The sequence below is a fragment of the Loxodonta africana genome, chromosome 2 (genome assembly GCF_030014295.1).
Source record: "Loxodonta africana isolate mLoxAfr1 chromosome 2, mLoxAfr1.hap2, whole genome shotgun sequence".
In the NCBI taxonomy this organism is placed as follows: Eukaryota; Metazoa; Chordata; class Mammalia; order Proboscidea; family Elephantidae; genus Loxodonta; species Loxodonta africana.
In genome coordinates this window covers 94,141,264-94,213,352 of record NC_087343.1, presented here as the reverse complement: position 1 = coordinate 94,213,352, position 72,089 = coordinate 94,141,264, and positions in this window count along the sequence as shown.

Here is a 72,089-nt window from a genome sequence, read left to right as displayed (position 1 = left end):
TAACACCGTGTGCCATCCCTGCCCCTTCTCAAATGGCATGCACACTGCTTGGCTAGAGAGCCACTGGCATGTGACCTCTTCAAGACTGTGCTGCTTCACCAGCTGGCTCCTTCAATACCTGTTTTTTATTGTCGTTTTTATTTCTTCTCTATCCCTTCCTTTCTTACTTTTCCCCCACCCATCTAGCCCCATGTGCCATCTGTGCCCCTTTGTGATGGGCTGTGCTACACAGCTTGGCTAGAGAGCCACTAGAATAGGGCCTCTCCTGTTCCATGGTGCTTCCACCGGTCGGCTCCCTCAGTGCCATATTTTTTGTTTTGTTTTGTTGGGTTTTTTATTTGTTTCTTCTCTCTCTCTCTCTACCTTCCTTCTTTTCCTTTATCCCACCCACCTATCCCCATGCATTGTCCCTGTCGCTTCTCAAAGGCTGTGCCTTACCGCTTGGCTAGAGAGCCACCAGCACACAGCCTCTCCAGGTCTGCATTGCCATTACTGGCTGGCTTCCCCAGTGCCATTTTTGTTTCTCCGTTTCTTCTCTCTCTCTCTCCTTTCTCCTGCCTACCTAGCTCAGTGAATCATCCGCTCCGCTTCTTGATGGGCTGTGCTGCACTGCTCAGCTAGAGAGATACCAGCACACAGCCTCGCTGGGTCTGCACTGCCCCCAGTGGCCAGCTCCCTTAGTGCCATATTTTTTAGTTTGTTTGCTTTTCTCTTTTTTTCTACCTCTTCTCTCTCTCCCTTCATTCTTTCCTTTCTTCCACCCACCTAGCCTTGTGCACCACAGCTACCCCTTCTCACAGGGCTGTGCTGCATCACTAAACTAGAGAGCTGCTGCCACACAGCCTCCCCAGGGCTGCACAGCCATCACCAGCTGGCTTGCCTCAGCGCCGTTTTTGTTTGTTTCTTCTCTCTCTTTCCCTCTATCCTTTTCTTTTTCCTGCCCACCTAGCTCAATGCATTGTCCCCTTCCTTCTCAATGCGCTATGGTGCACTACTCAGCTAGAGAGCCACTGGCACATGGCCTCTTCGAGTTTGTGCTGCCTCTACAAGCCAGTTCCCTCAGAGGAGTATTTTCTGTTTTTCTTTATCTTTCCCCTTTTCCCTTTTTCATCTCCAACCCACATAGGCCTTGCACTGCCTCTGCCCCTTCCTGAGGGGCAATGCCGTGCCACCAGGCAACAGAGACACCAGCTCACTGCCACTCTGATTCTGCCCCGCCTCCAACAGCCCACTCCCTCAGTACCATATTTATTTTTGTTGTTTCTTCACTCTCTTTTCTTTCCTTTCCTTTCTCCCACCTACCTAGCCCCACGCACAGCCCGTGCCCCTTCTTGAGTTGCACCACTCGGCTAGACAGCCATTGGCATGTGGCTTCCCCAGGTCTGCACCACCCCATGCACTGAACCCCACCACACTACCATTTTTCTTTCTTAATTTTTTCTGCTTCTGTTCCTTCTTTCTCTCACCCACTTAGCTCCATACATCACATCCTCTCCCTTCCCTCCAGCCCAGTTGCACCACGTGCCAAGCACCACACCCATAAGCAGCACTGGCACAGAACTCTGGGCATCTGGACTCTGCACTGCCCCCTGCCCCTCCCCCACAACATGCTGTGAACAACCCATCCCCACCCCTTCCTCCCCCCTGCTGGACCTTCCCTGCTGCACCACAGCTGAGTGACCTATCCTGGACAAGGTGGGAAGTATCATGCCCACAGATGAACAAGCAACAAAACATGCTCAACCCACCTGCCCAGACATAACCAAATAAAACAAAAAACAGGACAAAACAAACAAATCTAAAATCAATAAATGAAGAAAACAATTTCCGAATGTACCAGAGACAGCAGACTATATATATATACACACACATATATATATATAAAATACAGAATGGCTCTAGTAAGCAACCAAAATAAAACACCAAATGACCTGATAGAAGAAAAGGCACTGGAACTAAATTGTAGGAAATTCAAAAGCCTAATATTCAGGGTTCTCCAAGAGATTAGGAAAGAAATGAAGGAAAACAGACAATAATAAGGAAAAACTAGACAAAATCATGGCAAATACAGACAAAATCAGGGAAAACACAGAAAAAGCAATGGAAGAATTCAGAAAAATAACACAGGGACAAAATATCAAAATAAGTAACTAGAAATCGTACAAAAATACCCATTAGAAATCCAAAAGATGGACAACAAGATTTCAGAAATGGACAGTGCAATAGGCTTTAGGAGCAAATTTGTAACAATGGAAGACAGGATCAGTGAAATTGAAGACAAATCCTTGGATACCACTTTATTTGACGAAAAATCAGAGAAAAGAATGAAGAAGAGCTGAGAACAATGTGAGATACAATCAAGAACAAAAATGTGCACATGATTGGAATTCCAAACCGGGGAGAAAATGGAAAATACAGATAGGATTGTTGAATATTTGCTGACAGAAAACTTCTCTAATATCATGAAAGATGAAAAGCTGACCATCCAAGAAGTTCAGCAAACTCCATATAAGATGTTGTTGTTGTTGTTAGGTGCTGTCGAGTCAGTTCCGACTCATAGCGACCCTATGCACAACTGAATGAAACACTGCCCGGTTCTGAGCCATTCTTAGAATCGTTGTTATGCCTGAGCTCACTGTTGCAGCCACTGTGTCAATCCACCTCATTGAGAGTCTTCCTCTTTTCCGCTGACCCTGTACTCTGCCAAGCATGATGTCCTTCTCCAGGGACTGATCCCTTCTGACAACATGTCCAAAGTATGTGAGATGCAGTCTTGCCACCTTTGCCTCTAAGGAGCATTCTGGTTGTACTTCTAAGACAGATTTGTTCATTCTTCTGGCAGTCCATGGAATATTCAATATTCTTTGCCAGCACCACAATTCAAATGTGTCAATTCTTCGGTCTTCCTTATTCATTGTCCAGCTTTCACACGGATATGATGTGATTGAAAATACCATGGCTTAGGTCAGGAGCACCTTAGCCTTCAAGGTGACATCTTTGCTCTTCAACACTTTAAAGAGGTCCTTTGCAGCAGATTTACCCAATGCAATGTGTCTTTTGATTTCTTGACTGCTGCTTCCATGGCTGTTGATTGTGGATCCAAGTAACATGAAATCCTTGACAACTTCAATCTTTTCTCTGTTTATCATCATGTTGCTCATTGGTCCAGTTGTGAGGATTTTTGTTTTCTTTACGTTGAGGTATAATCCATACTGAAGACTGTGGTCTTTAATCTTCATCAGTAAGTGCTTTAAGTCCTCTTCTCTTTCAGCTAGCAATGTTGTGTCCTCTGCATATTGAAGGTTGTTAATGAGCTTTCCTCTAATCTTGATGCCGCATTCATCTTCATATAGTTCAATCAGTTGAAAAAAGAGTTTCCTTGTGGGTATGGCCTCCATCCAATATAGATGTTCTGGCAAAGCTTGCTTGCTCTGGATCCTGCACCTGGCATATCATCATCTTACCTGCCAATATTGAGATTCATTGGCTTCGACAGCCTTGGATCCAACAGCTTGCTGTGTTACATGACGATCTTGGGTTAATCAGTCCCTGCAGCTACATGAGTCAGAAGTCTCCAGCCTCATGCCTGACCTAAGTACACTTCCTTGGGATAAATCTCTCTCTCATACATATGCGCATATTTCACTGGTTTTGCTTCTCTAGAGAACACAGCCTAAGACATACACGACCCTTGCTGGATGGCATACACAGGAAACAAATCGACTATATCTGTGGAAAGAGACAATGGAGAAGCTCAATGAGTAAGAACAAGGCTGTGGAGCAGACCATCAATTGTTCACATGCAAGTTCAAGTTGAAGCTGAAGAAAACTGAAAAAAATCCAAGACAGCCAATATACAACCTTAAGTATATCCCACCTGAACTTAGAGACTATCTCAAGAATAGAGTTGTTGTTGTTGTTAGGTGCCATCAAGGCGATTCTAACTCATAGCAACCCTATGTACAACAGAATGAAACACTGCCTGGTCCTGCATCATCCTTACAATCATTGTTATCCTTGAGCTCATTGTTGCAGCCACTGTGTCAATGCACCTCATTGAGAGTCTTCCTCTTTTCCGCTGACTCTGTACTCTGCCAAGCATGATGTCCTTCTCCAGGGACTGACCCCTCCTGACAACATGTCCAAAGTATGTAAGATGCAGTCTCGCCATCCTTGCCTCTAAGGAGCATTCTGGCTGCACTACTTCCAAGACAGATATGTTTGTTCTTTTGGCAGTCCATGGTATATTCAATATTCTTCACCAACACCACAATTCAAAGATGTCAACTCTTCTTTGGTCTTCCCTATTCATTGTCCAGCTTCCACATGCATATGATGTGACTGAAAATACCATGGCTTGGGTCAGGCTCACCTAGTCTTCAGGGTGACATTTTTGCTCTTCAGCACTTTGAAGAGGTCTTTTGCAGCAGATTTACCCAATACAATGCGTCTGTTGATTTCTTGAGTGCTGCTTCCCTGTCTGTTGATTGTGGATCCAAGTAAAAAATTCTTGACAACTTCAATCTTTTCTCCGTTTATCATGATGTTATTCATTGGTCCAGTTGTGAGGATTTTTGTTTTCTTTATGTTGAGGTGCAGTCCATACTGAAGGCTATGGTCTTTGATCTTCGTTAGTTAGTGCTTCAAGTCCTCTTCACTTTCAGCAAGCAAGGTCGTGTCATCTGTATAATGCAATCCTGATGCCCTGTTCTTCTTCATATAGCCCAGCTTCTCGTATTATTTGTTTAGCATACAGATTGAATAGGTATGGTGAAAGAATACAACCCTGACACACACCTTTCCTGACTTTAAACCAATCAGTATCCCCTTGTGCTGTCTGAACGACCGCATCTTGATCTATGTAAAGCTTCCTCATGAGCACAATTAAGTGTTCTGGAATTCCCATTCTTCGCAATGTTATCCATAATTTGCCCTGATCCACATAGTTGAATGCCTTTGCATAGTCAATAAAACACAGGCAAACATCCTTCTGGTATTCTCTGCTTTCAGCCAGGATCCATCTGACATCAGCAATGATATCTCTGGTTCCACGTCCTCTTCTGAAACCAGCCTGAATTTCTGGTACTTCTTTGTCAATATACTGCTGCAGCCGTTTTTGAATGATCTTCAGCGAATTGTGGAATGGCATCAAGGACATCATACATGAAGAAAGCAAGAGGTCACTGAAAAGACAGGAAAGAAAGAAAGGACCAAGTTGGATGTCAGAGGAGAATGTGAAACTTGCTCTCAATCATCGAGCAGCTAAAGCAAAAGGAAGAATTGATGAAGTAAAAGAACTGAACAGAAGATTTGATAAGGCGTCTCAAGAAGACAAAGTAAAGTATTATAATGACATATGCAAAGAGCTGGAGATGGAAAACCAAGAGGGAAGACCACACTCAGCATTTCTCAAGCTGAAAGAGCTGAAGAAAAAATTCAAGTCTCTTGTTGCAATAGTGAAGGATTCTATCAGGAAAATATTAAATGAAGCAGGAAGCATCAAAAGAAAATGGAATGAATACAAAGAGTCATTATACCCAAAAGAATTAGTCTATGTCCAAACATTTCAAGAGGTGGCATATGATCAGGAACCGATGGTACTGAAGGAAGAAGTCCAAGCTGCTCTGGCTCTGAAGGCATAGGCAAAAAACAAGGCTCCAGGAATTGATGGAATATCAATTGAGATGTTTTGACAAACAGATGCAGCACTGGAGGTGCTCACTTGTCTCTGCCAAGAAATATGGAAGACAGCTTCTTGCCCAACTTACTGGAAGGGATCTATATTTGTGCCTATTCCATATAAGATAGAGCTGAAAAATAATCACTAAGACATAGCATAATCACATTCTCCAAAACCAAAAAAAAAAAAAAAAGACACGAGAGCAGCTCAAGAAAAATGAAAAGAGAATCAGTAAGACTAAACTCTGATTACTTGGCAGAAACCATGCAGGCAAGAAGGCAATGAGATGACATATATAAAACTTGAAAGAAAAAAATTGCCAACCTAGAATAGTATATCTTGCAAAATTCTTGCTCAAATATCATGATGAAATTAAGACAATCCCAGATAAACAGAAATTTAAGAAATACATTAAAAAGCAAAACAAACTTGCAAGAATTATTAAAGGTAGTCCTTTGGTTAGAGAACAAACAATGTCAGACAACATCAATCTAGGACACAGGACAGCATCAGCCAGATACCAACCTAGGTAATGAACTCTCAAGAATAAAACAAAACTAAAAGTTTTACAAAAGGGAACCAGAGATGTCAATCTGTAAATAACAACAAAGTTAGAATAATAAAAGAGGGAATAAATAGTGTAGGTGTAGAACTTTCAAAAGGAGAGAAATCAAGGTGATATCAAGCAATAAAAGACTGGTTTAAATGTAGGAAGATGGGGTAAATTTCAAGATAATTACAAAGAAAGTTAAGAAACCCACTTATCAAAATAAAGAAGAAAAACATTAACTGTCAGTGAACACAAAATCCACAAAAATGAAAAGAAAATCAAGAAACAAAAGGAATTCAGCACCAGAGAGTAAGAGGAACAAAGAAAAAGTCAGCACCACAAAAAAGAAAAAAAGCACTACAAAATGACAGCAATAAACTCACACCTATCGATAATCACATTGAGTTTAAACCGCTTAAATGCACCCATAAAGAGACAGAGTAATACAATGGATAAAAACACACGACCCATCAATGTGCTGTCTACAAGAGACACACCTTAGAAACAAAGATATGAATATATTAAAAAATCAAAGGATGGAAAAAATATGTATCAAGTAAACAGCAATGAAAAAAGCAAAAGTGGCAATACTAATCTTAGATAAAATAGCCTTTAAAACAAAATCCATCATAATAGACAAGGAAAGGCATTATATAACGATTAATGGGACAATCCACTGAGAGGACATAACCATAACAAATATCTACACCCCCAGTGACCAAAAAACCAAACTAAACCTGTTGCTGTCAAGTTGATTTTGACTCATAGCGACACTATAGGACAGATAAGAATTGTCCCGTGTGGTTTCCAAGGAGTGCCTGGTGGATTTGAACTGCTGACCTTTTGCTTAGCAGCCATAGTGCTTAACCACTATGCCACCCAGTACTACTCAAACCATTTCAGAACATAGAAAAGGAAGAGATATTTCCAAATTCATTCTAGGAAGCCAGCATAACCCTGACACCAAAGTCAAAGACACCACAGGAAAAGAAAGTTACAGACCAATATCTCTCATGATATAGATGCAAAAATTCTCAAGAAAATTCTAGCCAATAGAATGCAGCATCATATTAAAAAAATAATACACCCCAACCAACTGGGATTCATACCAGGTATGCAAGGATGGTTCAACATTAGAAAATCAATCAACATAATACACCACATAAATAAAACAGAAAAAAGGATTCACACGATCATCTCAGTCAATGCAGAAAAGGCATTCGATAAAGCCCCAAACCCATTCCAGATAAAAACTCTCAATAAAATAGAAATAGAAGGGAAATCCCTCAACATAATAAAGGACATCTGTACAAAACCAGCAGCCAGCATCGTTCTTAATGGAGAGAGATTGAAAACATTCCCCCTGAGAACAGGAACAAGAAAAGGATGCCCTTTATCACCACTCCTATTTGACATTGTGCTGGAAGTTCTAGCTACAGCAATAAGGCAAGAAACAAAATAAAGCGCATCCAAATTGGTAGGGAAGAAGTAAAACTATCCCTGTTTGCAGATGGTATGATATTATACATAGAGAACCTAGAGGACTCCACAAGAAAACTACTGGAACTAATAGAAAGATTCAGCAGAGTTGCAAGATACAAGATAAAGATACAAAAATCAGTTGGATTCCTATACACCAATAAAGAGAACTATGAAAAGGGAGCCAGAAAAGCAATACCATTTTTAATAGCCCCTAAAAAACAAACAAACAAACAAACAAACAAACCCTTAGGAATAAATCTAACCAGGGATGTAAAAGACATATACAAAGAAAACTACAAACACACTGCAAGAAACCAAAAGAGACCTACATAAATGGAAAAACAAATCATGCTCATGAATAAGTAGACTCAACACTGAAAATGTCAATTCTACCCAAAGCAATCCACAAACACAATGCAATCCAGATCCAAATACCAACAGCATTCTTTAACAAGATGGAAAAACTAATCGTTAGCCTTATGGAACGGAAAGAGGCCCCAGATAAGTAAAGCACTATTGAAGAAGAATAAAGTAGGAGGACTCACACTACCTGACCTCAGAACCTACTATACCGCTACAGTAGTCAGAACAGCCTGGTACTGGTAAGAGAGACACATCAACCAATGTAACAGAATTGAGAACCCAAATATAAATCCATTCAACTAAGTCACCTGATCTTCGACAAAGGCCCAAAGTCCATTAAATGGGGAAGACCTCTTTTTAACAAATGATGCTGGCAAAACTGAATGTTCATCAATAAAAAAATGAAACAAGACCCACACCTCACACCATACATAAAAACTAATTAAAAATGTATCAAAGGCCTGAATATAAAATGCAAAACTATAGAATTTTTAATTGAATTTTAGATGAAGTTCACAGAGCAAATTAGTTTCTTATTAAACAATTAATATACGTATTGTTTTGTGACATTGGTTGCCAACCCCATGACATGTCAACACTCTCCCCTTCTCAAACTTGAGTTCCCTGTTACCAGCTTTCCTGTCCCCTCCTGCCTTCCTGTTCTAGCCCCTGGGCTGATGTGCCCATTTAGTCTCGTTTTGTTTTATGGGCCTGTCTAATCTTTAGCTGAACCTCAGGAGTGAACTCAGTACTGAGTTTAAAGGGCATCCAGGGACCATAATCTTGGGGTTTCTCTAGTCTCTGTCAGACCAGTAAGTCTGGTCTTTTTTTTGTGAGTTAGAATTTTGTTCTCCATTTTTCTCCAGCTCTGTCCATGACCCTCTATTGTGATCCCTGTCAGAGCAGTGGGCAGTGGTGGCTGGGCAACATCTAGTTGTGCTGGACTCAGTTTGGTGGAGGCTGTGCTATTCATGGTTCATTAGTCCTTTGGACTAATCTTCCCTTGTGTCTTTGCAAAACCAAAACTTATAAAGATCATAGGAGAAAAAATAAGCTCAAAGCTAGAGGGCCTAATACGTGGCATAATAGGATACAAACCATAACTAACAATACACAAACACCAGAAGATAAGCTAGATAGAAACCTGGAATCTTCTAAAAATTAAACACTTATGCTCATCAAAAGACTTCACCACAATAGTAAAAAGAGAACCTATAGACTGGAAAAAAATTTTTGACTATGACATATCTCACAAAGATCTAATCTCTAAAATATTCAGGAAAATCCAACACCTCTACAACAAGAAGGCAAACAATCCAATTAAAAAATGGGCAAAGGATGTGAACAGACACTTCACCTGAAAAGACATGCAGGCAGCTAACAGACACATGAGGAAATGCTTGTGATTACTAGCCAGCCATTAGAGAAATGCATATCAAAACTATAATGAGATACCAGCTCACCTAGACAGTACTGGCACAAATCAAAAAAATAGCCCAAGTGTTGCAGATGCTTTGGGGAGATTGGAATTCTTATGCTCTGCTGGTGGGAATGCAAAATGGTATAAACATTTTGGAAAATGGCTTGGCGCTTCCTTAAAAAGCTAGAAATATATAATTCAGCAATCCCACTCCTAGGAATATATCCTAGAGAAGTAAGAGCTGTCACATGAATAGCCATATGCACACCCCTGTGTGGCATTATTCACAATAGGAAAAAGATGGAAACAACCTAAGTTCCCATCAAGAGATGAATGGATAAACCAACTATGGTACATACACACAACTGAATACTACACAATGATAAAGACAATAATGAATCTGCAGAGCATCTCAAAACATGGATAAGATAAATCTGGAGGGCATTATGCTGAGTGAAATAAGTCAATCACAAAAAAACACTGTATGAGAAAACTATTATAAAAACTCATGAAAAGGTTTACACACACAAAGGAACAATCTTTGATAGTTAGGAGGGAGGGGAGAGGTAGGAAAGGAAAAACACTAACTAGACAAGAGGCAAGTGGTAACTTTGGTGAAGGGTAAGACAGTACACAAGACAGGGAAAGTCAGCATAACTCGATCAAGGCAAGGTCATGGAAGCTTCATAGACACATCTAAACTCCCTGAGGGATGAAATTACTGGGCTGAGAGCTGAGAACCATGGCCTTGGGGGACATCTAGCTCAATCGTTCTACATCCTACATTGGTGAGTAGCGTTTGGGGTCTTAATAGCTTGTGAGTGGCCATCTAAGATACTCCACTCATCCCTCCTTGTCTGGAGCAAGGGAGGATGAAGAAAACCAAAGACACAAGAGAAAGATTAGTCCAAAGGACTAATGGACCACAACTACTACAGCCTCTACCAGACTGAGTCCAGCACAACTAAATGGTGGCCAACTACCCACCAACTGCTCCAATAGGGATCACAATAGAGTGTCATGGACAGAACTGGAGAAAAATGGAGAACAAAATTCTGGGTCTCAAAAAAAGACCAGACTTACTGGTCTGACAGACCAGAAAAACCCCAAGAATATGGTCTCCAGACACCCTTTTACCTCAGTACTGAGGTCACTCCTGAGGTTCACCCTTCAGTAAAAGATTTGGCAGGCCCACAAAACAAAAAATAATACACACAGCTCAATCATGTATACAAGACTAAATGGGCACACCAGCCCAGGGGCAAGGATGAAAAGGCAGAAGGGGACAGGAAAGCTTGACAAATGGAAATGGGGAACCTAAGATCAAGAAGGGGAGTGTGTTGACATGTCGTGGGATTGGCAACCAATGCGACCAATGTGTATTAATTGTTTAATAAGAAACTAATTTGCTCTGTAAACCTTCATCTAAAGCACAACAAAAAAACAAGATGTTATATTTTTGTTCCAACATTTAATCTACTTTTTAACACCTTAACATTGATGGTATTATCTCAATAAATTTATTTTAATCATTTCCTGAAGCACTCAAACTATCTACTGGTACCTGTGTATTTTAAAGTCCTTTGGGATTGATGCTGGGCATCATAAACAATCAGCTTCTTTGCATGTCTAATGGTTTTTGCACAACTATATCATTACTTGTGTTGTTCTATTACCGAAGTTCAAAATGTCTATGCTGTACACACACACACACACACACGCACACACACGCACACACACACACACCACTCTTTAACCCTTCACCCACCTAACTGTGGTGCAAACATTTAAGCGCTTAACTACTAGCTGAAAAGTTGGTGGTTTGATCCCACCCCGAGGTGCCTCCTATAGGGTGCTATAGAGTCACTGTGAGTCAGAATTGACTCGATGGCAATGGGTTTGGTTTTATTTGGCTTAGTGCAGAATCATTCAATTTAGTTGTCATGTCTATTCTAGTCCTTCAGGCTGGAATAGTTTCTTAATCTTTTCTTCAATTTCATGGCCTTAACCTTTTTGAAGGTTACACTCAAATTATTTTGTAGAATGACCCTCAGTTTGGATTTGTGTGATGTTTCCTCATAATTAAAGTCAGGTTATTCAACTTTGACAGGATTATCACAGAAGTGAGGCCATGATTTTCTCATTGCATTCTAACTAGTGGCACACAGCTACTAATGATGCTCATTTTAATTCCTTGATTAAAGTGGCATCTGCCAGGCTTTTGCACTGTAAAGATATTCTTTATTCCTTTATAATTAATAAATATGTTATGGAGAGTTACTGTAAATATCTCAATCCTCACCAGAGTTACAATTCATTCATTTATTTATGTGTAACACTATGAACTCATATTTATTGGATTTGACATTATCTTTTACTATAATTATTTATTTTGGTGATCAGATTGTCCCAGATTTGACCAGTGAAGGCCTCTTCAAGCCGGTTCCTTTGCCCTTTTGCTGAGTTTCTATTATTCTTTGAAAACTTCCTTACTTTCTGGCACAAGATATTCCTGGCTTATCTTGTACTTTCACTACTCTACTCTGGAATCAATCATTTCTCCAAGAAACTTTGATTTCTTTTAGTGAAGAATAGTGTTTAGAAACCATGATCTGGGCACTTAGGTATGTCCATTGCTTTTGGGTTGTCATTTCCCACAGACCCTCTCAGTGGACAGAGCTATGGAATACATATGTGTATACACACATGCACATACATACACACATTTGTATTTATTTTCATACCCATCCATATATATTGACAACCGTGAATTTACAACAATACCTCCAAACCCAAATCAACACCATCAAATCCATTCTACCTTTTTCCTTTTCCAAATTTATAACTACTTTCTTTGACAGTGAGAACCTGGCTTCTGTTATCCTTAATATATTTACCCATGGCAAGTCCTGGCACAGGTAGGGCTAAGAGAGGGAGAAAATTGGATTCCTATACCCAGAAGCACCTCAGAAGAAAATTCTGGCTATCTACTTCTGAAAAATCAATCAATAAAAATCCTGTGGAGCACAGTTCTACTCTGACACACATGAGGTCACCAGGAGTAAAATTTCCAGATGGCAACTGGTTAATAAATTTTTGGCTTCACACTTCTTTATGTGAAACAGTCACACTACCTTAGTCTGTTGTTCTACATCAAGTTTGTTAACTTTGTAATCACAATGCTCCTTTTTTTTAAATCACATCCTTCTTGGCTTGGTAAATGTCTCCTAGTGATCGTATTTTGTGTCCAGAGACCTACAACCAGAGACTGCTTTAAAAAGATCTTCTATCACTGAAATATTCCTTAAATTAATTGAAGCATGTAAGTTATAAACACAAAGATTTCTGAAGCAACTATGTTATAAATGTTTATTAAGGCCCCAACACAATGTATGGAATGTGTTTTACTAGCTTTTTAGATATATATTTTCATAGAAATTGTAGATTTTGTTTAGCAAGGCCAACTTCTACTTAAGAGTCAGGGTTATATTCAGCAGGTCTTGTAAATAGAGAGGGATTGAAGGCCCTCTCTTCAGGGTAGCCTGAGCCTGTTGTACCTGATGATACAAAGGTTAACACTGCTCCTCCTCTAATTGTACAAGGAAAACCTGTGTTTTCTCAGGGACACACAGGCTGTTGGGACCCTGGTGGTGCAGTGGTTAAGTGCTTTAAGTGCTCAGCTGTTAACTGAAAGGTCAGTGGCTCAAACCTACCAGCTGCTATGCCGGAGAAGGATGTGGTGGTCTGCTTTTATAAAGATTTAAAACCTTAGAAACCCTATGGGGCAGTTCTACTTTGTCCTGTAGGGTAGCTATGAGTCGGAATCAAATCAATGGGCTTTTGATTTCTCCACCATCGGTAATTGCAACAGCCCTCCTGGAGTTTGAAGAAGCCAGAACTCTTAAGTACCCATTTCAGTAATAGATCTGTTTTTTCCCCACTGGGCCTCAAGAGAATGGGAGCTTTCTTGTGTTTTGCCCTTATCTTATGAATTTGGATTCTCACTTAGAGTAAAAAAAGAAAAAAAAAAAAACTCTCCTAATTCCACTAATTGTACAAATATAGGAAGAGGAAATAAGATTAGCAACCTAAAACATGTCTGAAATAAAATCATCACTTTAGACTTGAAAGTAAGCCCTGCATGAACACATGGAATGATGGGGAAAAAAAATCAGTGGCATGCCATCTGTTCTATTTTGAGTAGAGCTTGAGGCAAAGATATTTATCGCTTACCAATTATGCAAAAGCTCCCTCATACTCCCCAGCACTCTCAAAGTTAGTCAGGGCCATGTGACTAGTTCTTCCAACAGGGTGAACTATAACTGTGAGTAGAAGTGATGGAGTAACTTCTGGGCTAACGTATTTAAGAGCGATGCATGACCTTTTAGACACCTGGAAGCCATATGCTGAGATGTTAACATCACAAGGTTTAAGTAGTCTGGATCTCTGAGTCACTGCACGAAGGACAGCTGTACTACAGAGTTCCCAACAAACATCAGAATTTGCATGAGCAAAAAATATACTTTTTAAATTGTTGTTGTCAGGTGCTGTTGAGTCGGTTCCAACTCATAGCGACCCTATAAGCAACAGAACAAAACACTGCCCGGTTCTGGCCATCCTCATAATCATAGCTATGTTTGAGGTAACTGTAGCAGCCACTGTATCAATCCGTCTCACAGGGGGTCTTCTTCTTTGCTGAATTTCTAAATTGCCAAGCATGATGTCCTCCTCCAATGACTGGTCCCTTCTAATAACATGTTCAAAGTACATGAGAAGTCTCGCCATCCTCAATTCTAAGGATCATTCTGGCTATACTTTTTCAAGACTGATTTGTTCCTTCTTCTGGCAGCCAATGGTATATTCAGTATTCTTCACCAACACCACACTCCAAAAGCATCAATTCTTCTTCGGTCTTCCCTATTCATTGTTCAGCTTTTGCATGCATATGAGGCAACTGGGGAAGAGCTGCCTCCTCAAAGTAGAGTCAACCTTAATGATGTGGATGGAGTAAAGCTTTTGGGACCTTCATTTGCCAATGTGGCATGATTAAAAATGAGAAGATACAGCTGCAAACATCCATTAGTAATTGGAACATGGAATATACAAAGTGTGTTATTGTTGTTAGGGGCTGTTGAGTCGGTTCCTACTCATAACGACCCTATGTACAACAGAACAAAACACTCCCCTGTCCTGGGCCATCCTCACAATCATTGTTATGCTTGAGCCTATTGTGGCCACCATGTCAATCCATCTCATTGAGCGTCTTCCTCTTTTTCACTGACTCTCTAATTTACCAAATGTGATGTCTCTCTCCAGGGATTGATCCCTCCTGATAACATGTCCAAATCATGTGAGACGAAGTCTCACCATCCTTACTTCTAAGAGCATGCTGGCTGTACTTCTTCCAAGACAGATTTGTTTGTTCTTTTGGCAGTCCGTGGACTATTCAATATTCTTCACCAACACCATAATTCAAAGGATTGAATTCTTCTTTGGTCTTCCTTATTCGTTACCCACTTATTGAATGCATATGAGGCAGTTGAAAACACAAGGCTTGGATCAGGCGCACCTGAGTCTTCAAGGTGACATCTTTGCTTTTTAACACTTTAAAGAGATCTGTTACTGAAGACTTGCCCAATGCGACGTGCTTTTGATTTCTTGACTGCTGCTTCCGTGGCTGTTGATTGTGGATCCAAGTGAAATGAAGTCCTTGACAACTTCAATTTTCTCTCCCTGTATCTTGATGTTGCTTATTGGTCCAGTTGTGAGGATTTTTGTTTTATTTATTTATTTATTTATTTTTATGTTGAGGTGTAATCCATCCTGAAGGCTGTAGTCTTTGGTCTTCATCAGTAAGTGCTTTAAGTCCTCTTTACTTTCAGCAAGCAAGGCTGTGTCATCTGCATATCGAAGGTTGTTAATGAATCTTCCTCCAATCCTGATGCCCTGATCTTCTTCATATAGTCCAGCTTCTCAGATTATTGGCTCAGCATATAGATTAAATAAGTGTGTTGAAATGATACAACCCTGACGCACACCTTTCCTGACTTTAAAAATACAACATATCCCCTTGTTCTGTTTGACCGACTGCCTCTTGATCTATGCACGGGTTTCTCATGAGCACAATTAAGTGTTCTGCAATTCCCATTCTTTGCAATGTTTTCCATGACTTGTTATAATCCACACAGTCAAATGCCTTTGCATAGTCTATAAAACACAGGTAAACATCTTTCTGGAATTCTCTGCTTTTAGGCAGGATCTATCTGACATCAGCCATATATCCCTGGTTCCGTGTCCTCTTCTGAAACTGGCTTGAATTTCTGGCAGCTCCCTGTCGATGTACTGCTGCAGCTGCTTTTGAATGATCTTCAGCAAAATTTTACTTATGTGTTATATTAATGATGTTGTTTGATAACTGCCACATTTGGTTGAATCACCTTTCTTTGGAATAGGCATAAATATGAATGTCTTCCATTCTGTTGGCTGGGTAGCTGTCTTGCAAATTTCTTGGCATAGATGAGTAAGCACTGCCAGGGCTGCATCCTTTTGCTGAAACATCTCAATTGGTACTTCAACAATTCCTGGAGCCTTGTTTTTCACCAATGCCTTCAGTGCAGCTTAGACTTCTTCCTTCAGTACCGCTGGTTCCTGATCATATGCTATCTCCTGAAATGGTTGAAAGTAGACCAATTCTTTTTGGTACAGGGACTCTGTGTATTCCTTCCATCTTCTTTTGATGCTTCCTGTGTTGTTTAGTATTTTGCCCATGGAATTCTTCAGTATTGCAAAAGGAAGCTTGATTTTTTTTTTCTTCAGTTCTTTTAGCTTGAGAAATGGTGAGTGTTTCTTCTCTTTTGATTTTCTAGCTCCAGGTATTTACACATTTCTTTATAATTCTTTTTTGTTTTTTGTCAGTCTCATATAAAAATTTATATACACTGTGCTATACATTTCTAATTGTTCTCCCCCTAATGAGACAGCACACTCCTTCCCTCCACTCACTGTTTTCTTGTCCATTTGGCCAGCTTCTAACTCCCTCTGCCCTTTCATCTCCCCTCCAGACAGCAGATGCCAACATAGTCTCATGTGTCTACTTGATCCTAGAAGCTCATTCTTCACCAGTATCATTTTCTATCCCCTTGTCCAGTCCAATCCATGTCTGGAGAGTTGGCTTTGGGAATGGTTCCTGTCTTGGGCTAACAGAAGGTCTGGGGACCATGACCACCAGGGTCCTTCTAGTCTCAGTCAGACTATTAAGGCTGGTCTTTTTATGAGAATTTGGGATCTGCTTCCACTAATCTCCTGCTCCCTCAGGGGTTCTCTGTTGTGTTCCCTGTTAGGGCAGTCATTGGTTGTAGCCGGGCACCATCTACTTCCTCTGGGCTTAGGCTGACATAGTTTCTGGTTTATGTGGCCCTTGCTGTCTCTTGGGTTCATAATTACCTTGTGTCTTTGGTGTTCTTCATTCTCCTTTGCCCCAGGTGGGTTGAGACCAATTGATGCATCTTAGATGGCTGCTTGCTAGCGTTTAAGACCCCAGACGCCACTCTCCAAAGTGGGATTCAGAATTATTCCTTAGTAGATTTTATCATGCCAATTGACTTAGATGTCCCCCAAAACCATGGTCCCCAAACCTCTGCCCCTGCTACGCTGGGCTTCAAAGCATTCAGTTTATTCAGGAAACTTCTTTGCTTTTGGCTTAGTCCAGTTGTGCTGACCTCCCCTGTATTGTGTATTGTCTTTCCCTTCACCTAAAATAGTTCTTATCTACTATCTAATTAGTGAAAAACCCTCTCCTTCCCTCCCTCAACCCTCTCGTAATCATCAAAGAATATTTTATTTTCTGTTTAAACTATTTTTTGAGTTCTTATACAATATTTGTCCATGTCCTTTTGTAACTGACTAATTTCACACAGCATAATGCCTTCCAGATTCCTCCAGGTTATAAAGTGATTCACAGTTTAATCAGTGTTCTTTATCGATGCGTAGTATTCCATTGTGTGAATATACCGTAATTTATCCATTCTTCTGTTAATGAGCCCCTTGGTTGCTTCTATCTTTTTGCTATTGTAAACAGTGCTCCAATGAACATGAGTGTGCATATATCTGTTTGTGTAAAGGCTCTTATCTCTCTAGGATATATTCCAAGGAGTGGGATTGCTAGATCATATGGTAGTTCTATTTCTAGCTTTTTAAGAAAGCACGAAATCGATTTCCAAAGTGGTTGTACCATTTTACATTCCCACCAGCAGTGTATAAGTGTTCCAAACTCTCCATATCCTCTCCAATGTTTATTATTTTGTGATTTTTTGGATTAATGCTAGCCTTGTTGGAGTGAGATGGAATCTCATTGTAGTTTTGATCTGCACTTCTCTAATGGCTAATGATTGTGAGCATTTCCTCATGTATCTGTTAGCTACCTGAATGTCTTCTTTACTGAAGTGCCTGTTCATATCTTTTGCCCATTTTTTAATTGGGTTGTTTCCTTTTTGTAGTTGAGTTTTTGCAGTATCATCTAGATTTTAGAGCTCACATGCTGATCGGAAATGTCATAGCTAAAAACTTTTTCCCAGTCTGTAGGTAATCTTTTTACTCTTTTGGTGAAGTCTTTGGATGAGCACAGGTGTTTGACTTTTAGGAGCTCCAGTTATCTAGTTTTTCTTCTGCATTGTTAGTAATGTTTTGTATACTGTTTATGCCATGTATTAGGGCTCCTAACATTGTCCCTATTTTTTCATTCATGATCTTTATCATTTTACATTTTATATTTAGGTTTTTGATCCATTTTGATTTTGTTTCTGTGCACAGTGTGAGGTATAGGTCTTATTTCATTTTTTTTGCGGATGGATATCCAGTTATGCCAGCACCATTTGTTAAAAAAGACTGTCTTTCCCCTATTTAACTGGCTTTAAGCCTTTGTCAAATATCAACTGCTCATATGTAGCTGGATTTATGTCTGGATGCTCAATTCTGTTCCACTGGTCTATGTATCTGTTGTTGTTCAAGTATCATGCTGTTTTGACTACTGTGGTGGTATAATAGGTTCTAAAATCAGGTAGAGTGAGGCCTCCCACTTTGTTCTTCTTTTTCAGTAATGCTTTACTTATCTGGGGCCTCTTTCCCTTCCATATGAAGTTGGTGATTTGTTTCTCCATCTCATTAAAAAATGTCATTGGAACTGGGCAGAGCAATCAGAAGGCAACCCAGACAGTGAAATCAAAAAAACCAGGCAAGATTTAAAAAAAAAAAAAGCTCAAAACAGGGTAACAGCGATGTTATTATGTAAAAGAAGACATAAAACAATAAAGAGGGACTCATTTAAAACAGTAAAGAGGGACTAAGAAATGTAATCATAGATCTTCCATATGGAGAGGAAGATATGACAATACAAAGAAAGAAAAGTTAGGTTTAAAGTTCAAAAAATGAGGGTAAATAATAAGGTAACTACAAAAGAGAAAAACTATCCTACTCATCAAAACAAAATACAAAAAAAAGTAGAGACTCAGCAGAAAAAAAAAAAATTAAGAACAACAAATATGAGGAAAGGACAATATATAAAGATAATCTACTCAGCACATAAAATTAAGTGTGAAAAAGAAACTGTCAACAACAACAAAAAAGATATCAAAATGAGCGCTAAATTCATACCTATCCATAATTACAGTGATAGTAATGGACTAAATGCACCAATAAAGAGACAGAGAGTGGCAGAATGGATTAAAAAACATGATCCGCCTATATGCTGCCTACAAGAAACCTTAGACTTAGAGACACAAAGTAAAACTCAAAGGTTGGAAAAAAATATATCGAGAAACAACAATCAAAAAAGAGCAGGAGTGGCAATGTTAATTTCTGACAAAATAGACCTTAAAGTTAAATCCATCATAAAGGATAAGGAAGGACACTATAAAGTGATTAAAGGGACAATATACCAAGAAGATGTAGCCATATTAAATATTTATGTACCTAAAGGCAGGGCTGCAAGATGCACAAAACTTTTCAGCATTGAAAAGTGAGAGAGACAGCTCCACAATAATAGTAGGAGACTTCAACATACCACTTTTGGTGAAGGACAGGACATCCAGAAAGAAGCTCAATAAAGACACGGAAGATCTAAATGCCACGATCAACCAACTTGACCTCATACATATATGCAGAACACTCAACAGCAACCAAGTATACTTTCTTTTCTAGAGCACATGGAACATTCTCTAGAATAGACCACATATTAGGTCATAAAGTAAGCCTTAGCAGAATCCAAAACATCGAAATATTACAAAGCATCTTCTCTGACCATAAGGCCATAAAAGTGGAAATCAATAAAAGAAAAAGCAGGGGAAAGAAATCAAACATTTGGAAACTGAACAATACCCTGCTCAAAAAAGACTGGGTCATAGAAGACATTAAGGATGGAATAAAGAAATTCATAGGATCCAATGAGAATGAAAACACTTCCTATCAGAGCCTTTGGGACGCAGCAAAAGCAGTGCTCAGAGGTCAATTTATATCAATAAATGCACACATACAAAAAGAAGAAAGGGCCAAAATCAAAGAATTATCCCTACAACTTGAAAAATAGAGCAGGACAAAAGAAACTCTCAGTCATCAAAAGAAAACAAATAATAAAAATTAGAGCAGAACTAAATGAAATAGAAAATACAAAAACAGTTGAAATAATTAAAAAGGCCGAAAGCTGGTTCCTTGAAAAAATCAATAAAATTGATAAACCACTGGACATAGTAACAAAAGAAAAACAGGAGAGGAACCAAATACCTGAGTAAGAAATGAGATGGGTGGTATTACAATAGACCCAACTGAAATTAAAAGAACCATATCAGATTAATATGAAAAATTGAACTCTAACAAATTTGAAAACCTAGAAGAAATGAATGACTTCCTAGAAACACACTACCTACCTAAACTAACACAAACAGAGATAGAACAACTAAATAGACCCATAACAAAAGAAGAGATTAAAAAGGTAATTCAAAAACTCCCAAAAAAAAAAAAGCCCTGGCCCGGATGGCTTCACTATAGAGTTCTACCAAACTTTCAGAGAAGAGTTAACACCACTACTACTAAAGGTATTTCAGAGCATAGAAAAGGATGGAACACTACCAAACCCATTCTGTGAAGGCGCCATATCCCTGATACTAAAACCAAGTAAAGACACCACAAAAAAAGAGAATTACGGATGTATATTCCTCATTAACTTAGATGCAAAAGTCCTCACCAAAATTCTAGCCAATAGAATTCAAAAACATGTCAAAAAAATAATTCACTATGTGCAAGTGGATTCATACCAGGTATGCAGGGATGGTTCAACATTAGAAAAACAATTAATGTAATCCATCACATAAGTAAAACAAAAGACAAGAATCACATGATTGTATCAATTGATGCAGAAAGGGCATTTGACAAAGTTCAACACCCATCCATGATAAAAACTCTCAGCCAAATAGAAATAGAAGGAAAATTCCTCAACATAATAAAGGGCATTTATACAAAGCCAACAGCCAACATCATTCTAAATGGAGAGAGCCTGAAAGCATTCCCACTGAGATCGGGAACCAGACAAGAATGCCTTTTATCACCACTCTTATTTAACATTGTGCTGGAAGTCCTAGCCAGAGAGCAATTAGTCTAGATAAAGAAAGGGCATCCAGATTGTGAGGAAGAAGTAAAAGTATCTCTATTTGCAGACGACATGATCTTATACACAGAAAACCCTAAGGAATCCTCAAGAAAACTACTAAAACTGATAGAAGAGTTCAGCAGAGTATTGGGATACATGATAAACATACGAATATTACTTGGATTCCTCTACACCAACAAAAAGAACATCAAAGAGGAAATCACCAAATCAATACCATTTACAGTAGCCCCCAAGAAGATAAAATGCTTCAGAAAAAATCTTACCAGAGATGTAGAGGACTTATACAAAGAAAACTACAATACACTTCTGCAAGAAACCAAAAGAGACCTACATAAGTGGGAAAACATACCTTGCTCATGGATAGGAATACTTAAAATTATAAAAATGTCTATTCTACCAAAAGGAATCTATATATTTAATGCAATTCTGATCCAAATTCCAATGACATTCTTTAATGAGTTGGAGAAACAAATCACCAACTTCATATGGAAGGGAAAGAGGCCCTAGATAAGTAAAGCATTACTGAAAAAGGAGAACAAAGTGGAAGGCCTCATTCTGCCTGATTTTAGAACCTCTTATACTGCCACAGTAGTCAAAACAGCCTGGTACTGGTACAACAACAGATACATAGACCAGTGGAACAGAATTGAGAATCCAGACAGAAGTCCATCCACATCAGCAGTTGATAATTGACAAATGCTCCAAAACAGTTAAATAGGGAAAAGACAGTCTTTTTAACAAACGGTGCTGGCATAACTGGATATCCATCTGCAAAAAAATGAAAGAAGACCCATACCTCACTCCATGCACAAAAAAGGAACTCAAAATGGATCAAAGACCTAAATATAAAATCTAAAAAGATAAAGATCATGGAAGAAAAAATAGGGACAATGTTAGGAGCCCTAATACATGGCATAAACAGTATACAAAACATTACTAACAATGCAGAAGAAAAACTAGATAACTGGAGCTCCTAAAAGTCAAACACCTGTGCTCATCCAAAGACTTCACCAAAAGAGTAAAAAGATTACCTACAGACTGGGAAAAAGTTTTCAGCTATGACATTTCCGATCAGCACGTGATCTCTAAAATCTACACAATGCTGCAAAAACTCAACTGCAAAAACGACAATCAACCCAATTAAAAAATGGGCAAAAGATATGAATAGACACTTCAGTAAAGAAGACATTCAGGTAGCTAACAGATACATGAGGAAATGCTCACAATCATTAGCCATTAGAGAAATGCAGATCAAAACTACAATGAGATTTCATCTCACCCCAACAAGGTTGGCATTAATCCAAAAAACACAAAATAATAAATGTTGGACAGACTGTGAGGAGTCTGGAACACTTACACACTGCTGGTGGGAATGTAAAATGGTACAACCACTTTGGAAATCGATTTCGTGTTTCCTTAAAAAGCTAGAAATAGAACTACCATATGATCTAGCAATCCCACTCCTCGGGATATATCCTAGAGAAATAAGAGCCTTTACGCTAACAGATATATGCACACCCATGTTCATTGAAGCACTGTTTACAACAGCAAAAAGATAAAAGCAACCAAGGTGCCCATCAAGAGATGAATGGATAAATTATGGCATATTCACACAAGGGAATACTATGCATCGATAAAGAACAGTGATGAATCTGTGAAACATTTCATAACATGGAGGAATCTGGAAGGCATTATGCTGTGTGAAATTAGTCAGTTGCAAAAGGACAAATATTGTATAAGAGCACTATTATAAGAACTGAAGAAATTGTTTAAACAGAGAAGAAAATATTCTTTGAAGATTATGAGAGGGTGGAGAGAGGGAGGGTGGGGGAAGGGTATTCACTAATTACATAGTAGAGAAGAACTACTTTAGGTGAGGGGAAAGACAACACACAATACAGGGGAGATCAGCACAACTGCACTAAACCAAAAACAAAGAAGTTTCCTGAATAAACTGAATGCTTCAAAGTCCAGTGTAGCAAGGGCGGGGGTTTGGGGTCATGGTTTCAGGGGACATCTAAGTCAATTGACATAATAAAATCTACTAAGAAATCATTCTGAATCCCACTTTGGAGAGTGGCGTTTGGGGTCTTAAACGCTAGCAAGCGGCCACCTAAGATGCATCAATTTGTCTCAACCCACCTGGATCAAAGGAGAATGAAGAACACCAAGGACACAAGGTAATTTCAAACCCAAGAGACAGAAAAGAAAAAAAAAATTTTTTTTTTTCTTTTCTTTTCGAAGGGGCCACATAAACCAGAGACTACATAAACCAGTGTCCAGAAGAGCTAGATGGTGCCCGGCTACAACCGATGACTGCTGTGACAGGGAACACAACAGAGAACCCCTGAGGGAGCAGGAGAGCAGTGGGATGCAGACCTCAATTTCTCGTAAAAAGACCAGCCTTAATGGTCTGACTGAGACTAGAAGGACCCGCGTGGTCATGGCCCCCAGATCTTCTGTTGGCCTAGGACAGGAACTATTCCCAAAGCCAACTCTTCAGACAGGGATTGGACTGGACAATGGGTTGGGGAGGGATGCTGTTGAGGACTGAGTTTCTTGGATCAGGTGGACACTTGAGACTATGTTGGCATCTCTTCCCTGGAGGGGAGATGAGAGGGTAGAGGGGGTTAGAAGCTGGCAAAATGGACACGAAAAAGATTGGAGGGAGAGAGCGGGCTGTCTCATTATGGGGAGAGCAACTGCAAGTATGTAGCAAGGTATACGTAAGTTTTTATGTGACAAACTGACTTGATTTGTAAACTGTCACTTAAAAAACAATAAAGAAATTTTTTTTTAAATGTCGTTGGAATTTGGATCAGAATTGCATTGTATCTATAGATGGCTTTTGGTAGAATAGACATCTTTACAATGTTAAGTCTTCTATCCATGAGCAAGATATGTTTTTCCACTTATGTAGTTCTGTTTTGGTTTCTTGCAGAAGTGTTTTGTAGTTTTCTTTGTATGAGTCTTTTATATCTCTCATAAGATTTATTCCTCAATATTTTATCTTCTTGAGGGCTACTGTAAATGGTATTGATTTGGTGATTTCCTCTTTGATGTTCTTTTTGTTGGTGTAGAGGAATCTAACTGATACTCGTTTTTCTTTTATTCTGATACTGTGCTGAACTGTTACAGTAGTTTTCTTGAAGATTCTTTAGGGTTTTCTGTGTATAAGATCATGTCATCTGCAAATAGAGATACTTTTACTTCTTCCTAGCCAATCTGGATGCCCTTTATTTCTTTATTTAGCCTAATTGCTCTGGCTAGGACCTACTGCACAATGTTGAATAAGAGTGGTGATAAAGGGCATTCTTGTCTGGTTCCCTATCTCAGAGGGAATGTTTTCAGACTCTCTCCATTTAGGGTGATGCTCACTATGCTGGCTGTTGGCTTTGTATAAATGCCCTTTATTATGTTGAGGACTTTTCCTTCTATTCTTATTTTGCAGAGAATTTTTATTATGAATGGGTGTTGAACTTTGACAAATGTCTTTTCTGCATTGATTGATAAAATCACATGATTCTTGTCTTTTTTATTTATGCGATGGATTACATTAATTGTTTTTCTAATGTTGAACCATCCCTGCATACCTGGTATGAATCCCACTTGGTCATGATTAATTATTTTTTTGACATGTTTTTGAATTCTATTGGCTAGAATTTTGGTGAGGTTTTTTGCATCTAAGTTCGTGAGGGAGATAGGTCTGTAATTTTCTTTTTTTGTGGTGTCTTTCCCTGGTCCTGGCATTACGGATATGCTGGCTACATAGAATGAGTTTGGGAGTATTTCGTCCTTTCCTACGCTCTGAAATACCTTTAGTAGTAGTGGTGTTAACTCTTCTCTGGAAGTTTGGTAGAACTCTACAGTGAAGCCATCCAGACCAGGGCTTTTTTTTGTTGGGAGTTTTTTGATTACCTTTTCAATCTCTTCTTTCATTATGGGTCTTTTTAGTTGTTCTACCTCTGTTTGTGTTAGTTTAGTTAGGCAGTGTGTTTCTGGAAATTCACCCATTACTTCTAGGTTTTCAAATTCATTAGAGTACAGTTTTTTATAGTAATCTGATATGATTCTTTTAATTTCAGTTGGGTCTGCTGTGATATCGCCCATTGCATATCTTAACCAGGTTATTTGCTTCCTTTTCTGCATTTCTTTTGTCAGTTTGGCCAGTGGTTTGCCAATTCTGTTAAGTTTTTTCAAGGAACCAGATTTTGGTCTTGTTAATTCTTTCAATTGTTTTTCTATTTCATTTAATTCTGCTCTAATTTTTATTATTTGCTTTCTTCTGGTGCCTGAGGGTTTCTTTTGTTGGACTCTTTCGATTTTTGAAGATGTAGGGATAATTCTTTGACTTTAGCCCTTTCTTCTTTTCTTGTGTGTGCATTTCTTGGTATAAAATGACCTCTGAGCACTGCTTTCTCTGTGTCCTAAAGGTTCTGATAGAAAGTGTTTTCATTCTCATTTGATTCTATGAATTTCTTTATTCCATCCTTAATGTCTTCTATGACCTAGTCCTTTTTGAGCAGGGTATTTTTTTTTTTTTTTTTCAGTTCCCAAGTGTTTCTTTTCTTTTCCTTGCTTTTTCTGTTATTGATTTCTACTTTTATGGCGTTATGGTCAGGGAAGATGCTTTGTAACGTTTCAATGTTTTGGATTCTGCTAAGGCTTGCTTTACGACCTAATATGTGGTCTATCGTACAGGGTGTTCCATGTGCACTAGGAAAGAAAGTATACTTGGCTGCTGTTGGATGGAGTGTTCTGTATATGTGTATGAGGTCAAGTTGGTTGATTGTGGCATTTAGATCTTCTGTGTCTTTATTGAGCTTCTTTGTGGATGTCCTGTCCTTCACTGAAAGTAGTGTGTTGAAGTCTCCTACTATAATTGTGGAGCTATCTCACTCTTCAGTGCTGTTACAGTTTGTTATATGTATCTTGCAGCCCTGTCATTTGGCACATAAACATTTAATATGGTTATATCCTCCTGAAATATTGTCCCTTTAGGCATTATATAGTGTCCTTCCTTATCCTTTGTGGTGGATTTAACTTTAAAGTCTATTTTGTCAGAAGTGAACATTGCCACTCCTGCTCTTTTTTAATTGTTGTGTGCTTGATATATTTTTTTCCATGCTTTGAGTTTTAGTTTGTTTGTGTCTTTAAGTCTTAGATGTGTCTCTTGTAGGCAATGTATAGATGGATCTTTTTTTTTTTTTTTAGTCCATTCTGCCACTCTCTGTCTCTTTATTGGTACACTTAGACCATTTACATTCAGCGTAATTATGGATAGGTATGAATTTAGGTCTGTCATTTTGATGTCTTTTTTTGTGTGTTGTTGACAGTTTCTTTTTCCTACTTAATTTTTTGTGGTGAGTAATTTATCTTTATATATTGTCTTTTCCTCACATTCGTTGTTGATTTTGTTTCTGCTGAGTCTCTATTTTTTTCTTTTTCTTTATTTCGAGGTGTAGGATAGTTAATCTCCTTTGTGGTTACCTTAATATTTACACCTATTTTTCTAAGTTTAAACATAACTTTTATTTCTGTATATCGCCTTGTCTTCTTCTCCATATGAAGGATCTATGACTATATTTCTTAGTCCCTCTTTATTGTTTTGATGTTGTCTTCTTTTACATAATAACATCACTGTTTCCCTATTGTGAGCATTTTTTTATCTTGATTTATTTTTGTGATTTCCCTGTCTGGGTTGACATCTGATCTGTCCAGTATTGTAGTCTTGGGTTGATACCTGATATTATTGATCTTCTGCCCAAAGAACTCCCTTTAGTATTTCTTGTAGTTTTGGTTTGGTTTTTCTGAATTCCCTAAATTTCTATTGGTCTGGAAATGTCCTCATTTCACCTTCATATTTGAGAGACAGTTTTGCTGGATATATGATTCTTGGCTGGCAATTTTTTTCCTTCAATGCTTTATGTAAGTCATCCCATTGCCTTCTTACCTGCATGGTTTATACCGAGTAGTCCGAGCTTATTCTTATTGACTCTGCTTTGTAGGTGACTTTTCGTTTATCCCTAGCTGCTCTTAAAATTCTCTCTTTATCTTTAGTTTTGGCAAGTTTGATTATGTCTTGATACTTCCTTTTAAAGTCTACCTTATGTGGAGTTTGATGAGCATCTTGGATAGATATCTTTTCATTTTTCACGATATCAGGGAAGTTTTTGCCAACAAATCTTCAACAATTCTCTCTGTATTTTCTGTTTCCCATCCCTGTTCTGGTACTCCAATTACTCATAGATTATTTCTCTTGATAGAGTCCCACATGATTCTTAAGATTTCTTCACTTTGGAAATTCTTTTATCTGATTTTTCTTCAAATATACTGGTGCCAAGTGCTTTATCTTCAAGCTCACCAATTGTGCCTTCTACTTGCTCAGTTCTGCTCCTCAGACTTTCTATTGATTTGTCTAATTCTGTAATTTTATTGTTAATCTTCTGAATTTCTGATTGCCCTCTCTCTATGGATTCTTGGTGCTTATCAAATTTTTCATTATGTTCTTGAAAAACCTTTTTAATTTCTTCAACTGCTTTATCTGTGTGTTCCTTGGCTTGTTCTGCATATGGCCTGATCTCATTCCTGATGTCTTGAAGAGTTCTGTATATTAATCTTTTGTATTCTGTATCTGGTAATTCCAGAAAGGCACTTTCATCTAGAAGATTCCTTTATTCTTTGTTTTGAGAGCTTGTTGAGGTGATCATGGCCTTTTTCTTTATGTGATTTGATATTGACTGTTGTCTCAGAGCCATCTATAAGTTATTATATTAGTTTATTTTATGTTTGCTTACTCTGTCCTAGCTTCTTGCTTTCTTTTGTTTTGATATGCCCAAATGGGTTGCTTGAGTGAACTAGCTTGATTATTTTCACCTTTGAAGCTCTGTTGTTCTGTCACCAGACATCTAGAGGTGTTATCAGGTATACCTGTCTAGGAGTCTATTCAATTTTCTTGTATGGATTCAGCTCAGGTGTCCAGGTAGCTGATTGTCAAGTATGTGTTACAAGCTGTGTCCTACAGTCTTAGAGGGGCAGGGGCGATTGTTGTAGTTACCAGTATCTGGTTGCAGCAAGGTGCTCTGAACAAGGTAGGGGGCTGAGAACCCTCCCCTGAATGTCTGTGAGGAAAGTGCATCCCTGTTCCCTAGAGCTTACAGGTGGGTGGGTTCTGCAGATGGTCCATTGGCCCTCAGTGCTTTTGGTAGTAAGGACTGGGAGGTACCAGTTATCCTTGGACCCCTGTCACGGGTGCCTGGGTGACCTGAGTGGAGTCATCAGTCTTGATCCCCATGATGGGGGTAGATGAGGACCCTACTTAATAGGCAAAGCTGTGTCAAATGTCAAACACCCACCTCTCCACCACACAGCTGGAACAGTTGCATTCTGCCAAAAGGGCCTATTCTCCTGAAATAGTCCCACACAGGTCCATGCAGAGGGGAGAGGTATTCCAAGTCCATGGACCATTTATGCCTGGAAAGGAGCTGCTTCTCTCCGGAGCTCCTCAGGTTAGCAGAGCTGGGAAATTATCTTTTCCCCCAACAGTGAATTTATTCTTTCTCCAGGACTGGGAGAACGGCTCCCAGTGCTCAAGAAGGTATATCTCAGGCCCAGGAAAATCAACAGCCTCTGGTAAAATATATGGTACTTAGCTTTTGCCATGAACACTGTTCTTCTCTGCTTCCGGAGGTGTGAGTAGGCTGTACAGCTGGCTGCTTTTCCTTGAGGAAACTACAGCCGAGTGCTACTACCAGCCTGCTGCAGCTGCCCCCAGGAATGGTTCCTGAGGGATCCTGGTGATTCAGGTCTGGTAACTCCTTTCTGCTTCTGAACTGCCTTCCTTCCCCTGCCGCTCAGTCCATTTTCTAACTTTGCCTTTGATGTTCAGGGCTCCTAGCTTGTCATAAATATAATTGTTTCACTTGTTTTTTTGTTTTTTGGTTCTTTGTTGTAAGAGGGATTGCCGGAAGTGTCTGGCTATTCTGCCATCTTGGCCTCACCCCTCTTTATAATTCTTTACTTTGTCTCCCTGAGCCCCCCTTTGAAATCATCTGTTCAGCTCTTTTGCTTCATCATTTCCGCTTGCTCTAGCTACTTGTTATTCAAGAGCAAGTTTCAGAGTCTCTTCTGACATCCATTTAAGTCTTTTCTTTCTTTTCTGCATTTTTATTGACCTCTTGTTTTCTTCATGTATGATGTTCTTGATGTCATTCTGTAACTCTTCTGGTCTTCGGTCATTAGTGTTGAATGCATCAAATCTTTCCTTGAGATGGTCTCTAAATTCAGATGGGATATACTCAAGGTCATACTTTGGCTCTTGTGAACTTGTTCCAGTTTTCTTCAGTTTCAACTTGTACTTGCATATGAGCAATTGATGGCCAGTTCCATGGGTGGCCTCTGGCCTCATTCTGACTGATGATATTGTGCTTTTCCATTGTCTCTTTCCACAGATGTAGTTGATTTGATTCCTGTGTTTTCCGTGTGGTGAGATCCACGTGTATGGTCGCCATTTACACTGTTGAAAAAAGTATTTGCAATGAAGAAACCATCGGTCTTACAAAATTGTATCATGCCATCTCCAGCGTCATTTCTATCACTAAGACCATATTTTCCAACTTCTGATCCTTTGTCTTTGTTTTCAACTTTTGCATTCCAATCATCAGTAGCTATCAATGCATTCTGATTGCATGTTCTGTCAATGTCAGACTGCAGAAGTTGGTAAAAGCCTTCAATTTCTTCATCTTTGGCCTTATTGGTTGGTGTATAAATTTGAATAATAGTCATGTTAACTGGTCTTCCTTGTAGGCGTATGGATATTATTCTAACACTGACAGCATTGTATTTCAGGCTAGATCTTGAAATGTTCTTTTTGATGATGAATCCAACGCCTATCCTCTTCAATTTGTTATTCCCTGCATAGTAGATCATATGACTGTCTAATTCAGAATGGGCAATACCAATCTATTTCAGCTTGCTCATGCCTAGGGTATTGATGTTACATTTGATTTCATTTTTGATGATTTCCAGTTTTCCTAGATTCATACTTCATACATTGCATGTTCCAGTTGTTAATGGATGTTTGCAGCTATTTCTTCTCATTTTCAGTCATGCCACATCAGCAAATGAAGGTCCCAAAAAGACTGAATCTATTAAAGTCATTAAGGTAGTCTCTACTTTGAGGAGGCAGCTCTTCTCTAGTCGTCTTTTGAGTGCCTTTAACCTGTGGGTCTCATCTTCTGGCACTATATCAGACAGTGTTCCACTGCTACTTGTAAAGTTTTCAGTGGCTAAATTTTTTCAGAAGTAGATCGCAACATCCTTCTTTCTAGTTTGTCTTAGTCTGGAAGCTCAGCTGAAACCTGTCTACCATGGGTGACCCTGCTGGTATTTGAATACCATTGGCACAGCTTCCAGCATCACAGCAACACACAATCCCCCATGGTACAACAAACTGACAGATGCATGGGGGATATGAAGTATGAATCTAGGAAAATTGGATGTTGTCAAAAGTGATATGGAATACTTGAAGATAGACATCTTAGGCATTAATGAGCTGAAATGTACTGGTATTGGCCATTTTGAATCAGGCAATCATATGGTGTACTATGGTGGGAATGACAAATTGAAGAGGAATGGCGTCACATTCACTGTCAAAAAGAACATATCAAGATCTATGCTGAAGTACAAAGCTGTCAATGACAGGATAATACCCATATGTCTACAAAGAAGAACCGTTAATAGAACTATTGTTCAAATTTATGCACCAACCACTAAAGTCAAAGATGAAGAAATTGAAATTTTTTGAAAATGAAGAAATTGAAGATTTTTACCAACTTCTGCAGTCTGAAATTGATCAAATGTAATCAAGATGTGTTGACAATTACTGGTGATTGGAATGCGAAAGCTGGGAACAAAGAAGAAGGATCAACTATTGCTGGGAAATATGGTTTTGGTGATAGAAAAAATGCTGGAAATAACATGATAGAATTTTGAAAAAGCAATGACATATTCATTGGAGATACCATTTTTTAAAATTAAAACATTGATAATTCAGAGTTTGTTAATGCAGCATTACTTAGCCTGCCCTGACTAGTAAAGAATCTATCTGTAGCTTCGTGTTCAGGCATGGCATTTAAAAGGGATTTTTTCAAGAAACACTTTTTTGGGAATTGAGTTATATCATCATTCTTCTTAATTGGAAGTTATTTTCTTTACTGGTTCACAGCATGTAGGATGAACAGTTATGCATTGTTTTTACTACTTGACTTAAAATGATGTAAGTTTGGATATCTGAAAGGGAAAAATGTGTCTATTCTGACTCTCCTATTTCACTTTAAACGTGAGGCTATTTATTATGAAAAATTAACTAATTGATGAGGCTCAAGTTTTTCAAACTTTTCTCTCTTCTAAATCAAAATTTGGAACTGAGTAGGGTGATGCTTATATAGTCTGAGTGTACTCTTAAAGAAAAGATGACAAAATTATAGACACAAATCTCCTGTAACCATTCCAACAACATCCAATCCCAGGGGAAATATGACAGAAGGAAAGATGGAGCAAAAAGAAACAGACATCCTAACTTATTAAGCTCTCTTGCTATTTTGCAAACACATATGACCATATGAACTTGTTGCTCAAGATCCTCCCAGGCTTATGCAAATGAAAGACACTGAAGTTTAAGCTGCATTATTTTCACCCCAAGTACGAAGCTTTCTAATTTATTGTTCCTTTTGTGATTTTTTTTAAGCTGTAACCACCTTTCCCAATCTGAAGCAATGCCAATGAAACATAGTTCAGCAACCAAAAGATTGAATTATAAAATAATTCAACTTCTTTCCTTGAATTTCTCAAATATTATAAAAAGTAGTAGACAGACCTCAGCGATGATGCTTGTTCATTTCCATCACATACCTCATCTGTTCTTCCTGCCTCTGCTGGCTCATAAGGGATGAGAAGTGGACAAAGAGCAGTACATTTACACAAAAAATAAAGTAAGAATAATTCTAAGCTTACATGATCAATTCAGGAGGAAGGAGTGAGGAGAGAGAGGCAGAGTTCAGCAAAATGAAGGCTAGGGCTCCGTCTGTATAATATCCACAGGTACACTATTTTTGTATGTACAAGGGCTCATAACTACATACTATATTTCTGAATCTTTGTGTTTCAAGGTACTCTCGTTATTCTGGTTCCTTATTTAATTTGCTAGAATTTCCTTTCCTCGTTTGTATTCCAATTATTTTTCTCTTGTTTTTTCATCTATAGAAAAAATTGGGTTACCAAAATGGTTTGAGACTTCTGGAAAAAAAAAATCGTATACATATTCATTACAGCATTATTTAAAACAACAAATTAACTGGCATAACCTAAATTTTCAAAAATAGGAGGGATTAAATAAATGCAGGATTCTCATTACCTTGTAGAATACTAGCCTGTCATTAGAAATCAACTTTTTAAGGACTGTGTAGTATGTAACCAAACATGTAAAAGGGGGAGAGGAGATAGCTGCATATCTGTTATGTGTTGAATTGTGTTTCCCCAATTTGTGTGTTCAAATATAACCCCTATAACTGTGGTTATAATATAATTACCTTACATCAAACTCAGTGTGATATAATCACTTTCCATAATGTAATCTGATGTAATGTAATCAATCAGTTGAGGTCATACATTGTAGAGTGTATCCTAAACCTAATAACTTCTGAGTTATATAAAGAGCTGTATAGACACAGAGACATGCATGCACATATGGGGAAAGACAGATGCCATATGAGGGCTGCCTACAAGCCAAAGGACATGTAGGCAGTCCTTTACAAGGAAGAAATTGACACAGTCAAAGCCCGGATCTGGAATTTTAGCCTCCTAAACTGTGAAAGAATAAATTTATGTTTTTTAAAGCCACCCACTTGTATTTCTGTTACAGCATCACTAGGAAACTAAGACTATATTTATATCAATGTATATGTCTGTGTCTATATCTATTACCTATATCTACTGTTGTTATTAGGTACTGTCCAGTTGGTTCTGACTCATAGTGACCCTGTGTACAACAGAATGAAACAGTGCCCAGTCCTCTGCCATCCTCACAATCGTTGCTATGTTTGAGAACGTTGTTGCAGCCACTGTGTCAATCCATCTCATCGAAGGTCTTTCTCTTTTTTGCTAATCCTCGACTTTAAAAAACCAAGCATTATGTCCTTCTCTAGGGACTGGTCCCTCCTGATAACATGTCCAAAGTACATAAGATGAAGGCTCACAATCCTCCCTTCTAAGGAGAATTCTGACTGTACTTCTTCCAAGACATATTTGTTCATTCTTCTGGCAGTCCAAAGTATATTCAATATTCTTCACCAACACCATAATTAAAAGGCATCAACTTTTCTTCAGTCTTCCTTATTCATTGTCCAGACTTCACATGCATATGAGGTGATTAAAAATGGCTTGGGCCAGGCACACCTTAGTCCTCAAAGTGAGATCTTGGCTTTCGAACACCTTGAAGAGGTATTTGCAGCAGATTTGCCCAATGCAATATGTCATCTGATTTCTTGCCTACTGCTTCCGTGGGTGTTGACTGTGTAAATGCCTGGATTTACTTGTGCTTATTCACTAATCTGTAGTGCATGATCATTTTAAACTCTTGAGTACCTTACTTACTGGTTAACGCATACCGAAGGCTGCAGTCTTTGATCTTCATCAGTAAGTGCTTCAAGTTCTCTTCGTTTTCAGCAAGCAAGGTAGTGTCCTCGGCACATCGAAGGTTATTAATGAGTCTTCCTCCAATCCTGATGCTGCCTTCTTCTTCATATAGTCCAGCTTCTTGGATTATTTGCCCAGCAAACAGATTGAATAAGTACGATGAAAGGATACAATCCTGACACACACCTTCCCTGATTTTAAGCCATGCAGTATCCCCTTGTTCTGTTCCAACAGCTGCCTCTTGGTTTATGTATAGGTTCTTCACGAGCACAATTAGATGTTCTGGAATTCCCATTCTTTGCAAAGTTACACATAATTTGTTATAATCCACACAGTTGACTGCCTTTGCATAGTCTATAAAACACAGGTAAACATCTTTCTGGTATTCTCTGCTTTCAGCCAGGATCCATCTGACATCAGCAATGTATCCCTTATCCCATACCCTCTTCTGAATCTGACTTGAATTTCTGGCAGTTTCTTGTGGCTATATTGCTGCAACCATTTTTGAATTATCTTCAGCAAAATTTTACTTCCATGTGATATTAATTGTATTGTTCTGTAATTTCCACATTCTGTTGAATCACCTTTCCTTGGAATTGGCACAAGTATAGGTCACTTCTAGTCATTTGGCTAGGTAGCTGTCTTCCAAATTTCTTGGCATAGATGAGTGAGCACTTCCAGTATTGCACAGTTGATTGAAAATCTCAATTGCTATTCTGTCAATTTCTGGAACCTTGTTTTTCATCAATACCTTCTTCCTTCAATACCACTGGTTCTTGACCATATGCTGCCTCCTTCAGTGGTTGATCATTGACCAATTCTTTTTGTTACAGTGACTCTGTGTATTCCTTCCATCTTCTTTGGATGATTCCTGCATCATTCAATATTTTGTCCATAGAATCCTTCAATATTGCAACATGAGGCTTGAATTTTTTTTTTTCAGTTCCTTTAGGTTGAGAAATGCCAAGGGTGTTCTTCCCTTTCAGTTTTCTAACTCCAGGTCTTTGCATATTCATTATAATACTTTGTCTTCTGGAGCTACCCTTTGATATTTTCTGTTTGGTTTTTTTACTTCATCATTTTTCCCTTTCACTTTAGCTACTTTGCTTTCAAGAGTAAGTTCCAGAGTCTCTTCTGACATTCATTTTGGTCTTTTCTTTCTTGTCTTTTTAATGATCTTTTTCTTTCTTCATGTATGATGTCCTTGGTGTCATCCCACAACTTACCTGGTCTTCTGTCAAAAATGTTCAGTGCATCAAATCTATTCTTGAGATGGTCTCTCAATTGGAGTGTTATATACTCAAGGTCTCGTACTTTGGCTCTCATGGACTTGTTTTAATTTTCTTCAGCTTCAACTTGAACTTGTATATGAGCAATTAATGGTCTGCTGGCCCCTGGTCTTGTTCTGCCCAATAATATCACAGACAGCCCCTGGCCTTGTTCTGACTTATAATATTGAGCTTCTCCATCATCTTTTTCCACAGATGTAGTCAGTTTGATTTCTGTGCATTCTATCTGCTAAGGTCACTATGTATATTTATTGTTTATATTGTTGAAAAAAAGGGATTTCCAATGAATAGGTCGTTGGTCTTGCAAAATTTTATTATGTGATCTCTGGCATTATTTCTATCACCAAGACCATATTTTCCAACCAGCGATCCTTCTTCTTTGTTTCCAACTTTCACATTTCAGTCATCATTAATTATCAATGCATCATGATTGCATGTTTGATCAATTTCAGACTGTAAAAGTTGGTAAAAACTTCAATTATGATTGTCTGGCTCAAAATGGCCAATACCAGTCCATTTCAGCTCACTAATGTCTAAGATATCAATGTTTATGCATTCTATTTCATTTTTGACAGCCTCTGATTTTTCTAGATTCATACTTTGTGCATTCCATGTTCCAGTTCCTAATGGATGCTTGTAGCTGTTTCTTCTCATTTTGAGTCATGCCACATCAGCAAATGAACTTCCTGAAAGCTTTCCTCCATCCACATCATTAAGTATTTTATTATTCAACAGTTAAAAGTTAAACTAAGAATAAATTATTTAAAAATCATATGAAAATACCTTAAGTGACAAGGGAACATATTCACAGTGTTTTATTATTAGGTGAATAAAATAGTTAAATAAGTGTAAACATTATAGCACTAATTTTATGTAACAAAACAAGGCTCCTGATTGATGTAAATATAACTGAAGATTTTCTTCAATATTTACATTTGTTGTTTTTTAATTTCCAAGTGTTCTACTATACACATATATCTCTTTTGAGGACATGAAACACCTCAGCCTCAACTTTGTAAAGATATGTTCATTTCTATGCATGCTTTCAAGTACACTAAATTTGAGATGTATTAAAAGTGGACATAGCAGGCTTCTGTTAAGATAATTTCCAGCTGTCCCTGGAAATGTAAGACATTGTTACACTGGTCTTGTGTGGCACCTTCATTTAGATACTAGTGTTTGATTTTATTTGGTTTGGTTGTAAACAAATTTGAAGCTGGGTCGATATGATCAATTTGCTAGAAGGACATAATGCGAGTGGAATGTATCCCATAATCCGAAGACAAAAGAAAACTAAGAAGTGTGTCATCTTGACAATGTTCAGTGCTCCTTACTGCTTTAAGGCATTGACAATGAGTTTTAACTCGAAAAGGAACATCATTTCCTTCTCTGCCTTTTTCTTACTTTTCCTGACAACATGGGGGATGAAATATCAAGGGCATTTGCAAAGGTTTGCATTAGCGAGCTTTCTTCTTTGCACCTTTGTGTGGACTCTTTCCATTCATTTAGGATCCTGGATAGATCACACACACACACATGCACACACACGCTTTAGGATAAAAAAAAAATTTGGATATCTTGTCTAAAATAACTGAGCAAGTATTTCTTCATATGAGGATTTTTTTTTTTTTAGAATTTTAATTACTTGATGCTATCGAAAATGGAGATTTTGTACAATGTGTCCTTATGACCATTTTTATTTTTTTGCACTTGATGAACAACAAAAACAAGGAGAAAAAATATAGAACAATTTCACGCCTAAAATTGAAGGAGCTGATTACTGTCATTTTGATGATGTGCCTTTTATATGTTTGCAGTGGTTAAGAAAGACTTTATGGTTGGGAGCATGAGCACCTTAAAGTGATTCAAAATTATTGAACAGCTACAAATTTTATAAAGTGCTTCAATTTGTTACTGACTAGAGCAGCAGTAGAATGGTTGGCAGAGCTTTTAGTACTATGCACAGACTGCAAATGCTCTCATAATCTTCCCAGGTGTCTGTCCTTTACACGTAGGTGCTGTGAATGTTCGTTCCCAGAGACACTCCATTGCTAACAGTAGCAAAGTTTCTGTTTTGTAAGCCTGCATACCAAAAAAAGGATCCCTCACACAAGGGTATAATTTTGGCAACTCTGCAAACTCCAAAGCAGCCTTCTATTATTATTTGGTTTTGCCAGAAGAAAAACCTACTGATATAAAAAACTATTGGTAGGTTAATTTAGTGTCTGGGTGGGTACGGATATGTGGGAAGCGGAAAGGACGTGGGATATGAATGGGTAAGTTGGCCTAGACATTGGGAAATGAGAAAATCCCGTTGAGACACATAAGAGGATAAAATTGTAAAAGTTGGTGCCTTTGAGAGAGGCTGTAACTTTTTAAAAACAAGTTTAATGATTTCTTTCTGCTGTGCCATTAGTTTGCATTATTTTGTTGGCCTTCGGTTGCATGTTTTAGAGCATCAGTAACCCCTGCTTATGTAAAATAGAAAAAATAAGGCACATCTTTGAAATTTAAAATGACCAGGTGGCTTGTAGATATTGGTTTGTAATGTGGGGTTCCACTAGAGCACATGTATAATTTTGCCTTTTAAAAAGGATTTACACAGCTGAGATGCACCCTAAATAGTACATGTCTCCTCCACATGATGGCTGGAAACATCGCAACATTTTATTTCTTTAGAAATCAAGTTTTAGAGCTCAGTACATCAAGGAGAGGGCAATCTTAATTCTGGGGGATTTAGCAGGCCTCTAGCATATATCTGAGCCCTGTTGGCTCCGTAGTTAGAAGTTCAGCTGCTAAGCAAAAGGCTGACAGTTCAAATCCACGAGCTGCTCCTTGGAAACCCTATGAGGCCTATGAGGCAATTCTACTCTGTCCTATAGGGTCGCTATGAGTTGGAATCATCTCAACAGCAATGGGTTCCAGCATGTATCTGGCAACATTAAAAGTATCTGGTAAACCTCAGTCTAGTGGGATTGCCTCACAGGTGATTCTTGCTAGAGCCAAAGTTAGCGCTCACATTTCCAAGACTCCTATCTCACCAGTGTGCTTTTGACTGCTGTTCTGTTGATCATTAATTCCATTTAAGGGCATGATACAGCCTTTTAGAAGACAATTTATCATGTTAGAGTATAGCTTATAAATAATTTAAAAAATATAAAATGTTACGCCAGTTTTTCTGCATTAGGAATATAGCATTTACATTGAGATTTATTAATATAATTATTTGAGTACCCACTGCCCTCAATATTGAAGTCACTAAGCGTTTCTCCCCATCCGGCTGTCTTGGTGAAGTTTCCAGTGTGTTTGCGTCTGTGAATGCCTCTTCTATCACCTAAACTATGAACAAGGCTAACTTCTGACCAGATCCAAGATTTCAGAGCCACGATACGGTAAGGCAGAGTCCAGTACATTATTAAGTAGTCTTACAAGGTCCAATGTTTAAATCTACTCTCCCAGCGGGGAGAACTGTGAGAAAACCAGGTGGGCTGAAGACTTTGCCTTGAAGTATTAGGTGAATATGATATGCCCTTGAGAGTCTCAGGCTGAACCAGACCTTTGAGAGGCCTCAAACCTTGGTTCAAGCCTTGGTTCTGAGGTGTCTTTAAGACTTGGAAAGACCTATCCAGGGCTGGATTCGGCATGACCTTCCAGACCCGGAAGAAATCCAAGACAGATAGGCTGGCAAAGTAGGTGGGTGGGACCACCTGACGCTTACTTGCACTTTGACCTGCTGTAGTTAGATTACTTTCCACCATTATTCTTTATCTAGCTTTTGAGCTATTTTTAATTTTAATAACTTACAAAACAATCATTGCTCAATTTGCATTCAGTGTCTATCCAACGATTTCAGAGAATGATGTATATTTGTTCTGAAAATCAACCTCCCACAATTACATAACATTCTTAATGACAATGCCATTTCCAAATACCCATGATACTTCCTCAAGGACAATGGTTGTGAGGACCGTATGCCATTTTGAGATCAGAACCTTCTAAGGAAATAAGTTTATTTTCCCCTTTCCCTGCTTTCTTCTTTTTTCTCTCCTTAAATGAACTAATACATCTAAAGAAACCTGAAGTGCCTATTATTACCATTTTTATAATTTTCATTATTATTTCCTCCCCTTCTTTCCCTGCTTACATTCTTTATCTAAATAGCCACATGTATCCCTGTCTTTGGTGAGATGCTGCTGCTTCTTGCCAGGAAAATCGGAATTGATGGTGATTCCCAACTCTGTTCTGAAGGGGGCCCCAGATGATACTGTTGCAAGTTTATGCACCAACCCACCACTGAGTGTCACAATCTGTCCCTGGCAATGCTCTGCTGGAGAATTTCAGTTAGGTTCATTTGTTCCTGCCTGATCCACTTTGTTGCACAATGGTCTATTTGATTAAAAGGGCAAGCCACCTGGATATGTGTAAACAGGACATTAAAATATCCAGACGTTTTGTTTTCATTAAGAAAATCTAAGAGCCATGAGTTGAATTTGCCAGAACTTAGTAAAATAACCAGGAATGAGAGATATTTGTCCTCATTTCCTAAGCAGAAAATCAACTTACATAAATGACATTTTCATATTGAATTGGTAGTATATTTTGATTCAGCTCTACAGCCAAGCAGATACGGTACTAAACTCTTCAATTTTTACCTCAAGAGTGTGGTTTTATATACCAACATAATTATGCCTAAATGTCCATCCAATATATGCTTATTGAGTTGATTTAAGAGAGAAAATCTGGTCTGCCTTCAGTGCTTCTTTGTGAAACTGCTACTTTTGAATTCTGTAAGTCAAGTTTTTGTTTTTAGCTTAAATTTATTGAATGAATGTAAACATTTTATATACTGGATATTATTTTGACTTGGACCCTTTTATACCATGTAAAGCTCTTCCCGTCTCATTTCTACCTATCAAAATCTTATCCCTCCTTTTCTGATGGATATTCTAATCATCCTGGCTTAAAGCGATCTTCCTCTCCTTTGAACGCCTATTATTGCATTTGCTTAGGTGATCCCTATAACATTTATCACCTGCTGCAGACCTAGTCTTAATACATCTAATTTCCCACACCCGATGGTCAGTTTCAGAACTATTTCTGGACAGATAGTTAATTCAGCATTTGCTAGACACATGTTTATCAACTGACCACAATGTGCAAGAGCCATGCTAGGCAGTAAAGATGCAGTGGTGAATAACACAGACATGGTCAAAGTCCCTATGGAGCTGATATATAAGGTAAATATATGAATCAGGGTCAAGGAATGTGTATCATTTACAGTATCAAGTATAATGCTTTGATCATTGTGAGACTGAAGATACTTTTGAGAAAGGATTGAAGATTCATTTTTTGTTTGGTAGACAAATACAATTACTAATGGAATGCTAACTGCTGTGTATGTTTTTGCTACAAGTAGCATTTTTTAGTTTCTTCAAGCGATTTTTTAAAAAGAAAAGATCTGTAGTATAAATACGTTTCAATATAGCCTCTTTTTTGTGATTTGGATGAAAGTTTACAGAGCAAATGGTTTTCTTATTAAACAATTAATACACATACTGTTTTTTGACATTGGCTGCCAACCCCATGACATGTCAACATTCTCCCCTTCTCGATCTTGGGCTCCCTATTACCAGCTTTCCTGCCCTCTCCCGCATTCTCATCCTTAACACGGGGCTAGTGTGCCCATTTAGTCTCGTTTTGTTTTACGGACCTGTGTAATCTTTGACTGAAGGGTGAACCTCAGGACTGACTTCAGTATTGAGTTAAAAGTGTGTCTGGAGGCCACACTCTCGAGGTTTCTCCAGTCGCTTGTCAGACCAGTAAGTCTGGTCCTTTTTTGTGAGTTAGAATTTTGTTCTACATTTATCTCCAGCTCTGTCCAGGACCCTCTATTGTGATCCCTGTCAGTGCAGTGGGTGGTGGTAGCTGGGCACTATCTGGTTGTGCTGGACTTAGTCTGATGGAAGCTGTGGTAGTAGTGGTTCATTAGTCTTTTGGACTAATCTTTCCCTCATGTCTTTGGTTTTCTTCATTCTCACTTGCTGCAGATGGGGTGGAAACAGTGAAATATCTTAGATTACCATTCACAATAAGTTCTTAACACCAACATAAGGTCCCTTAGAAATAAACATTTCATATTTGTTTCACCTTATGGTTAGTTTGAGGAAGAGAGAGCTCTTTTAAGTCATTTAAATCATAAACAATGTTTCTCATGGTCATTATTTATAATGTAAATTAAGCCTAGGATGATTATTGATTAAAAACAGTCCTAAAGAAGCAAAAAATCAATTGTACTATGAAATAAAACCACTTGCTGTCGAGTTGGTTCTGACTCACGGTGACCCCTTGTGTGTCAGAGTACAGCTGTGTTACATAGAGTTTTCAATGGCTGATTTTTTGGAAGTAGTTTGCCAGGCCTTTTTTCTAAGGCTCCTCTGGGTGGACTCAACCCTCCAAGCTTTCTGTTAACAAGGCAGTGCTTAACAATTTAGGCCATCTAGGGACTTCTAGTATGAAATGAACATAGTATAATCCATATGCAAATGTTTTCAAAATTTTTTAAAAGTAAGCTTCTGGTTCAATATGGCAGTCTGATCCTCCTAAAACATTAATGAGTTAGAGAAAACCATTTTTAACGCTATAAAACAAAGAACACAAGAAGAGGCTATTGGCAAAGATAGGTTTTGAAAAAGTTCTGCAAGTTGAAAAATGGATGCAGAAGCGGCAACTGATAAACAAAGGTAGAAGCAGCCACTACATTGAATATGTTCAGAGGTGCTACAGTGAAAGAGAGGGCCAATCTGCTCTTCAGAACCCTGGAAGGCTCAGGAGTCAGAAAAACCAGGTGTGAGGGAGGGTAGAGTGAGATATGTGGCTGAAAGCAGGTATTTAGTTGATTGTATATGAAACCATTAATGCCCCCACTCCACTATGTAGAGTAAGCAGTTGTACTCATTTCCCAGACAAAAATAATGAAGGGTGCTTCTCTAAGGAAACTGCTTAAATGTGATCAGGGCAGCTTATGTAGGTATTGACACCCCAGAAGAAAGACCTCTGAATTAAAGCATGTATGTGTTCTTCAGTAAAACAGCCAGCTTTCCAACCACATTTGGTTAATTGAAGGCTGGCAGTATCAATACCCACACATGTTCAGAGAGCTACCAGTCAGCCATTTTACTATTTTGTAATTTGGAAACAGAAACCATGTATCCATAGTCATTTAAGAAAAGCCAGCAATATGAAAGAGAAAGGCAAAGAAACCAGTCATTTAAAAAAAAAAAAGAGAGAGAGAGAAACAGACAGAGAGACAGTGACACCCTGCAGGAAGGAGAGACAACTTTTAAAACTCTAAGTCATATTACAAAGAGATTAGACAACATAAAGATCAGTAAAACAAGAACAAGATGCTCTACAAAAAAAAAAAAAAGAACGCTGTGAAAAATAAATGCTTATAGGTCAAGAAAGTGTTCTTGGTAATTAAAAATGTGATTATTAAACTAAAATAATCAATTGAATGGTTGAGTAAATAAAGTGAAATAAGTCTCAAATAAAATAAATAGAAAAAAAAGGGAAGTATAAAAGAAATGCAAGAGAGAGTGTTAATATTAGAGGCCAACTTCTAACTAACAGTGATTTCAGAAAGATAGAAAATAAGACAACTAAAGAGAGGAAATTGACAAAATTCCAGGGTTTTTTCTTAGAATTGAAGGGCATGAATTGTTTCCTTGAAAGTATACATTGAATGCTCAGAACAATGAATAAATGCAAGCCTCATTAGATACATTATTTAAAACTACAGAACACTAAAGATAAAGAGAAGACCTTAAAAGTTTCCAGAGGGTAGAAAAACCTGATCTTCTACAGGAATGAGAATCATACTGGGTCAGTCTTCTCATCAGCTGTAATGGATTGAATTGTGTCTCCCCAAAATATGTGTCAACTTGGTTAGTTAGGCCATGATTCCCAGTATTGTGTGGTTGTCCTCCATTTTGTGGTTGTAATTTTATGTTAAGAGGATTATGGTAGAATTGTAACACCAGCCCTACTCAGGTCACCTCCCTGATCCAATGTAAAGGGAGTTTCCCTGGCGTGTGGACTGCACCACCTTTTATCTCTCAAGAGATAAAAGAAAAGGGAAGCAAGCAGAGAGTTGGGGACTTCCTACCACCAAGAAAGCAGCACCAGGAGCAGAGCATGTCCCTTGGACATGGGATCTCTGCTCCTGAGAAGTTCCTTGACCAGGGGAAGATTGAGGACAAAGATCTTCTTCCAGAGCCGACAGAGAGAGAAAGCCTTCCCCTGGAGCTGACATCCTGAATTTGGACTTTTAGCCTACTTTACTGTGAGAAAATAAACTTCTCTTGTTAAAGCCATCCACTTGTGGTATTTCTGTTATATCTCACTAGATAACTAAGACAGCAGCTATTACAGAAGACAGTAAATCAATATCTTAAAATTTCTGAGGGAAAATATTTTAAACCTAGAATTCTACACTCAGCCAAATTATCAATAAAGTTTGAAAGTTGGATAAAGGCATATTCAGACAAGAAAGAACTCAGAAAAATTGTCTCCCATATCCTCAACCTTAAGACGTTGCTTGAACTAAATTGGGAGAGAAGGGAGAAGGTGATCTAAGAAGAATGACATGGGATCCCATACAGGAAACATTTGCTACAACTCAGGAAAGTAAAGAAGGGGTATCTCAGCCTGTCTGTTGTACAGACAGCCTGGAGAGTAATCAGTTTTGATTACAGCAGAAAAGGATAAGGCTTATGGAGGGAGGTATTTAGGTAAAGAGTAGATTCCAAAGATTGGATATCATTCTGGAGAATCCTCAAAACCTGTCAAGGCAAAAAAGACAGACAAGTCAAGGGGAAAAAAAAGGCAATAGGAAACTCTAGGAAAAACAAACAGCAGCACAAAAGGTAATATAATTATGGCTGTGAAATAAATATTCACATTGTCACAATAATTTTAAAACTTTATTGATTTTCAATTTTACATTTGACTTACAAAACAGATGAGACTTAATTTTATGGATTTAATTTTATGGCTGCACAACATGATTTATGTAATTGGTTCTGCTGTGAAAAATGTTGACTTGGCAAATGTTATTTATATTTTTATACCAACAACAACACAAAAGCAAGATGATGTCCTAAATGTTGGTAATATAAACACAAAATACAAAGAATAATATTTGGGTGGTGACAAATGGGAGGAGAGTTAAATGTGAAATCAAGAGATATCTGTTGTTGATGGATCAAGAAATAGATGTGAAAATACATGATTTAAAATTTAAAAAGGGAAACAATGTAGAAACTAAAAGTAGTTATGTAACTATAACAGGAAAAAGTGTGGGGAGTGGTATAAGTAAGCTATATCTCTATCTTCCATGGTATGAAGCATATGACAATGCACAAAAAATAATAAACCAAAAAATAGATGTATAAATATATTATTTAACAGTATGGTGGTAATCACCAGAAAAAATAAAATCAGAAACAGTTAAATGCATTTAAAGTGATTCTTTATGACAGGCTGTAATGGAGGTGGAGAAATTCGGAGGTGGGATACTCTTGCTTTTCAAAGTAAGACATTCTATACTATTTTTTAAGCCATATGCTTTATTTGCTTTAATAAAAAGTAAAAATATTAAATAAAGAGAATTATGCATAGAGAGAACTACTCTTGCAGAAAAATTAAAGGCCAGCTTGAAAAGGCTGTCTGCTTTCATTTCAAGTTCTCTCAGGCTCCTGTATCTAACTTCCTTGTGTTTTAGGCCTCCTCCAGTTGAGAGATTCTTAACACCTCCAAGACAGTGCTTTGAGGTGGAAAACTGTTTGCAAGTTTACCTTTGAAATACAAAAGATCATAACTGTGTGGTTTCAAATTAAGTGTGATAGAAAAATTCTCTGAAGATATCAGGATCGGAAAACAGAAGTGAGGATTGTGTTGAAGCAGTTAGGGGAGCATAATCTATCTGAATAGTGGCATTTCAATTTTTCCAAAAATATAGTCAGAACTGCCTTAGATAGCGATTAGGATACAATTCAAAGCTGTAATCTATGTCCAACATAATAATATCTGATCTCTATTATACACTTACTGTATGCCAAGGAGCTCCCGTGGTGCAGTGGTTAAGAGCTTGGCTGGTAGTTCAAATCCACCAGCTGCTCCTTGGAAATCCTTTGAGGCAGTTCTATGATTCTATGAATCTACTCCATGGCAATGGGTTTGGTGGTGGTGGTGTTTTTTTTTTCGTTGAAGTACTTTGTACACATTATATACAACCGTTACAACAATTCCAGGAAGTCAATATTCCCACTACTAATTTATTGTTGAAGAAATGAGGCTCAGAATGGTGAAGTAAATTGCCCAAGATCTCACAGCCAATAAATGAAGGATGTGAACCCAGTTCGGGTGATTCCCCAGCCTGTCTGTGCTACACTGCTATCCTGGCTTTTGTAATCATTAGCAATACATGTAGTCTTTGGACTTTTTGGAACACATGCTAATTTTCTGAATATTTAATGATTTCCCTGTTCTTTTACGTCTTTCAATAAATATGAGCATCTATTTAACAGCTGTTTAGTGTGAGGTACCATTTAAAGACTAACAGCTCTGTCTCTGGAACCAGACTGCCTCCTTAAATCTTGGTTCCACCACATACCAATCATATGATGTTGAGCAGTTATTTAACTCTTCTGTTCTCCAGTCTTCTCGCCTGTAAAACAATCCATGTCTCAGAGGGTTTTCTTGGAGATTAAACATGATAATCCATACAAAGCACCAAGACAGTACTTGGCACTGTAATTTTCTGACTTTCCCAAGTTAGTTTGATTTTTACTTCCCCCCATTTCTACCAGCCAGAAGACTTTTAAAAAGGGTTTTATGATAATGGACTTCTCAGTAATTTTATTTCAGATTTATGGCTTGTATTTAGTATTTTATTATATTCATTTTGTATTTTTCACTTAAGAACTCTTATAGGTACCACACCAATCATCACTAAAAAGCTGCCACTTCTCCAGTGGGTCCAAATAGTCCAATAGACATTGGTACCCTGTATATTTACTCATTTTTTTGTTCATTCACTTATTTTTTCAGACCTCTGCCAGGTATGCTGACAGGAATAAGGTGATGACACATACCACCGTTTTAACTATATCTACAGACAGGCAGGCAAAATATGGGATCAGAATTGGTTTTTGACCTTCTGTCTTGTGTGAATGCTAGCTGTGGTAGGAATTAAAATAATGGTGTCTGGAATTCTATATGTGCCTGTTTTAAATTACTTGTAATCTGTTAACATTTAACAATTAAATGGTGTGGACTAGTGCAGCAGAATGGTGCTGAAAATCCTGTCAATGAATGCAAGAGGATCTTAAGCAGCTTATTGAAATAAAGGTGAAGTTTCAAAAATGGTATTCAGCCTTTATTCTGTGATGAGAAGAAAAATGCCAGTGCTTTAATTGCAAACATGATTTCCTAAAGCATTCCAAGTTTTCCTTGGAGACTTGCAGGGCAGGGATTGACTATCCTTGTGCCTGTTTGGATAGAAAAAGGCTTGATAAAATTGGTATGTCTGCTAGCACAGTTTAATCGCTTAATACCTCGTTCCAATTGAAAATGTAACCCAACCTCATCCAGATGATAGAGCACCTACACTTGATCTGTCTATGGCTTGTGCAGTCACTGATATTTCTAAGGGAAGTCTTGTGATTGTCAAAATGGAAATTAATATTGTAGACTTGGGGCTGAACTGAAAAAAAAAAGTGTTCATTGTTGTAAGCCACTGATGATGATTACTGAAAACATTGCTCAGGCTAAAAAAGCTCAATGTCAGCCTGGAAGAATGGGCCTGGGTGGAGGTTTTTTTTTTAAAAAAGAAAAAGCCAAACCCATTGCCATGAAGTCGATTCTGACTCATAGAGACTGTATAGGACAGAGTAGAACTTCCTGTAGAGTTTCCAAGCAACGCCTGATGGATTTGAACTGCTGACCTTTTTGTTAGCAACTGTAACACTTAAACACTATGCCACCCGGGTGGAGGTTAGGGACTGAGAATAGAGATGGAACATGGGAGAGGAAAAGAATTGAGTAAAAGAATTCCGTTACTGGAGAAAAAGAAAACTTCAAGGACACTATCAGAGAGCATATTCTTTGTATAGTTCTTGATCTTTATTATTGCTGAAGGGAACCAGCTGTTTTCTAGAGAAAGTTATAAAACTATCAAAGGTATTAATTCACCAGCTTTGACAGCTGGAGGAACAATTTAAGCTCTTTTTGGGAGCATACAATTCTTACAGATAACACCATTCCTGGAAGTTCCATTTCCTACAACTATTGGAGAAGTTCACGTAACATTTTGTGCCCTTAAATTACTTCAAGAACCAACCATTTCATCCCTTCAAAAGGAAGAGCTACAGTATGATGCAAAAGAGATCATGAAGAAGTGAAGCTTGTTGCATAGATTTCTGCCTGAATTAAGGGCTTATGATGTTTGCTTTGAGACACATTGAATAAGCATAGACCAAGTGGCTCTGCACAGTACCCAAAACTTCATGTACTCTCAGGACTAGATGTACTTTTGAAGCTCATCTGGCCCAATTTCTTTACTGTATGAGTAATTAGGGTCCACAGCATAGGGTCACAAGCTGTTTAGAGGAAGACCCAGAACTAGAATCTCTTAAGATCTAATAGCCAGAAAAAAAAATTACTTGTATCAAAAACTTAAATGGAAGAATTGCCAGGGCTGTTTTTTTTTTTTCCTTCCTATAAAAAAATTTTTTTTTTATATACTTTCAGTATAGACCAATGCTACTTAGCCTTTTTTGAATCATGAATTTCATGGAGAATCTAGTGATAGCTATAACTTTCTTTACAGAAAAGTAGATATATGCATAAAGATTTCCAATTCTTTATAATTCTTTCCATATATCCATGAGTCTTTAGACTTTTAGTGGGTGGTTGGTCAAGTTAGAAAGTCCATGTAGATAGATAAAAGTAAAAACAGAATATTATTATCACTAATTATAAAAATATGCCAGTAAACATTTTATTTTGATATTGTTATTCTTAATATTTTTATAACTGCAAAATTCATTAAAGTAAAATATTTCATAAAAACTTAAAATGTTTGAACTATAGATTATTTAGTTCAATCTCTGAAATTAAGGAAACTGAGACCCAGTGAGGATAAAAGACTTAATGAAGTTCACCAGCTTGTTAGTTGTAAAGGCTATGTTATGCCGCATGCATACACATATGCATACTAAACTTTAAAACTGCCTTATGAGAAAAGCTGGCTTAAAGGACAAATTTACTTTTAAAAAGCTATATTGCTTGTCTACAGTATGTATTCTGATTTCTACCCCCAACATCTAGGACATTATGTAGCAGAAGGAGGAATTAAATTCAGAAACACTTATATTTAAATTTATTAAATGAGAAAACCTCATTAGCAAAAATATTCATGATGTCTATATATTTTTTAAATGTCACTCATTTCTAATTCAATTGTGTAAACATAGTGTATTTATTTATTTTTTTAAATTGGTATCAAATAGTTTTCACGAAGAATGAAATTCAAGAGGAAATTTCAAAATTATTTTCTGGGGAAGATTATTTGAAAATAGAAATACTTTTTGTATTGTCAAATATATACATTTATTGTAAATTAAATGGTTTCAGTTCATGAATCAGATAGAAACAGGCAGAAAAAATAGGAAATAAATTAGGTGCTATTATGACGAATTTAAATATTGCAATGTTATCGCAGTTCTGTAGGAGGACCTGCTAAGAATCACTTGAGGGTGGGGTGGGGCCCTGCATCCGCCTCTGCTTCCATGGCTGTTGGCATGTGGCTCACACCCTGGGAAACCCAGACGTTGGTCCTCAGCTTGTCCGGCTAAGGCATCGCTGATTCCCCTGGAACTGCTAGTCTTTTGAAACACTTGCACATCTTAAACAAAGAATTGTCCTTCTTCTGTGCTCACCCTCGACTCCTAGGTTTTGGGAGGGAATGTTGTTTTGACCTTAAACCCCTTTCAGAAGTCTGGGTTTTTATAGGGCGTTAGTGTCAGGTCATTAATTCCCACTCTGGAGACTGTCGGCCCCCTCAGGACAGCTGGCGGTGTCCACTCGTGCAGCGCAGCTGCGACTTCCTGCCTCTCTGGGTGCGTTCGGTCACCCTGGGCCCAGGGCTCGGCTCAATGTAGACCCCTCCCCGGTCCCCGGCCCTACTCCTCGCCCACCCCAGGATTTTCAGAGTTCAGGTTCTAGGCGTTTGGCTTTGAGCACAAAGTACTTCTAGAGAACTTGCAGCCACGTGGCCAAGCGGATCAAAGGATCAGCACCCGGCTCAGGCGTCCGGAGGAAGCGCAGGGACTGGCCCTTCACTTCCAGGAAGTTCTGCCAACTTCGCTTTTGTCCATTTCCCGACAGGTCCTTGTCAGTTCTCTTGGGACAACGCGGGACGCTAAAATCGCCTCTCAAACCACACTGCTGCGAGGGGCAGGCTCGCTGAGGAGGGGAATTTGCGCAGGTGTCTGTCACTGCAGCTCTCGGTCCCTGGCTCCCGGCCTCTGCCAGCTCGTCTTTTGCCCCGCCAGAACGCCAGAGAAGGGTGAAAAATGGTACTCGGAGTTCTGCATTCTCACTTCTGCCAGAGGACATTGCTTGGGGTTTACTTTTTATTTTGTTATACAGTTTTTATTTTTTCCATTCTTACTTGGAAACATGTTTCTGCTTATATTTACCCTTCCCCCATCTTTGCTGGTTCCCTGCGTCCCTAACCCCAAGAAGAACGCGTGTCAGCAGCTAGCCTGACTTGTCTAGAGGGGCCAAAGGCCACCCCCTCAGTCCACTACATGAACCCTGAGATCTCTGGGATCACACGACTGGATTTCAGGAATGGGGTCCCTCCATCTCTGAACCTCACTCTTGGGATCTTTTCCTCCTTCGGAGGATGGAAGTCAGTTAACAGCCACTATCCAGGTGCTACAACAGTCAGAAGCCCTGAAAAGCGAGGGCGAGCCACACCCAGGTCCTCTCATTTGGTCTCAGAACGACTTTTTAGGGACACTAGTTTCTTTTCATCAGCTTTATACTTCACTTGTATTGCGAATACCCAAAAGGAAGGCAGGAGATGGTGGGAGGAACCATGGAAGAAAGAGGAGAGTGAAGAGGAGGCATTCAGATTACATATTTATTTTATATAAAGAAATGATACATATGTAATTTTAGATTTTCTTCCGAATTAGAGTTCTGAGGATATGGAAAACCTATTTTTAACACCCCTTCTCTCATAACGGCCTTGATTGCTTAAATTGCTTCTAATTGGGTGGCACACATTACTGGCGACGAAGGACGCATGACAAGCAGCCTTCATTCTCTAACAGATTTGGATAATGTCTCAGGATGAATATCTTCTCCGATCAGGAAAAACTAGAAAACTCTGAAACTGCCCTCATTTTCCCTAAAGGATTTGTGCCACAGGGGAAAAAAAAGTCCTGACCATCACAGTCATGCAAATAGATGGCATTTTACAGACCACACCGCAAACACAACGTTTTCCTCCTGGCTTGCTCTTACGTGGCACCAAGAATAAGAACATTTTTGTTGTTGTTTAAACTCATTCAGCCTTACTTCCTCCTCTTATTTGTACCTGTAAAAGTTTTCAGTAAACCTCTTTAAAACATATACGTTTACTAGACCCATTCTCCTCTTCTCCCAGTCCCTTCTCCCCAAGCTTAGGCTGTCCTGAAAGCCCCTGACGCCGCGTGCCGGCCCGACGGCAGCGGGCAAGGTCATTACCATGCAGGCCAGCGCGTTTTTCAGCACCTCGGGTGAGACAGCGACTGGCAAGATCCCCGGCGGGGGTGGTGGGGGCGGGGTGGGGGTGGGGGGGTGGGGGTGGGGGCGGGGTGGGGGGTGGGGGCGGGGTGGGGGGGTGGGGCGGGAACCTGCAGTGTCCCCGGACCTCTGAGCACTGTAACCCCAACTAGAGCTTGCTGAGGCAAGCGCCCTAGATGAGCGCTGGTTTTCCAAGGTGCTTCTGGCTGCTTCTGGGTAGGGCACCTCAGAGCGAACAGACATCCAAAGCTGGTGGAAGCTGAAAAATTAAGGACAACTGAACACATTCAGCATACAGACACACACTTCATTGTCTTGCCAAACTGTAGGTTCACTTTTTTTTTGAATTACCTCGAACTGTATATATAAATAAATATACAGATACATAAATAAAATTATTATTTTAAGCCAGAGGAAACGCGTCAAGAAGTCTCCCTGGGTCAGTTCCACAGGCGTCGGATTTTTCTTGCAATTAGTATTGTTTTTGTTTTACGAAAAGAAAAATCCAGAATGGCGCAGAGAAGCCTCTTCGATTCACTTTGAACTACGTCCCAGAAGAGTCAAGGGCAAAGCGGGCGAACCCTGGGGGAAAGGTGCCCGTTTGTCCTTCGAAGGGAAGTCGCCTTCTGAAGAGGAGGGCGTGGGCAGCGCCCAAGCACGAAGCGGGCCGCCTGCGCCTAGTCCACAGTGCCCAAGCACAACTTTTTTCTTTATCATCAGAGTGAGAGCAGCTCTATTTTGGGGAAGTTTTCTGCTGCGTTAAAGGCCCACTGCCATATATCTTCACATTTTACATTATCACTTAGAACTTTATTAACCCCATAAAGAAAGATTTGGTCAATAAGAAGTTCTCAGTACTGGCATTCCAAATTAGTCCCTTCAGGAGACTTAAGTCTTACCGCCCTGGCCTTGACTGGTCGCGAAACACTGCCAAAACTCTCTGGCTTTCTTTTAAAGGTTGCCACTTAATGCAGTTACCCCTCTACTTGACCCGTAGAAGGAGCAACGCGGAGGAAAACACTTATTGGAAGAAATGGCTATTTGTGAAGCGTCAGGAAATCCCTCCGACTTAGGGGATGCCTTTCAGCGGTAGTTTAAAAACTGAGGAGCAACATCAGAGTTTCTCCTTCAAAAAACCGTAGCCCTGTTGCTAGCAAACACGATATTCTGGCTGGCAAAGAAGCAATTACTTAGAAACGAAATTGGTGTTCAAATGGGGCCAGGTAATGGCCAGCACCCTTGACCACATTCTGGATCCTAGAAAGGCGCTTCTGGTCCCATTCCCTTTAAAAGAGGAGGGGAAAGGGGGCGGGGGTGGGGAGGAGAAGAGAGCTCAGAAAAGGGGGAGAAGGGAGAGCGCAAAAGAGAGAAGACTGGGGGGGATATTTAGCAAGTTAAGAGGTTAAATATTTGAACAGGTTTGTAAATATATAGACAGCCCTTGTTATTTGGAATGTGTAATAATGCCTTTTGTGGTGCCGTCTGGCAGGGAGGCTGAGGAGGGGACGGCTCCTTAGCACCTTCCTCCCTGGAAAAGCAGCTGGAAAACTCATGGGCTAACAAAACGAGACCAAAAACTTTTGAAGGCAGGAGGACTCTTCCTTCTAACCTGTCTTAAAAAATAAAAAAAAAAGGAAGAAAGAAAGAAAAAAAAAAAGGAAAGGCTGAATAAATGAAAATGTTTTGTCTTAGGTATGATGTTTCAGGAGCATCCTGCAAAGCCATCTTCCTGCTGAAGTAGTTTCAAAGTATTTCAGCTGCTGACATACTCTCTCAGTTACCTATTGTGCATCTATTATTTCTTTGAGCCTAACTCTCTTGTCGACAAGGGTGTGTGTATGTGTGTGTGTGCGTGTTTATTTGGATAGCCTGGGTTCACTAACGGCGCTCAGCTCCCCAGGCTGAACAGGGTCGGTTTCTTTACGCTTTCTCGCATTGGTGTTTTCTGGAAAAGTGCCCTGAGCGCTGTTGATGGCATCTGTCCTCTGCATGTGCCCGTGGGCGGAGGACACAGGCTGTGGGTGTGTCTCTCCTGCAGGAGCGCGCAAGCGTGTGTTTGTGTGTGTGTACTCGCGTTCTCCGGTGTGTGCCTCAAGTGGAGCCATTTTTTGTCCGTGTCAGCGTCTTGCTTATATTACCCTTATGCAAATAGAATCATTCCGCTTGAGTGTAATTTGGGGGGGGGAGGGGATGAACGTTTTTAATTCTTCTCTCGTATTTTCTCAGCAATTTTGCCATTGCGAGTGAATTCACACGGATGCTTTTTCTGCGTGTGTGTGTGTGTGTGTTGGCCGGGGCTATGGTGTGTGGGTGGGTGGATGTGTGCTCAGTGTGTGGGAGAGTGTGCACAGCTGTCCATGAGGACCTGTGAGTGCCGTGTGTTCTACCCGGTGTCCTGTCCATCTCTGCTCCCACCCCCACCCCGTGTTTTCTGTTCTCGGGTGATTATGTGCGTATTTACATACGTGTGCCTATTCTGCCTGCATGTATTGTCTTTCCCTACAATTCACGCATTTCATATATATTCTCTTTTCTTTTGGCAAAGTGCCTCTTTTATTCCTCAAAGAATATTTATTGATGTGATAATCTGAAATGAAAGGTGGTCTCCCATGAAGGAGATGGAAGAGAAAGGAGTGTTCATCTTTCTTAATAGACGGGGCAGAGCCAGTTGACTGGATCACAGGGTTTCTCTGCACTTTCTGCGTTTGTGTCTGTGTGTGGGGGGTGGGAGTGGGAACGGGGGCGGGGAGGAGGAGAGAAAAGGAGTCTTTAACTGGAACAAAGATGGGACATTGCGCCCCCTCGCGGCCCGGCTTCATATTGCGCCGACCTGGCCCTCCCCGGCTTTCTTTAACCAAACGAATCCTGTAATTTCCTCTGCTAAACCATTCAGAAGCCGCTTCTCAGGCCCAGCCCCCGGCCTGCAGCCAATCATCAGGCGCCATGCAAATCACCTCTTCCGTTCTCCAAACCCACGTCTGCCTTCGCGGCTGCTCGGGCCTCCCTGCCTACGCATCATTTCCTCCCCTTCGCTCCCCCGCCCTCCTTCGCCCCCGCCCGAGCAGCTGCTGGGGAAGAGGGCAGTGCTGGGTGCCTCATGCATATGCAGATACTCCTCCTCCTTTCTCCGTCCTCTCCTGCACCTCCTCCCTTCCTCCACCTTCCCTCCCCCAACCCCCGCCACCTCCCATTTCTCCATCGCGTCAGCACCTGGACGTGCGATTCTCTGAGCTTGGGTCCCAGGCACGGTTTTCCAGCTTGAGGCCTGCGCGCGAGGGGAAGGGAGGAAGCCACTACCCTTGAAATCCTATCGAAGGTCAAGTTTGAGGCTTGCTGAGCAGGGGCGAAAAGTGTCGAAAATGCCGCTGCATGGTCTGAAGGAAGGCTCTGCACGCAGACCGATTTTGAAATGCTTTTCTCCCCCTAAACACCAGATTAATTTCTCTCCAACACACAATGTACTGGTAACGTCCAAAGGCAGGATGATGATAGATGGTTTTGTAAGCCCAGAGCCACAGTGTGTATTTGTCTTGTACATCAAGGCTACACAGCTCCTTAAACGGCAAAGAATTGGAGATGAGATCAAACAGCGTTAGATCTGCTTAGTACTATTAGAGTGGGGGAGAGGTGGAAGGAGTCCTGGTGGCGCAGTGGTTAAAGTACTTGGATGCTAACAGAAAGGCTGGCGGTTTGAACCCACAGCCACTCCGTGAGCAATTAAATGTCAGAGCCCTTGGACCAGACAGGTGAGCAGACTAAGAGCACAAACGGGGACCAAAGAAAAGAAAATATCCAATCCCTCAAAGAAAAAAACAGACCTGGCAATGGTACGTTGTTACTGTTATTTACATGAGGGTTCTGGTTTCTGGGCCTTTTCCAGAAGTAGATTGCCAGACTTTTCTTCTGAAGCATCTCTCCGTGGACTTGAATGTCTAACCTTTGGGTTAGCAGCCAAGTGCGTGAACTGTTTGCACGACCCAGGGACTCAGAGTAGAGAAGAGGGGACTCCTAGCTGTACAGGGTGCTAACAGCATTGTGCTGAAAGGAGCACTGTCGTCTAATGCCAGTTCTGTCACTGAAACAGGCTGTTTTTGTATTAATTTAAAATTGTATCCAGTTATTATACCTGAGCCTTTGTCATCCTTAGTTTTAATTGTAATAATCAGTATCATCCTATGGCTAATGACTCTAGAAACAAAAGTTCCATCTAACTATTCAACTAAAAGAATAGTAAAATAAGCACTAGGAATTTCCTTTGAATAGATATTTTTTAATTCTTAAGTAAATTTATGTTGTTGTTAGGTGCCATCGAGTCAATTCTGACTCAATGACTATGTATACAACAGAATGAAACACTGCCCAGTCCTGCACCATCCTCACAATCATTGCTATGTTTGAGCCCTTTGTTGCAGCCACTGTGTCAATACATATCTTTGAGGGTCTTCCTCTTTTTCACTGACCCTCTAATTTTACAAAGCACAATGTCCTTCTCAGGGAGTGGGTCCCTCCTGATATCATGTCCAAAGTATGTGAGATGAAGTCTCGCCATTCTTGATTCTGAGGAGTGTTCTGGCTATACTTCTTCCAAGACAGATTTGTTCATTCTTTTGGTAGTGCATGGCATATTCAATATTCTTCAACACCACAATTCCAAGGCATCAATTCTTCTTTAGTCTTTCTTATTCATTGGCCAGTTTTTGCATGCATATGAGGCGATTGAAAACACCACGGCTTGAGTCAGGCACACGTTAGTCCTTAAAATGAGATCTTTGCTTTTTAACATTTTAAAGAGATCTCCTGCAGCAGATTTGCCCAGTGCAATGTGTCCTGTGATTTCTTGACTGCTGCTTCCATGTGCGTTGATTGTGGATCCAAGCAAAATGAAATCCTAGACAAACTCAATATTTTCTCTGTTTATCATGATGTTGCTCATTGGTCCAGTTGTGAGGATTTTTTTTTTCTTTATGTTGAGGTGTAATCCATACTGAAGGCTGTGTTCTTTGATCTTCATTAGTAAGTGCTTCAAATCCTCTTCACTTTCAGCAAGCAAAGTTGTGTCATCTGTATAATGCAGGTTGTTAATGAGTCTTCCTCCAATCCTGATGCTCCGTTCTTCTTCATATAGCCCAGCTTCTCGGATTACTTGCTCAGCATACAGATTGAATAAGTATGGTGATAGGATACAACCCTGACACACACCTTTCCTGACTTTAAACCAGGCGATATCCCCTTGTTCTGTTTGAATGACTGCCTCTTGGTAAATTTATAGAGGATGTAAATCAAGGGACGTAGATGTCACATTTTAGCTTTGTTAAGGCTTCTGTGAGACCTTGGGAAAAGTCTACCTTATTTGTACCACAATTTTCTCCCTTATAAAAGGCCAAAGGAATAAATATGTTACTATTTATGATTTAAATATTCCCTCAGGAGGCAGCACTTTATGGGCATCAGGGTTTGCTATTACAGATTTCTTTCATGAAGCATCCCAAGTTGCTTTGATGGGAGTATCTATAATTTTTCTGGTTATGTTAATTACAGCACACCTAAGCTTCATGGTTTTTGGTACACTTTGAAGATTTGGAGAAAGTGGGCATTTCCTTCAAATAAGCTACTGTACCACCATTTATTTAAATAAGATGATTTAGGAGCATGCACTCATAATTTTGTCGTTGTTGTTGTAATTTTATTCAGTAAACATGTGCAAACTGAGAAATGCTGCCCTGTGAATATGATCAGTCCAGTAGTTCTCTTATTAGGAGAATTTCACCTTCCTTCTTTGTGGCACAAATAAATTGATGCTGCTTTAGCACTGACTCTGTGATTTCAAATGAATATGAAGCTACTGATGGTAAGAAATAGGAAAGAAAAGCAACACCTTCCAAGTGACCACCAGTTCTGTGATCGTGGATTAAGCTGGTATAGTGTTTTCACTTCCAGGCACTGTTTTTTAAAATGAGATTCTGTTCAAGAGTGTTAGAGAAGCATAATATAAATCAGAGGCACTGGCTTTTTAAACTTTGGTTCTCTCTCCCATAAAGCAGCATAAGTGAGTGCCTTATCATAAGGCTGGAATAATGACATCTCAAGGTCTGTGTGCTGCATTCACAAGCAAGGAAAGTCCCAGAACCGGGTTGACTCAGCAGTACCTGACCAGGCTGCTTAATGCACTGATGAATACCGTTGCCCTGAGGAATTAAATATAGAGGTTCCTGGAGCTTGTGTAAAGTTCTCTGTGCCATTTGTAAAAGGTACTTGGAGAAAAGATAGGCTGATTTTTAATTTTAATGTTTTACTCATTGCTTTAAGTACATTTAGGGTTTGCTTTGCAAAATGTCAACAGAGATCCCAAGTGGATAACATTTAAAAAAGATTGAATTTCCTGTGTTTACACTAACATCATCTCAAAAATGTGGTCATCAATGCTTATAGGTTCATCAGTTAAGACAACCCATTCAAATGATTATTAGAAAAAAAAATGCCCAACAACACTTTTTGATATTTTCCTCATTGTCCTCAATTCTCGTTGATTAGAATTTCAATTCTAAAGGTTTCGTTTTAGTTTTGATGCATTTAAGAAGTACTCCAAAAGGTATTCCTACTTGTGAGATGACCAAAGGATACACTGAGAAAGACTTATCTGTTACCTACTGGTACAGCATTCTTTTTGTCTTATAAATAAATAACATTACACATTTGCAGGAGTCCTTGGGTGGTGCAAATGGTTAAGTGCTCATTATTAGCCCAAAGGTTGGTGGTTCAAACCTACTCAGAGGCGCCTTGAAGACAGGCCTGGTAATCTGCTTCTGAGAGGTCACAGCCTTGAAAACTCTATGGAGCAGTTCTATTCTGTAACACGCAGGGTCACCAGGAGTCGGAACACACATTTGTATATTATGTGCTTGACAACTGACAAAGCATTTCCTGTAAGTTATCTCACAACCTTATAAGATAGGTTGACCATGACAATTTATACTGAAGAATGCCGAGGTTCAAAAATAGCAAACATTTTATTGAGTGCTTGCTTTGTGCCAGAAAACGTCCTAAGTACTTTACATATTTAATTCCTTTGAAGTACACAGGAGCCATAGGAAGAGTCTACCATTATTGTCGGTTTCACTTTACGGGTTAGATAGATCACAGGGTTCCAGAGAGGTAAAGTAACCTGTCCAAAACTACAAGGTGAGTGAAACAGTGAAGTTAGGATGAGAATTTCTCTAGTTTGGTTTCAGACCCAAGGGCTTAACCATCACACCTCTCTGCCTGTCTAGGTTCAGTAACTTGTCCCAGGAAATGTGGCCACAAAGTGTTGGATCCTAAATTAGAAAGTGGGCTTTTTAACCCCCCCAAAACCAAAAAACCAAACCTGTTGCTGTTGAGTTGATTCCGACTCATAACGACCCTATAGGAGAAAATAGAACTGCCCCATAGGGTTTCCAAGCAGCGGCTCGTGGATCCTAGCTGCTGACCTTTTGGTTAGCAGCTGAGCTCTTAACTGCTGTATTTGGTTGCAACTTCTCTCATTATCTTTTGCTTTACTCCACACTCTACCTAACTACGTTGTCTACTTCTCATCTTCCTGCTAATGGAATACGAGCTTCCTTAGCGCTGGGAAAAGAAGATGATTCCTTTTACACGTGTATTATCCCCCGCCACATCTGCCAAGTCTTCTAATGTAAGAAATCAATCAAGATAAATTGAATCAAAGTTGTGGAACTCCTTGAACATTTTCGGCCTCACCATCTACAGCTGGGATTTTGGTGATGAGGAGGGAGTGGATGACCGGAAAGGGACAGTGACTAAACCACAAAAGGGAAAGCATTGAGATCACAGGAAAGAGCGAGGTAACAAATATCCACCACGACCACCATTTCTGTAGCTCTTATTATGTGTCAGCCACTTTTCTTGTATTAACCCATTTAATCCTTACAATGCCTTTTTATTATCTCCATTTTACGATTGGGGAGACTGAGGCACAGAGGTTAAATGATCAACCCACGAATACACGCTTTTGTGGATGTATATGCATGTAAAAGGGGGGAAGGAAAGTGATATATATATTGGCCTCCCTCACCTCCCACGCCAAGAACCCCCCATGATTCTCCCAGTATGCGTATTTATTTGATTTTCTTCAGATATTTCCTGTCCCATTCCCCCCCCCCCGCCCCCAAGACTTTCCCTCTTCCTCTCCAGCCTCTGCACAGCACAATTATCCTTCTAAAATACATATCCAATACTGCTCTTCCTTGGTTTAAAACACTTGACAGTTCCTCATTGCCTACAGGTTATGAGGCCTGTTACAACCTGGCCATGTTTTACATTTTCACTCTTCTTCCACAGATACATTTATGTTATGATTACATTTAAACCCTTTTTAGTTTCTGGATGGACCGCGTGCTTTTGTTCTTTGGTGATTTTACCCGTGTTGTTCACTTTGCCTGGAATCCTGTTCCACTCCTTTCTACCTGGAGAGCTAGACTTATCCTGCAGGGTGAAAATCACGTCTATTTCTTGTTGAAGACTTTTTATGACTCTATAGGGAGAATTAGCATATTACTCCATTAATATAGACTCCAGTTTAATAATAATAATTATGCAATATATATTTCAATAATACTAATACTAAGAATTAGAAAATAATAGCCAACATCTACTGAATGCTCAAGTGCTACAGTACTATTATCAACAAGAAAAGTGAGATTCAAAAGCTTTATGTAACTTACCTAAGTAATCTTCAGTAATAAGTTTGTCAGCTAGATCCATCTGACCTGAAAGCCCATAAACTTAACCACTTTACATTGCTTCCTCCATTGATACTGCGTATTATGTTGCATGATAATGATTTGTTTATGTGTCTCTTTTTCTCCAATCACATGAAGTACAGAAAAGTAGTTATTTACTTTTACTTCCTTAGTGCCAAGCTCAGTGTCTGCAACACAGAAGGAGCTCTGTAAACATGGTTAAAAGGAGTGGATGTCACATAGTTCCCAGTCCTTGAATGACATTTTCCTTACCTGACCATCGTATCCTACTCCACAGAGTAGTATTGCGGTATTTCTCTCTAGTCTCCCACATAACCGGCTTCTAAAGTAGCTATTCACAGAATTGGCCATCTTGACAATTGCTACCTGTGAGATTCTTTATTTAACATCTTTAGTAGGTGTGGCTGAAGGATCCCTGTGAGCGGTACAGTGGTTAAGTGCTTGGCTGCTAACTGACAAGTCGAAGGTTCGAACCCACCACCAGCCATTCCATGGGAGAAAAATGTGGTAGTCTGCGTCTGTAAAGATCACAGCCTAGCAAACCCTGTGAGGTAGTTCTACTCTGTCCTGTAGGGTCACTATGAATCGGAGTCAATTTGATGACAATGGATTATTATTATTTTTTTTGGAGTTGGTATGGCCAGAAAATAATGGCATAGGCATGACCTATAACACTTGGGTTGTTAGCATTACTATTTTTGTTTTCTGCTTCTGAGTTACATCAGAACTGGCTTGAATCCAATCTATTTGATAGGCATAGTGTTCAGTATTATACTCTTGGAGTGTCCCCCTCCTTCTTCTGGACTGTTCATGAATCCTGTTTACAGAGTCCCTAAAGGACATTCCCCAGAAGAACCCTTGTGCTTCACATACTCTGTGGCCACGGCTGCATTGCTTCCTGTCACCACTCTACTGCACAGAGCTCTAGGCCAGGATGACCATTTAAATGAGGGTGAGTTCCCCAGGACTCAGATCTAGTTCCCACCTTTGAGTTCACACGCCGTCCAAGGACCCACCATCTATATATGCCAGGCCAGAGGGTGTTCTCCACCTCAGAATCCACTATCCCACCTTCCAACCCCCAAAGTTTCACCCACAGCAGTCAGCCATCTTCCCTTTCCCTGGGCCTAAACAAAAAATCCATTCCCCTTTTTCAACAATAGAGCTGATCTGTTAACAGAAGGGCCCAGACCATTAAAAAAAAAAAAAAGCAAATATCTGTTTACCTCCATGCTCTGGTAGGGGAACCACTTTTCTCTCTTCATGAAGATTCCTTTTCCCAAGGACAGACTGCGAGGCCTCATGGTATCTTCTGCTAAAAAAGCAATAACAAAGCACTAGTTAAGTCTTCCACAGGTCATCTTGTTAATTAATTAAGTCTTCAGTAGTACACCCTGTTTAAAAATAAACAAATGCCAGAAGTTAATTGTACACATAAATGGGAGTTGCTCTATTTAAGGGAGTCAATTGCTATATGTTATTACAATTATGGAGTCCTGGTGGTGTAGTGATTAAGAGCTACAGCTGCTAACCAAAAGGTTGGCAGTTCAAATCCACCAGCTGCTCCTTGGAAACCCTATAGGGCAGTAGGGTCACTATGAGGCAGAATCAACTTGATGTCAATGGATTTGGTATTACGATTATGCTTGTCATTCTTTTTAGGTGCCATCAAGTTGGTTCCCACTCATAGCTACTCTATGCACAACAGAACCAAACACTGCCTGGTCCTGTGCCATCCCCACAATTGTTGCAATGTTTGAGCTCATTGTTGCAGTCGCTGTGTCAATCCATCTTGTTGGGGTTCTTCCTCTTTTTTTGCTGACCTTCTACTTTACCAAGCATGATGTTCTTTTCCAGGGACTGATCACTCCTGATAACATGTCCAAAGTATGTGAGATGTCTTACCATACTCACTTTTAGGGAGGATTCTGTCTGTACTTCTTCCAGGACAGATTTTTGCATTCTTCTGGCGGTCCATGGTACCTTTAGTTTTCTTTGCAAGCACCACAATTCAAAGGCATCGATTTTTCTTCAGTCTTCTTTATTCATTGTTCAGCTTTCACATGCACATGTGGTGATTTAAAATACCATGGCTTGAGTCAGGTGCACCTTAGTCCTCAAAGTGATGTCTTTGCTTTTTAATACTTAAAAGAAGTCTTTTGAGGCAGATTTGCCCCAATTCAATGTGTCCTTTGATTTCTTGACTGCAGCTTCCATGGGTATTGATTGTGGATCCAAGTAAAATGAAGTCCATGACAACTTCAATCTTTTCTCCGTTTATCATGATGTTGCTTATTGGTCCAGTTGTGAGGATTTTTGTTTTCTTAATGTTGAGGTATAATCCATACTGAGGCTGTAGTCTTTGATCTTCGTCAGTAAGCGCGTCAAGTCCTCTTTATATTCAGCCAGCAAGGTTGTGTCATGACATACTGGAGGTTGTTAATTAGTTTTTCTCCAATCTTGATGCCATGGTTTTCTTCATGAAGTCCAGCTTCTCTGATTATTTGCTCAGCATACAGATTGAATAAGTGTGGTGAAAGGATACAACCCTGATGCACACCTTTCTTGATTGTAAACTCTGCAGCAACCCCTTATTCTGTTTGAATGACTGCCTCTTGACCTATGTACAGGTTCTGCATGTGCACAATTAAATGTTCTGGAATTCCCGTTTTTCCCAATGTTATCCATAATTTGTTATGATCCACACAGTCAAATGCCTTTGCATGGTCAATAAAACACAGATAAACATCTTTTTTTTATTCTCTCCTTTCAGCTAAGATCCATCTGACAATAGCAATGATATTCCCTATTCCATGTCCTCTTCTCAATCCAACTTGAATTTCTGGTTGTTGTTGTTGTTGTTGTTAGGTGCCGTCAAGTCGGTTCCGACCCATAGCGACCCTATGCACAACAGAACCAGACACTGCCCAGTCCTGCGCCATCCTCATAATCATTGTTATGCTTGAGCTCATTGTTGCAGCCACTGTGTCAATCCACCTCATTGAGGCTCTTCCTCTTTTCCACTGACCTTGTACTCTGCCAAGCACGATGTCCTTCTCCAGGGACTGATCCCTCCTGACAACATGTCCACAGTATGTAAGACACAGTCTCGCCATCCTTGCTTCTAAGGAGCATTCTGGCTGCACTTCTTCCGAGACAGATTTGCTCGTTCTTTTGGCAGTCCATGGTATAGTCAATATTCTTCGCCAACACCACAATTCAAAAGCGTCAACTCTTCTTCGGTCTTCCTTATTCATTGCCCAGCTTTCACACACATATGATGGGATTGAAAATACCATGGCTTGGGTCAGGCGCACCTTAGTCTTCCGGGCGACATCTTTGTTCTTCGACACTTTGAAGAGGTCCTTTGCAGCAGATTTGCCCAGTGTAACGCGTCTTTTGATTTCTTGAGTGCTGCTTCCATGGCTGTTGATTGTGGATCCAAGTGAAATGAAATCCTTGACAACTTCAATCTTTTCTCCATTTATCATGATGTTGCTCATTGGTCCAGTTGTGAGGATTTTTTTTTCTCTATGCTAAGGTGTAATCCATACTGAAGACTGTGGTCTTTGATCTTCATTAGTAAGTGCTTCAGGTCCTCTTCACTTTCAGCAAGCAAGGTTGTGTCATCTGCATAACGCAGGTTATTAATGAGTCTTCCTCCAATTCTGATGCCCCGTTCTTCTTCATACAGTCCAGCGTCTCTGATTATTTTGCTCAGCATACAGATTGAACAGGTATGGTGAAAGAATACAACCCTGACACACATCTTTCCTGACTTTAAACTAATCAGTATCCCCTTGTTCTGTCCGAACAACTGCCTCTTGATCTATGTAAAGGTTCCTCATGAGCACAATTAAGTGTTCTGGAATTCCCATTCTGATAGTTCCCTGTTAATGTACTGCTGCAACTGCTTTTGAATGACCTTCAGCAAAATTTTACTTGCATGTGATATTAATGAGATGGTTTGATAATTTCTGAATTTTGTTAGATCACCTTTCTTTGGAATGGGCACAAATATGACTCTCTTCCAGTCGACTGGCCAGGTAGCTGTCTTCCAAATTACTTGGCATAGGCCAGAGTGTGCTTCCAGTGTTGCATCTGTTTGTTGAAACGTCTCAGTTTGTATTTCTTCAGTTCCTGGAGGCTTGTTTCTCGTCAAGACCTTCAGTGCAGCTTGAATTTCTTCCTTCAATACCGTCAATTCTTGATCATATGTTACTTCCTGAAATGGTTGAATGTGGACTGATTCTCTTTGGTACAATGACTCCACCACGTGTCTGTCAGTTTGTTGTACTGTGGTGCTTGTGCGTTGTTGTGATGCTGTGAACTATGCCACTGGTATTTCAAATACCAGCAGGGTCACCAATGGTGGACAAGTTTGAGCAGAGCTTCCAGAATAAGGCAGACTAGAAGGAAGGACCTGGCGATCTACTTCTAAAAAATTGACATCTGAAAACCTTATGAATAGCAGTGGAATATTGTCTGATATACATCCTGTCCTTACTTATCAACACGGTTAGTTTCCAAAGACCAAGTGGTTAAGCAAAATTGTGTGTTACGTAAAAATGGTGGATGACCACATCTGATCACAAAATGGGGGATGACTACATCGTTACACAACTGCCAAATCTCATCATTTCATAACTGCCAAGTTATATTATTGCATAATTGTCTAGTTATATCATTACAAAACTACCAAACCACTGAGAATCATGGCCCAACCAAGTTGACACGTAACCTTAACCATCACAGTCAGTGTTACTCTCACTTCACACCTCGGCATCTGTTCCTGCCAGATGTATGTCATTGATGTGCAAAATAATCAGATAGTAGATTTTTTTCTATTGTCATAAATGCTAAATTTTGGATAACAAAATAGTCAATAAGTGCTGGAAGATGAGCCTCTCAGGTTGGAAGGCACTCAAACTACGACTGGGGAAAAGCTGCCTCCTCAAAGTAGAGTCGACTTGCATAGAGTAAAGCTTTTTGGATCTTCATTTACTGATGTGGCACAACTTAAAATGAGAAGAAACTGTTGCAAACATCCATTAGTAATCAGAATGTAAAATGTATGAAGTATGAATCTAGGAAAATTGGAAGTTGTCAAAAAAGAAATGATGCTTGAAGGTAGATATCCTAGGCATAGCGAGCTGAAATGGATTGGTATTGGCCATTTTGAATCAGACAATCACATGGTTTAATATGCCAGGAATGACAAATTGAAGAAGAATGGTGTCACGTTCATTGTCAAAAAGAACATTTCAAGATCTATCCTGAAGTACAAAGCTGTCAGTGGTAGGATAACATCCATACTCCTACAAGGAAGACCAGTTAATATGATTATTATTCAAATTTATGCACCAACCACTAATGCTGAAGATGAAACATTTATAGATTTTTACCAACTTCTGCAGTCTGAAATTGATCAAACATGCAATCAAGTTGCACTAGTAATTACTGGTGATTGAAACACAAAAGTTGAAAGCAGAGAAGGATCAGTAGTTGGAAAATATGGGTTTGGTGATAGAAATGATACTGAAGATCACATGATAGAATTTTGCAAGACCAACAACCTAATCACTGGAAATGCCTTTTTTTTTTCAATAATATAAAGAGCAACTATACACATGCACCTTGCTGAATGGCATACACAGGAATCGAATTGACTACATCTGCGGAAAGAAATGATGGAGAAGCTGAATATCGTCAATAGGAACAAGGCTGGGGCTGACTGTAGAACAGACTATCACTGCCCTTATGCAAGCTCAAGTTGAAGCTGAAGAAAATTAAAACAAGTCCACCAGAGCCAAGGTACCACCTTGAGCATAACCCACCCAAATTTAGAAACCCTCTCAAGAATAGATTTGATGCATTGAACACTAATGGCAGAATACTAGGTGAGTTACGGGATAACATCAAGGACGTCATGCATGAAGAAAGTGAAAGGTCATTAAAAACACAGGAAAAGAACCATTCCCAAAGCTAACTCTTTAGACAGGGATTGGACTAGAATAAAAAAACTAAAAAAATTTTTTTTTTTTTTTTTTTTTAGAATAGGGGATGGAAAATGATATTGGTGAAGAACGAGCTTCTTGGATCAAGTGGACACATGAGACTATGTTGGCATCTCCTGTTTGGAGGGGGGATGAGAGGACAGAGGAGGCCAGAAGCTACCCAAATGGGCATGAGGAGAGAGAGTGGAGAGAAGAACTGTGCTGTCTCATTGGAGGGAGAGCAGCTAGGAGTGTATGGCAAGGTGTATATAAATTTCTGTATGAGAGACTGACCTGATTTGTAAACTTCATTTAAAGCACAATAAAAAGTTAATTAAAACACAGACACACACACACACATACACACACACACATACACACACACACCAGGAAAAGAAAGAAAGAACAAAATGGGTGTCAGAAGGGACTCTCAAAGTTGCTCATGAAATAGGGTAGCTAAAGCAAATGGAAGAAATGATGAAGTAAGAGTTGAATAGAAGATTTCAAAGGGTGGCTTGAGAAGATAAAGTATTAAAATGGAATGTAGAAAGACCTGGGTTTAGAAAACCAAAAGGGAAGAACATGCACGGCATTTCTCAAGCTGAAAGAACTGAAAAAAAAATTCAGGCCTTGAGTCACAATAATGAGGGATTCTATGGGTAAAATATCGAACAGTGCAGGAAGCATCAAAAAATGATGGAAGGAATATACAATTATGTGCTATAGTTCAAACATTTTTTTGAATTCTTCTTCAGGTTTTCAGAGCCTATAGTCCAATTTTTTTTATTACTCCCAAAGAGAGCAAATATTTATGTTTGAAAATGGATTTGATTTTGGAAAGAGCCTGACGTTATTTGGCTTAGTTTCTTGAGTAAATTCAGTGTGAAAAACTGTTTGGGGTCTGTTATGGATGGAATTATATCCCTCCAAAATATGTGTTGTAAATCCTAACCTCTGTGCCTGTGGTTATAAACCCTTTTGGGACTGGGTAGTCTTTGTTATGGTAACGATGCAGGATGAGTGTAGGGTGTATCTTGAGTCAATCTATTTTGAGATAAAAAAGAGATTAAAGAAGCATGCTGAGCAGAGTTGGGGAAGACACATGCCAAGCCACATGAAGACAGCCCAGGAACAGAAACTCAGAAGAGACAAGGATCTTCCTTTAGAGCCGACAGACAGGAAGCCTTCCCCTGAAGCCAGTACCTCAATTTGGACTTCTAGCTTCCTAAACAGCAAGAAAATAAATTTCTGTGTGTTAGACTTTTCCTATTTCTGTTATAGGAGCACTAGATAACTAAGACAGGATCCAAAAAGGAGATGAAACTATAAATAAATGACCCTGATTTTGTGACTTTTACCAAGTCCAAAAGGGCGATTTACAAATATAATTTCAGTGAGGGACTATCAGGGAAATAAATATGTAGCTTCCAAATGTGATTACACTAAGAATGACACAATTTGAATACAAATATACTGATATATTTTGACCAACCAGCCTCATTCAACCAATATATGAAGGCACAGCTTGCATATTGTGTTCAAAATTCTTCCTGAAAATATCTAGCTGTAGACTCGTGCTTTTCAAATTCAATTCAAATATGTATCCCCTGTGGCGGTTGTTTAAATGCAAGGTCTGATTAAACAGTTGTAGAGGGGGTCCTGGGATTCAGCACTTCTATCTAGCGTCCAGGTGGTGGTCCAACAACCTCACTTTGAGCGTCACTGCCCTAGACTGTCTAAAGAGTTAAGCAAGTTAAAGCTTGGTTTGAACATGGGTATTGCTACCCACATTAGTGGTTTATTCCTTAGCAAAACATTTGTTTATGCTCACGTACCTATGAACTTTGCCTCAGATATAGAATTTCCTGTGTACTTTATCAATGAAGAAGAAGCAATGACCCTGTGCTATTTTCCTTAGATGGGATATTGTCTTTATTCAGAACATAACTGAAATTTCTATGGAGAAAAAAGATAAATAATTTAAATGTTCAACATAACATTATTGCATGGCCGATATTATGACATGAGAAAAAGCATGGTACATATTGATACATTTAAAGCTGCTATTTCTGATTTTTCAAACTGCTGTAACAAATGTTCTCTTGCTAGCTAGCTAAAAACAAAATCCTATTTCACAGCTAAAACGTAAACAGCTAGAATGTAATCGGAGGACAAAATTTCACAGCTACAAAAACACAGCTTTGAAACATAACTTTAAACTGTAATAAAGCGAAATAGCTTTGCCTGCTAATAATGGATATTACAAATAAAGATGAGAATGACTTTGTAGCATATTTTAGTCTTTAAATACCTTCACTAATGTTATCTGTGTAGCTGAGAAAGTTCTCAAATTACCTACCACAAAAGCATTTATTGAATGCCTACTATGTGTATCTTGCTAAGACCTAGTGATACAGAGATGAATCTGACATAAGTTACTCCTTCAAGGGGTTTTCCTTTTTCTTTTTAGATTATATCATATGTCCTGTGTCAAGCAATTTTTTTTTGTACTTTAGATAAAAGTTTACAGCTTAAATTAATCTCTCATACAAAATTTTAAACACATAGTGTCATGTGACACTAACTGCAATCCTTACAATGTGACAGCACACTTCCCCTTTCCACCCCAGCTTCCCTTGTCTATCCAACCAGCTCCTGTCTCTTCCTACCTACTCATCCTTCCTCCGGTGAGGAGCCACCTATTTGGTCTCGTGTATCTGCTTGAACAAAGAAGCACACTCTTCACGAGTTTATGCTTTGTAGTCCAGTCTAATCTTTGTCTGCAGAGTGGTCTTCGGAAATGGTTTTAGTTCTGGGTTAACGTAGCATCTAGGGGGCAATGGCTTGGGGGATTTCCTCCAGTTTCAGTCAGACCATTAAGTCTGGTCTTTTTATGTGAGTTTAAGTTCCGTTTCACACTTTTCTCCTACTCTGTCAGGGATCCTCCATTGTGTTCCTTGTCAGGGTGGTCACTGGTGGTAGCCAGGCACCATTTAATTCTTCTCGTCTCAGGCTGATGGAGTCTCTGGTTTATGTGGCCCTTTTGTCTCTTGGGCTAATATTTTCCTTGTGCCTTTGGTGTTCTTCATTCTCCTTTGCTCCAAGTGAGTTGGGACCAATTGATGTATCTTAGTTGGCCACTAGCAAGCTTTGAAGACCCCAGACGCCACTCACCAAAGTGGGATGCGAAACGTTTTCTTAATAAACTTTGTTATGCTGATTGACCTAGGTGTCCCTTGAAACTATGGTCCCCAGACCCCAGCCTAGCTACCCTGTTTCCTGAAGTGTTTGGTTGTGTTCAGGGAACTTCGTAGCCTTTGGTTTAATCCAGTTGTGCTGACTTCCCCTGTATTGTGTGTTGTCCTTCCCTTCACCCAAGATGATCCTTGTCTACTAATGACTTAGTGAATTCCCCTCTCCCTCCCTACCCATGGTCGTAACCATCAAAGAATGTTTTCTTCTGTGTTGAAACCTTTTCTTGAGTTCTTTTTTTTTTTTTTATAATAGTGGTCTCATATAATATTTGTCCTGTTGTGACTAATTTCACTCAGCATAATTCCCTCCAGATTCATCCATGTCGTGAGATGTTTTGTGAATTCTTCATTGTTCTTTATCCTTGAGTAGTATTCCATTGTGTGTATGTACCATAGTTTGTTTATCCATTTGTCTGTTGGTGGACACCTATGTTGTTCCCATCTTTTTGGTATTGTGAGCTGTGCTGCAATGGACATTGGTGTGTATATACCTATTCCTTTGATGGCTCTTATTTCTCTAGGATATATTCCAAGGAGCAAGATTGCTGGATAGTATGGTAGTTCTATTTCTAGCTTTTTAAGGAAGTGCCATATCGATTTCCAAAGTGGTTGTACAATTTTATATTCCCACCAGCAATGCATAAGTGTTCCAGTCTGTCCATAACCTCTCCAACATTTATTATATTTTGTGTTTTTTGAATTAGTGCCATCCTTGTTGGGGTGAGATGGTATCTCATTGTAGTTTTGATTTGCATATCTTTAATGGCTAATTATCATGAGTATTTCCTCATGTATCTGTTAGCTGCCTGAATGTCTTCTTTGGTAAAGTATTTGTTCATAACCTTTGCCCATTTATAATGGATTATTTGTCTTTTTGTTGTTGAGGTGTTGCAGTATCTTGTAGATTTTACAGATTAGACTCTTATCAGATATATCATAGCCAATTTTTTTTTCCCAGTCTCTAGGTAGTTTTTTAATTCTTTTCATGAAGTCTTTTGATGAGCATAAGTGTTGGATTTTTAGAATTTCCCAGTTACCTAATTTCTCTTCTGGTGTTTGTGCATTGTTAGTTACCATTTGTGTTCTGTTTATGCCATGTATTAGGCTTTCTAGTGTTGTCCCTTTTTTTTCTTCTATCATCTTTATCATTCTAGATTTTATATTTAAGTCTTTGATCCATTTTGAGTTTGTGTGCATGGTGTGAGGTATGGGTCTTGTTTCATTTTTTTACAGATGGATATCCAGTTACACCAGCACCATTTGTTAAAGAGACTGTTTTTTTCCCCATTTTATGGACTTCAGGTCTTTGTCAAATATCAACTGTTCATAGGTGGATGAATTTATGTCTGGGTTCTCAATTCTGTATCTGTTGTTGTACTAGTATCAGGCTGTTTTGACTACCGTGGTGGTATAGTAGGTTCTAAAATCAGGTAATGTGACGCTTCCCACTTTGTTCTTCTTCAATATACTTTACTTGTCTGGGGCCTCATCCCTTTCCATATGAAGTTGGTGATTTGTTTCTTCATCTCGTTAAAGAATGTCATTGGAATTTGGATCAGGATTGCATTGTATTGTATTGGGTAGAATTGGCATTTTCATAGTGTTGGGTCTTCCTATTCATAAGCATGGTACATTTTCCACTTACGTAGGTCTCTTTTGGTTTCTTGCAGTAGTGTCTTGCAGTTTTCTTTGTATGGAACTTTTACATCTAGGTTAGATTTATTCCTAAGTATTTTATGTTCTAGGGGGCTACCGTAAGGGGTATTGATTTGGTGATTTCCTCTTCAAAATTCTCTTTGTTGGTGTAAAGGAATCCCACTGATTTTTGTATGTTTACCTTGTATCCTGTTACTTTGCTGAAATCTATTAGTTCCAGTAATATTTTTGTGGATGCTTTAGGGTTTTCTGTGTGTAGCATCGTATCATCTGCAATTTTTTACTTCTTCCTTATCAGTTTGGATGTTCTTTATTTCTTTCTCTTGCCTTATTTTTCTGGCTAGGACTCCCAGAACAATGTTGAATAAGAGTGGTGATAAAGGGCATCCTTGTCTGGTTCCTGTTCTCAAGGGGTAATGCTTTCAGCCTCTTTCAGTTTAGGATGATGTTGGCTGTTGGTTTCGCATATTATGTTGAGAAATTTCTCTTCTATTCCTATTTTTCTAAGAGTTTTTATCATGAATGGGTATTGGACTTTGTCAAATGCCTTCTCTGCATCGATTGATAAGATCATGTGGTTCTTATATTTTGTTTTATTCATGGGATGGATTACATTGATTGTTTTTCTAATGTTGAAACATCCCTGCATATTTGGTATGAATTCCACTTGGTCATGATGAATTTTTATTTGATATGTTGTTGAATTCTATTGGCTAGAATTTTGTTGAGGATTTTTGCATCTATGTTCATGAGGGATATTAGTCTGTAATTTTCTTTTTTTTTGTAGTGTCTATACCTGGTTTTGGTATCAGGGTTATGCTGGCTTCATAGAATGAGTTCAACAGTATTCCATTCTTTTCTATGCTCTGAAATACATCTAGTAGTGCTGGTGTTAATTCTTCTCTGAAAGTTTGGCAGAATTCACCAGTGAAGCTGTCAGGGCCAGGGCTTTTTTTTTACCTCTTCAGCCTCTTCTTTCATTATAGGTTTATGTAGTTTTTCTATATTCATTTGTGTTAGTTTAGGTAGGTAGTGCGTTTCTAGAAATTTGTCCATTTCCTTTAGGTTTTCAAATTTGTTATAGTGCAGTTTTTCATAATATTCTGTTATGATTCTTTCAAGCAATTTTTTTGGATTATAAAATTAGCACATGAAAATTGGAAAAACTTCAGAAAATACAGAAAAATTACAAAAGTAAAATATACTTTATTAAATATCCCTCCTCTGTTAACTTTTTCACGTTGTATGTTAAGTTTCCATTGAGCAAATTCTAAATATTGTTATTTCTGGCATCCTGGTATATGTAGATTTACTTTTTTTAATTATGGGGATAACCTCTTGCTGGCTAGTGTCAAGACATATTTCAACTGAATTTTTGTACTGATGTTGGCCTGGGCTGGATTTCGGAAACACGTGATGACTATGTGCATTGT